General features: G+C 45.9%; 2 protein-coding genes and 1 non-coding gene across 5 annotated transcripts in view; 1 reads left to right on the forward strand and 2 right to left on the reverse strand.

The window, feature by feature from the left end:
- Nucleotides 1-3,954: 3,954 nt before the first annotated feature.
- ramp1 (receptor activity modifying protein 1) lies at nt 3,955-45,710 on the forward strand. 2 transcript variants are annotated; one of them, XM_035408348.1, is made up of 4 exons: nt 3,955-4,073; nt 4,416-4,528; nt 24,876-25,014; nt 45,433-45,710. In XM_035408348.1, the coding sequence occupies exons 3-4, from the start codon at nt 24,896-24,898 to the stop codon at nt 45,686-45,688; spliced, it is 375 nt and encodes a 124-aa protein (XP_035264239.1). In that variant the 5' UTR covers nt 3,955-4,073; nt 4,416-4,528; nt 24,876-24,895; the 3' UTR covers nt 45,689-45,710. The 2 variants fall into 2 exon arrangements, with proteins under 2 accessions (XP_035264239.1, XP_035264238.1); XM_035408347.1 differs by lacking the exons at nt 3,955-4,073; nt 4,416-4,528 and adding an exon at nt 6,838-7,452.
- trnar-ucu lies at nt 17,498-17,590 on the reverse strand. Its single transcript has 2 exons — nt 17,554-17,590; nt 17,498-17,533 (listed from the first exon to the last, which is right to left on the reverse strand). It is a non-coding gene; the product is annotated as a tRNA-Arg (tRNA).
- Nucleotides 45,711-62,045: 16,335 nt separating the features above from the next.
- ube2f (ubiquitin-conjugating enzyme E2F (putative)) overlaps nt 62,046-72,089 on the reverse strand; it is a 70,569-nt gene continuing 60,525 nt past the window's right edge. For both annotated transcript variants that reach the window (XM_035411860.1, XM_035411859.1), the window contains exon 10: nt 62,046-62,405. In XM_035411860.1, the coding sequence (XP_035267751.1) occupies nt 62,355-62,405 (51 nt within the window). In that variant the 3' untranslated portion in view covers nt 62,046-62,354. The remainder of the gene's footprint in view (nt 62,406-72,089) is intronic.

Genomic DNA, 72,089 nt, shown 5'->3' on the forward strand with positions numbered 1-72,089 from the left:
AATGATCTGTTTATACATATTTTCTTGCACAGTAAGGGTGTAGTTACCGTGGTATAGAAGCACAAAAACAGCACATAGGCCAATTGTGCCATAGAATGCGACACATTTCAAGTCACACAATGCCTAAAGGCTGTCCGCTCACAGATGCAGCGAATCTGTGCTTCTAATTCATGGCCAAGAGGTGGGGTGTATCAAAAGGTCAAGCAGGGGTGTACCATATGCATGTAATTTCACGGTTGGGGGATGGGGGGGGTGGGGGAGTTTGGAGATGTTTTAGCGCTCGGATTACACAGTACAAGAGCACAAGCTTTACCGTAAGTCTCATTTCTAACAAATACATAATCAACAGGATACATGCCTCTTTTTTTATTTTCTATTTTTTAATTACAACTAGGGGCCTGGGGTCGCATGCATTTAACTAAAACTGATGTGTATTTTTACAGTAAATATGTTATTGCAACAAAAAACACCATCAGAAAGGACTACACTCCAAACTCTCCAATCTGCTAAGTTATTTTACGTTTAAAATATATTTACTGTCCAGAGTTAGTCGTCAGCCACTTGATCGAGGAATAGTCCATCGACTCCATCTAGTGGATACACAAAATGCTTGCCGTTTCTAATATTTGATGTATTTTAGTGTTAAATAATGGTTAACACAGAAGTTTAAATTAATTAATATTTTATTTTCAGCATTTAAAACATATTCAAACTTTTTAAAATAATTATATAGTGTATATGTCACAATGAAATTATTGATTCTGTCTGTGCTTTTTCACAATGTTGACCTTTCATTTACAAATATGAATTGTGATTTGTGAGCAATATCAGTTTTGAAATTAAATTTGCTCAACTTTAGGTTTTTCCACGTGTTACTTCATAGTACTATTTGCATAAAACCGTTGGATTGTGATATAGGTAAGAGAAGCACAATAATACAGGTCGTATGCCGGTTAAACCATCTACATAAATTCCTTTGGGGTCATTTGAATATTTCTGCAACGTTTTCCAGAATTTATTTCAAGCACCAATTATCGTATGTGTTTTAATAATGGTGGCAAGTTACATTTACCCCACGGTGGCTTTCACGGGCGCCGTGGGCATAGCATAGCGGTACAGTATTCCAACTTGGATTCAAGCCAGCAACCACCTGGCCAAGAGCCATTTTGTGGTGTGGCTTTCGAACAGGGATGGTGAACTAAGACCCAAAACACGTCCTCTTCCCATCAATCATGGGGGTGGCTTCATGCTGAAATACCTCCTTAGTCGGACACACCTGTTTCCTCCAACCTGTCCGCAGTGGCGTGGGAATGCTGTGGATAGGTGGACTATATGTAAACAAAATTTTTTTCACATTGCTTTTACTTGAATTCTTACTGGTTCGGGTTTAAATATTTTATTTTACTTTACATTACAATACTTTACATTTGTTTGGCAGATGCTTTTATCCAAAGCAGACATACAATAAGTGCATACCAAAGGTCATTGGAACATCTACAAAACACAGGTCCCATAAGAAACAATTCTCATTTTTTAAAATTTTTATTTAATTTTAATTTAATTTAATTTTAATACCATTTAATGCCCTTTTATGTTCTCATTTATATGTTCTTTAAATTTATTGTGAAGCACTTTGTGCTGCACTAAGGTGTTTGAAATGTGCTATATAAATAAAAGATGGCAGATTGAGTGATTAATTGATTGATTGATATGACTACAGAGCCATTTATCTTCTCTGTTTCCTGTCAATGGCTGTTGACCTTCACCATCTCTGTTTCTTTTCTTTCCTGTGAGCAGACGTGGTGTGCACTCCTATCGTTATTTTCATCTTGTGGCTTGTTGTCATGACTCCTAATTTGACTTAACATTACCCTCTGATATAGCCAGGACTGGACTTGGCTATGAATGACTGTTACATAATGAGTACTGCACCTTATCGAACCTGTGTTTTGTAGATGTTCCAATGACCTTCGGTATGCGCTTATTGTACATCGCTTTGGATAAAAGCGCCTGCCAAATAAATGTAATGCAATGTGTGGGTGGGTACTGTTCACCCTTTGCCACCCGACTGTGGGCAAGCTCTTCATGAATTCTGGGAAGAATGTTCAATGCCAGAAGCTCACGGCTAAGAACAGCAGGGAGGTGGTGCAGCTCATTGTCACAGCCAGGAAGGAAGAACCACGTCTTTCTGACGAAGGTACAGGGGTCTGTACGCCTACGCAAGCACGCGTTTCTATCAAATACCTGTGATTTAATAGCTTTAAAGTCTCAGTAAGTTACCTTTGTTCAGTCTCAAAATCTTCTGCTCTCTCCGGAAGTGCAGGGAGCCATATGATACAGATCCTCAGAAAACCTCCCAGCCAAGAGGATATAAATTAACTTCTTCTTCAGTGTATATCTTATTTAAAAGGAAAGAAAGACAAACGCGTTCACCTCTAAGCCCGCATCAGCAGTTGCTCTCAAACCATCTCTTCACCTGTTGTTGTGTTTACTGTATAGCTATCGTTATCTGTCCAAAATCTATCTGCCAAATAGTAAAATGTAAATAAATTGATGAATGAACAAATACATAAATAGTGTGAATATATTACACTACATTACATTTTGTTTAGCACACACTTCTATCCAAAGCAACGTACAATAAGTGTGTACCTAAGGTCATTGGACCGACTACAATATATAATTGAATGGCTATCAGTGTTGTTCTATGCAATTGAAGAATAGGGTCCAAGTGTTAAGATTGCATTATAATTGGTTTAATTGTGGTAATAAGCCTTTCCAGGATGGAGTATTCAGTCATTAGACTGCTCCTAAGAGAGTGACAGTCTTTCTCAGCTAGGAGGAACATTAGATTGCTAGTTAAAGAGAAAGAATTGGGATGTCTTCTTCAGGAATATTGGTTAGCGGACAGATAAACAAACGCCACAAGCGATGCTGCCTTTGTTTGATCAGGAAATGCACGCGTCAAGGTCCGCTGGCCTGAAGAGAGCCCAGCGCTGTGTGTGTTGTGCATAGTGATTGGCTATTACTTTGCACTGAATTAGCTGTGGTTCGGTTGAGAGCTGTGAAGAGGGCACTTCCTGCGGCTGGGTGAGTCAACATCAGTTAGCGATTCTGTGCGTTCAAAATAGCAGCGGTTTTTTTTTTCTTTTTCTTTTTCTTTTCCAAGTGGTACGCATGTATTGTCGTCCCTGTCAGACTGCACTCGAGATAATTGAGAAAGCTGAATTAAAAAAATTAAGGTTTGTCCTCTCTTTACACTGTGTACTCGCAGTGAATAAACAGGATTCTGCCTGCAGATTGCGCACCGTGAATTGAGACTGATGTTGGTTCTTTTGTCCAGTGCTAATTGTGTGTTTGTGCTGGGAGTTTACAGGACTGCGCCCTCGAGACTGAGCCTGCTGAGCGGTAGGGCCGCACCCTTCATACTATCCCCTCTGTTCCTGTTTCCTGTTAACAGACATCATCGTCTCGTCATCATGTAAAGAAGCAGGTACTGCAGCCCATATCACCTGATGATTACAGTGATGAAAGTCTCAGACTGAAAATATTTGCTGCGTTTTTTTATTTCTTTTTTATTTTGTTTTTTTGTGTGCACTTTGCACATCGGTGTTTTTTTTAAATTTTAACAGCATACTTGAATATTTTTTTTTTGTTAACTCAGCTTCCTGAGCTTTTTCCGATGGATTTATCCTGATTTTTAGTGGTATGCTACTTTTCTTTTTTTTTCTTTTTTTTTTTTTTACATTTCTATCATCGTAATCACACCTTTGCAATCTAATAACAGTAAATGTCTAAGCCAGGGGTTGTCAAACTAAAATTCCAGGGGGCCACAGGTTGTCTGCAGGTTTTTGTGGTTTCCTTTCAATCAGCTGCCAAATCAATCGGCCGTAGGAACAAGGTGCCTGGAATATTTAGCCGATCAAGGGCTTAAATCTGCTCTGAGAACAGCCTGAACGCCAGCAGACACTGCGGCCCTCCAGGACTGGAGTCTGAGCCTTGTTGTCTACATCAACGCCTGGCCCTGAATGCCAGTTACAGGCTGGGAAGAGCGCCTCCTTGTGGACATGAAGGTTAGACTAGCTTGCTGAGTTACAGTAGCGCAAAATGCTAGCAATTATTAGCCACAAGAGGGAGCCAGTGTCCAGTCTTCACTTTCCACCAGCCAACCTAGACGTGTTTCCAATTCTAAAAAAAAAAAAATTAAAAAAACAGCATGATTGTTAATTTTTGCAGACGTTATACTGCTTAAATCCTTTTGAAGTTTTGTTTGTTTTTTTGTTTTTTTTGTTTTTTTTTGCAGGGGTAGGTAGGGGGGTGTTATATAACTCAGACTTCGACTAACTTCTAACTTGTGTTCCTGTTCTAAGAATCCGAACATCAGTTCTGTTGTGACATCACAATCCCTCCTTCAGGACTCAAAGAGGGCCCTCAGATGCCACAATCAGACTCTACTGTTCTGGCAGAAATCATGGGTGTGGCCTGTAACCAGGACAACCAATGACCTCCCTCCTAGATGTTCCCTGACGCAAGTATCCATTCCTCACTCAATAAAGCAAGCAAGCTCTACAATAACAGTGCCCACCGGATTTGATCTGACTCTGCTCTTCACATTAAGATCTCGTAGAGCTGTTTTGATTACCGTCTAATTATTGTGACATAATTCACGTAATGTGGAAGTGGTTCTCTCATTTCCAGCTGAAATTGCCCAAGGGTGCATCATATCCTGTCAGATTAATGAGAATGGGTTAAATTGATCGGTGTCCAAGAGGAAACCATGTGTACAGGGACACTGGCTTTTTTACAAGCTAGATATTTACCCCAACAAGACTGCTAAAATACAGCAATGTCTGAAATATATTAAAATGTCATCTTGTCACTGTTTTCATTTTTTTCTGCTATTATAAGTTTTAATTGCCAATTTACTGTTTCATAAAAAGTAAACAAGAGACTAAACTATTGTCACTACACCTAAACTTGCTCAGCAGTAGCATAATGTTGAAATCTGGGTCATACAGGACCACTTTTGCAGAGAATTGCCCACAGCAATGGGCAAAAATGACCAGTACGTTATTACTGAATTTAAATATGAATTTAATACCTTGAACCGATGATTAATCTACTTATTCTTTCTTCATGGCCTAAACGATTAGGTTCATCTGGTCGATATACTTACTGTTGCTGTCTGCGCTGAGAAGCATGGTGGATTTAAATCGTAATTTCGCAAAACCTAACATGAACACTAGAGGTCGATGTCGGGCACTAAATAGCAATCGTCCACTTACCCATTTACGGCCCTGAATGGCACAATGAGTACAAAGTACCACTACAAAATGACGTTATGACGTAATTCTGTAAATGTTCATATATTTTAAATTCTATTTGATCATGTGAAATAAATAAATAAATAAAGTATTCTTTACAACCGAATGATGTAAGTGAATCTTTCAAAAGCAGAGTTAACTTAGGACCCAATGGCTTGTCTGTTTTATTATGGTGCGATTCTGTTGTTTTTCTTGATACAAATTGGCGTTTGCACAGGTGTCGGACATTACAAACCATGGATAAACAGTCCTTACGGTTTCATTTTATTCTAGGGCAATGTCGTTTGGAGGATAAAACGTTTCATCTTTGTAAAATCCGTCGCATTGTAGCTACAATCCATGTCTTGAGAAACCGTTACTTTTCTGCTACATATTTCCCGAAGACCCAATGAATGACCTGTCACATCCTACGGCGTGGAACAGATCAACACAATAATAACTTGACTAAGACGTCGGAACACCCTAAGAAGACCCTACACTGCAGTAACGAGTTTATGTGAGGTGTTACTATACTCTGCTATACTCTATACTCTCTACTGTACTCGTAGGTGCATTTCTGGTGAATATTAATTAGTACATCTGAGTGGTGCCAAAGAACAAGACTCGGCACATTTATATGAAAATTGGTGTGCATGAATCCATTCATTGGATTTGGCGAAAAAAAGCGACTTAACGACCGAAGTGACCATTGCTCTAAATAGATCGAAACAATCATCGAAAGCAAACGCACGCCTATGCGAGCACGCGCTGTTTTAAAAGTCATTGAAACTTGGACACAGGCTATAACTCTTCACAACACAAGGACACACACACGCACAACGACTGGACCAGAGAACCGGCCCATAAATTGAAGGTATAGGTCAATGTAAAATATAGCATAAAATATATATGTTATCTAATGACTCTTAATCCTCTTAAATCGTCCGTCATGAACTGCTGCGCGACATTTACTACAATATGCATTAGAATTATTAATTTGTCGGCGCATAATATGGCAGATTCTCGACTTCATGGTAAATTAAGCGTTGAAATGCAATTAGTAGAGCTGCAAGCTGAAGAATATAAAGCAGCTGCCTAAATAAGTCTCTAGTAGCTTCTTATTCAGAAAGGAGCAATTACGACGAGACATACTCCGGAAATCTAGGGCAACTTGATATTTTAGAAGATTTTTTTAAATCATCACCCCAAAACTCAGTTGTGATATAATTAAACTATTTCAATGCTGAATATAAAATTCATTATTCCATCATCGGTTGCCATGAAACGTGGCTGTTTTATAAGGTAACTCTGTTAAATCGTTTTACATGCTAATTTTGCAGTCGCCCGAATAGATTGGCACGAGGACGAGAAGAGCCATCATTTTGGATTCGTTTCGCTTGAACCGGTATATTTATTTTCGCTCTTTGCCTGCAGCGAGGTTGTGAGCTATTCATCTATTACTGGTCCCTCCTCCAATGAGAACCCCCCCCCCCCCTCCCCCCTCCCCACCCCAATCGGGATAGTTTGACTGTAATCCAGCAGCTCAGTCAGTCCTGGTATAGTATCGTGCAAGAAGGACTCTCGTTCGCGTTGCTGTAGTCCTTAATTCTCTCGGGCACGGGCGCCGGACTGTTAGGCATACAGTGTTTTCGTCTGCGCGCGCTTGAAGTTGCCTTCTGTCACTGCCGGGCGTCTCGTGCAGCTGTTTTGGATTTGTGTCACCCGTTGTGAGAGAGCGACATTGGAAATAAGCGCGATTTGGATCACCTTAAAAGAAACTGCCACTATTTATTTATGAAGCGCAAAGGGCGAAGTGCACCGTGTACTTCCTCGGCGAGGGTTTACGCAAGGTGAAATGAGCTGTTATTGAACTTGCGATCCTTCTGTCTTCTTAGAAGGGAAGCAGTGAAGACTATTTAATAGATGGTTTTTTGTCCCCATGCTACCTTTCCTATGTGGAAAAGGACAATTTCTATTTTCAATTCGGATACACCATAAAACGAAAAGGATTTTGGTTTTGCGCGTTCCGCAATACGTCGCTCATTCAACTCTTTTAAACTTTTGTCTTTGAACATTCCTTTTAAGAAGACAATGGCGCTGGATTGCACGACAGTGACGTCCAGACATGTGCTTTTTTGGTTTGTCATAGGTAAGTTTTGGAATCAAGCTACGGTTCCTTTCACTTGCCGACAGGTGACATTGCGCTTAAAATTGCATTCATTTCCTTATTTAAAAGTCCTAAATTAAACAGCTATGCTAGTCAACAAGGGAAGCGCGGTGTGTCATTGGGTTTTACAGTATTTGCTGCAGGCAAGTGATCGAATAACATCTATGCATCCCTTTTTCCAAGCTTGTAAGGGTTAGTCCGTAATGCCGAACGGAGCCGCGTTCATGTCAATAATACAGTCGAAACAGTGGAATGAATGTACTCCTGCTTCGCCATGCTCGTGCATGCTATTTCAAAGGAGGGTTCTTTTCTACGGACTCCCCTCAGTTTTGATGTACAAGAAAAGCAAATGTCATCAGATGAGAATGATGATGATGATGATTATTATTATTATTATTATTATTATTATTATTATTATTATTATATCTCTAAAAGGTGCACAGAACTGATCACATTTTATACGTATTGGTCACATTTAATTTATAAAACTTTTTGTATTCGATATAAATATATATTTAGCATTTTGGTTATGAAAGAAGGGGAAATGGCGTTGTCTTTTAAGACTTGGAAATAGTTTATAATTTCGAAATTGCTTCACTTTTTCTTTTGGGTCCTTATATGTGAAATCATCCATGTACCAACACCACCCAAAACTAGGATTATCATTTGTATACAAATTCACACCCTTCGAGACAAAGTACATTTGTAGCCGTGGACTACATACAGTTTAACTACAAAATATAGTGACGATGCCTCGATGTCTCTCGTGGGTTGTAGCTGAATGGAGGTTCGTATAAATAATGATGATCAATTGTGGTAAAGTTTCAGAAAGATAAAATCGCGAGTTGGGAGACGAATCGAATCGTTGCCTCAACCCTGACGCATTAGTGTGGGCAAATTCGCAAAATGACGATTCAGCACCATTTGGAAGCAGATACTTTATATGAAATATTGGTAGTTGTCCGGATTGATAATGATCCATAGAATAATGTCTAGAATAAGCTATCGGATTAATTTTGATAATGGAAGAGTATAGCCCAGAATACAATGTAAAATATCATATGTCTATAGGATATTGCTGACGTCATTTGAAGCCCTAGGATAATGCATAACAATGCTTAGTGCGAACGAACATCAACAAAACAATCAGCCGGCGTCTTATGTAATTGATATCATTTTAAAGAAATGCAATAGCATTGAACTGAATTATTACCTACGCCTAGAGGAAAATTCTTGTCCAAATGTCGCGAACTCAACTCTCCCACCCACAGCCTGTACCAACACATACTAGTACTACCCGACCAATTTCAAAATCGAAAGCCAAAGTGATGTAATCAAGCCTGGCTAATGAAGCCTGCCAAATGGTGGCTGACACAGACTAGATACCAAGGAAACACAAATGTGCCCATTTATGTCTATATATCAGTTTACCTTCTAAAGAATTCCTAAAGAGCTGAAAATGCTAGTTAAAAATCAGTGACAATTCAGCTGCCGGACAAACCAAAGTACTGACAGTACTGACAGTACTGACAGTACTGACGCACAGAGAGAGAGAGAGAGAGAGAGAGAGAGAGAAACACAGCTCTCTTTTCAAGCTAATTCAATCGACAGATCTTTAAAATGCCTGCTTGCTGAGATGAGCTCTTTGGTCTTGATGATGTTCATTCTGTTATCTTAGTTTAGTTTTTACCTCCTTGAGAACTCCGGAACTCTCTGCTGGCTGAGTGTAAAAAAATGGACAAGCAGGTGTAGATATCATTTAACAGTGACATGCGTATGTGTCTTGTTAGTACACTCTTGACGTACAGTGTTTTCAATTCTCGACCATGTGATGTTGCAAAACAGATTCCTTGGCCCAAAAATAACATGCTTTTTAACATGCTTGGTTTACAACATTTGTTTAGTTTAGAAGGCGTTAGTTTAATTACAACATTAATAAGCTGACAAGTTCACTTCTCTATGGAAGCATACACACACACACAGACAGACAGACACACATACACACACACACACACACACACGCACACATATTATATGAATGACTGACAGACAGGGTACTACAAGAAAAAGCAAGGAAATACAATTATAAATTTTTGCCTTGTGAAAAATTTCATTATACATACTTAAATTTACAGATTTAAATAAAAGATCTGAACACATCCATACAAAGATGTCTGGACGCAAATAGGTTATTAGCATGTAGTATATTGTACAGTAAAACAACGATACAATTAAACATGATATGTAACCATTTTTAAACCACTCATCTATATGTAACAATTTTTATGCATACACCTGGGAGTCAGGAGCCACAGGTTATACTGCACATAGGCCGCACGGATTGGACGAAATGGTTAAAGCTGTGTAGAAAGTATAGCATTAAGTTCTATGCGCAACTGAATGGGAATTATACAATAAACAGCTTTCACTGCGTGTGTGTACCTTCCGACGCAGATGTTGCATGGGCGTACCTGTACAGCGGAGCATGTTTATGTGACCTTGTGATGCGTATATTCAGAGACATGTTATGACTGTGGGAGGGACCCATTCCTTCCTTCCACGTATCACAAGCGACATCTCCCTCTTATGTAAGTCGGCACTGACAAACAAAGGCTTGTGGCATTCTGGGTATATATAGCGTGTATAAGAGTCTAAATGAGTAAATGTGTTCCCACAACAGTTCAAAAGACATGCACGCACATGCACACACACACACACACACACACACACACACACAAGCATCTACACACACATACACACACACACACACACACACACACACAACCGCACACACACACGCACAAGCATGCATGCACACACGCACGCACACACACGCACAAGCATGCACACACACACACACATGCACGGACATGCATAAGTGTGCATGCACACACACACAAACACACACTCACGCAGGCATACGCACACACACACGCACACACACACCCTCACTTTCCCTTTGAGTCACATTCATGGGTCAGGACACTAATACGGTACTTTAGGGTGCAGAAGATTTCATACATTTAAGCAAAAACAAGACAAAGAAACACTCCAGCGTCTGATAACAAGTACCGAGAGGGAGAAACGACTGAGCTGGTTTTATGAATGGTAAAAGATAAAGACCGGAATAATAGCGCATTCTCAGACGGCGCCCTGGGAGACCTGTTGGCCGCGTGTGGTTTTTTTTCTCCTCCCGGCTGGTCCTGTGGCCGATGCGATGGGTCACGCTGCAGGAAGGCAAATTAAAAATGTCAGTTAAACAGGGGAATGTTGTTTTTGAATAATTAGTGACTGTGGGTGGGGGGAGGGAGGGTTAGAGAGGGAAATGAAGTGTGCATCACTGAGCCCTGTTCTGATGTCTAAGACCAGCGTCATGAAACCTCCCTCTCTGTCTGTGTCTCCAGTTTTCCAGTATAATCTCAGAATTTATGGCTATGAATAAGTGTTACATAGTGAGTACTGTACCTTATCGGACCTGTGTTTTGTAGTTGTTCCAATGACCTTCGGTACGCACTTATTGTACGTCGCTTTAGCTAAAAGTGTCTGCCAAGTACATATAATAATAATAATAATTTATCCAAGTTCTTCAACAGTGGGGATTACATCTCACATAAATCAGTTTATGATGACAATTATAGGGAACACTTAGCCAACAGTTGGACATAATTACAGAAAACAGCACAGTACCAATGAGTTTGAAGCGACGGATGCTATTTCATGAAGCGATGTACACAGGTAAGCCATTGATATCCATCTTAATTCCTGTTGAGGCCAAATGGTCCAGTTGGTCCTCGTGGAGACTACATATCCCAGCATGCATTGGGCAAGAGGCCATCAGCAGGGCTGGGGATGGGTCTTATGGAATTACTGCAGTCAAGTAAATGTTCCAGGTGAAACCAATAATTACAAGGGGAAAAGTAGGTTCTGCTTCTGCTATGCAGTGCATTAGTTAACCAGCACAACAAATGAAACATTCGCACTTTGTCGTGGAGGGATTTCAGTTAACTTCAGAACGGAGGATATTGATTCAAAGTCAAATTTCTTCACCCTCTAGTTGTGAGCATGTTTCCACGCTGAACAGTTCATGCTAAAAATATTCGCAGCTAGACGTCTGCGTAACGTTTCCAAGCTGGGGGGGGGGGGGGGGGGGGGGGGGGGGGGGGGGGGGATGTGGCACAGTTAGTTTTCATAAGAGCTGCCAATCCAACGGCTTCAAAAATTCATCTGTGCTTTTATGTGGACTGGAGTGATCATTGTGTTTGCTGTCACTCTGCTTTAAACCGTTCTCATTAATGACCCTCGAAATTTAGTCACCTCTTTATAAATAATGCAGCTGGCCAACTCTCTGATACAGTTTTTTTTTGTGTGGTGATTTAGCTTGTGGTGAGTGTTAAGACGGTCTCACGTCTCAGCCAAATATGTTTATGTACATCTCTTATTGTATAGTTTATTTAGGAGGTACTGTATGGACCTTAAGTTGTGCTGAAGTGACCCTGAGCTTGTTTGGCATGCTCAGCGGAACAGTGCCCCTTCCACACCGAACACCACAGGACAGGAGCCTGTTCCCTGGCGGAACATAAAGGCAGGACTGGACCGATGCTCTGATGCTGTATGAACCTTCTGTGTTTTGGGTGTGGGGAAGCAAAAAAAAAAAGAAAAGAATGGAGTTGGACTCAAAGCAAACTAAAAGGACTCTGGGAAAATTCACGCGAAGCTCAGCAAATCGCCCGAGTTGTTACGGCAAAAAAAATAAATAAAAATAAAGTCGGCGGGCGGTAATGGTTTCTCACACATGCATCCCTACGCAATTATGCCCGGGTGGGGGGGGTGTGGGGGGGGGCGTGATGCTCACGGGCAGCCAGGTGCCGCTCAGCTGGCTCAATCGTAACTGCCGACGCTTCAGAACTCCGCGGTAGCTAATTATCAATCAAACCGATCTGCTCTCGCTCGAGACTCAGGCCGGCGCGCAAGTGTAAATTCGCCCTGGGTGGGGGAGAGGAAAAGGACTGATACATCCCCCCCTCCTTCCACCCATCTACACCCCCCCCCCCCCCCCACGCTGGCACACGAGTATAAATTCACCCTGGGTGGGTGGGGAGATTTTTAAAAAAGCAAGAAGAAACGGACTGATGTATACCCCCCCCCCCTTATTCCGCCCCCTTGTGGCATACTGATGGAAATGACCCACTGAGTGCCAGGGCCAGTGAATGGCCTGTGATTGTACTCCAGGGATCATTCCTCCGGGTTGCCTGGGTGGAAACTCTATTCATCCCGACCCTCACTCACTTTTCACACCACTGTTCTCCAGTTCACTGGCTTTCCCCCTTTGGATTTATCGGGGGTGGGGTGGGGGGGGGGGCTGTCTTTTAGTAGTCTAAAGTGTTCCTGCCCCCGCTGTTATTTTTCGCACCCCTCTTGACCGGCCGACGTCTGGGGGCCGTGGCAACATCCTTCGGGGGCGGAGGGAGCGCGCGGGGGGGAGGGGGGGGTTTGACACGCAGAGAGCAGAAACATTGCGCGTTTCGAATTGAAAAGCCAGCCGCGTGGTTGCCAAGCGCGTCGTCGACCGTCGGAGCCGCCCCCCCCCCCCCCCGAGTTGAGGGGCAGACCGCTTCTCATGGCGGGACAAAGAGCCGCCGAGCCTTCGCCTGTCGTTAAGGAGAGCACAGCCTCCTGTGATTAATTCCGCTGCACACAGGACGGTCCAGTGTTACAGAAGATACGCAATAGATGAGCAAAGACCTGGTGTACAGTAGTTTGATTGATATTGACAGATACCTCAGGAAATACTACTGCCTTCCCACGTGAAAAAAAAAAATTCTCAGCATACTCTTGGAGCATAATTATATAAACTTTACTTACAGTTGAAGTATAAAATAAAAATGTACTTCAGGTACTTTAGGTATACTTCAGCATACTATTTTTTCCTCATGGGTTGATATCAGACCATGAAAACAAACATGATTGACATGCACACAAGCTTACAGTTTCAGCACAGAATTGAATGTTTAATATTCAATATTCACTTCTTGTGTGGCAGGGTAGTATAATAGGTAAGGAGCTGGTCTTGTAACTTGAAGGTCACAAGTTTGATTCCCGGGTGGGACACTGCCGTTGTACCCTTCAGCAAGGTACTTAACCTGCAATGCTTCAGTATCTATATCCAGCTGTATAACTGGATGCAATATAAATGTTATGTAAAAGTGTGTGTGTGTGTGTAAGTCGCTCTGGATAAGAGCGTCTGCTAAATGCCTGTAATGTAATGTAATATCTTATCCAGCAAGGGTGTGTGAAGCCAGTCTTGCATGATAGTTGGCGCCTAAGGTTACTGTCACCAAATGAGAAGGCCTGAAGCCTTACTATAACTGTCTTCAATCTTTTATTTTGTACTGTCATATCACTTGACTTCACAGATTGTGTTTTCTTTTTTAAATCAGGGAAACGCTAGCAAGAAAAGGCCGGAATATTACATTACAGGCATTTAGCAGACGCTCTTATCCAGAGCGACTTACACAACTTTTTTCCATAGCACTTTACATTGTATCCATTTATACAGCTGGATATATACTGAAGCAATGCAGGTTAAGTACCTTGCTCAAGGGTACAACGGCAGTGTCCTTACCCGGGAATCGAACCTGCGACCTTTCGGTTACAAGCGCAGTTCCTTACCCACTGTGCCACACTCTGTCCTATGTATAATATAATCAGGTGCAGCTTTCTAATGTTCTTCTCTCGGCACCAACGTCTCCCCCCCCCCCCCCCCCCCCCCCCCCCCCCCCCCCTTCAAAATGACTTTCAAAGTAGAAATTTGACTCGGTTAATAAAAAGAAACCTGCTCAGTTAGGCAGTCTGACGGCGCGGTGCGAGCATTCGAGGCGGTAAACGATAGCATCGTTAGCGAGATGCAGTTTGCTGAGCTTCGGCAAACTGCGCGAGCGAGTGTCTGCACAGGGTGGGATTTTTCAATTAAAGCGCAAATGGAATTACGGGCTTACCGCGTGCCTGTGCGAGTTTTGTTTCGTTGCGAGCAGACGCAATGGGGGATGGGGGACGCGTGTTCGCAGTTGTAATGCAAGTTTGGGGCGGGGGGGGGGGGGGGCTGGGGGGGTAACGATGCCAGTGACTTCATACCGCTTGTGATACAGAGAAACTCATTTGTGAGGAACATGGTTTACAAAGCACAGCGGTTTGCCGATGCTGTGCACGCCGCCATTTTGTTTTTGAAGGGCTGGTGTGTTGTTCAGTAAATCGCCTGTTATTAGCCTGTCATATACCATCTCAGCTAGGAAGAGAATTCTAGTGACGTTTAGGCTCATGTGCGCGAGTTACCCTATGCGTCAGAAGGAGGACCAGCTACTTGTTTTCAGGATGCAGTAGCGTCTGCTTTTGACATGCCACGCGGTGCACTGAGGTTACTTTAAACTGCAATCATGTTTGATTGACGTGTGCACAACAAGGGCATAATTTGTGTGGGTGCAGGCGGGGGGGGGGGGGGGGGGGGGGAGGTTACAATGCCCCCCAATAATATGGCATGATGGTGAGGAAAATAATTTAATATAATAAATATTTTCATGGTGTGATTGGGACATACTGATCAGCATTGAAGTGTTTTCCCCCTTTAGAATTCATCAGACGTGATCATTTAACTGCTGTTCTTTTAAGAAATTTCTTCTGGGGGGGGGGGGTGGGGGGTGGGGAAGGGCATGCCCCTGGACCCCCCTACAATAAAATTTCGCCCATGGTGCACGATGACACGTTGCCCGAACACATCGTCCTCTCAGAGGTCAGGATGGACTCCCCCCGCAAACCGAACGCTATTACCACGGTTACCGTGAGAGAATTCTGCGGGGAGATGGAAGGGCCGCTGTGTCTCCACGGGAACCGAATCGCTGACAGCTGATTGAAGCCTTCCTTTGGCTTCATTTGAAGCCTTCGCATGGCCCCGAGCTGCCTGTCCATCACTCCACACTCAGAGCGGGCGGGCGGGCGGACGGGCGGACGGACGGAGTGCTGGTGGAAATTTCTCTTCCTTTTTTTTTTTTTTTTTTGCATGTGGAAGGAATTCGGGTGGCGTGAATGCATAATCAGCTGAAGGGGCTTCGTGGAAAGCAGCACCAAAATAACAGCTTGATTTGGCGTGCGTAAGCAACAGCCAAGTCAGGAGCACGGTACATTACATTACGAGCATTCAGCCGACGCTCTTATCCAGAGCGACTTACGCAACTTTTACACAGCATTGACACTGCATCCATTTATACAGCCGGATATGTACTGAAGCAAATGCACTTTAAGTACCTTGCTCAAGGGCACAACGGCAGTGTACCTACCTGGGAATCGAACCTGTGACCTTTGGGTCCTTTACCCATTGTACTACACTGCCACCTCATCGCAAGCTCTCTTGGAATCTGCTCAAACATTACCTGAATAGCTGAGAGTTTACCTGGATGCTTATATCATTGGTGAACACCGGACATGCATGGGTGCATAAATCATGTTTGATTCATTTTTTTTTTAAATCTCTGAATTAAAATTAAACAAGGCTTTCATGCAGTCGATAATTAATATTTATTGTTGTGAACTGACGCTCAATTATTTTCTGTCCTTATCTTATTATATTCAAAGAAATCACTTGGGAAAAAAGACTTGAAACAAACAACAACAACAGAAACACAGAAGCAAGAAACAATTTTCAGTACACTGTGTTAGTCACTCAAAAGTGTCGTTCCTCTTTTTCCAGTAGTTTAAAATGGGTCAATTTGACCCAAACTGAGCACAAGGGTTAAAGCTTCCACTTCTAGTTTATCTCTGAGAAACAAAAAGCCAACTTTATCTCTCTCAATTCCGCGTTGAAGAGTGAAACAATCTGGCATGTTTCATAGATATTGGAAGAATACGTGCTGTGAATAAATCCTGCGTGCTCTTGTTTCACAAAACCAGTGATGAGTTGTCTAATTTGACCTTCGTTAAGGCCTATGACTCATTTCCTACACTTCATAGATTCCAAATGGCTATTAGATGATTTGTGTTGTGTCTTTTTGGTGGGCTTGGTGGACGCTATGGCCGTTTGAAAAAGAGAAAAGGCCTGTCTTCCTGTAAACAACTCAGCACATGTATTATGTCCAAAGTATGTCCACGCCTTTGGATTGCACGGCCTGTTGATTTTAAACTTTTCTAGTTTTTTTTATTTTTTTATCTTGAAGATCCTTTTTGCGCTCTATCTAGTTATCTTGAAATTATGGTGTTCTTGGTGTACTGCAAGCAAATGGAAACAATATATTATCTTGGTTCTATTTCCATACTTTATTTCTAAGTCGCTTACATTTTAAACTTGGTGAGCGGCTCAACTTGACACAATGTGCCTACACACACACACACACACACACACATTGTAGGAGGATGTGCTGTCCAGGTTCTTCAGTGCAGTAATTGAACCTTCATGAAGCCAGATGGCTTTTTTTAAATGAATTAGTTGCTCATGGAATAAAATCAGCAGATGTTTGCTGTTTGCTTGCCAGGTCTAATAAATATTCGTTATGACAACCATATTAAGGCTGTCCAGTCTTATATTGTGATAGGAAATTTAATTGTGGGACCGTTTTAATTTATCAAAGCGCCTTGTGTAATAAGATAAATTACAATTTCCTATGTGTGATGTTAAAGAAAAGATTCCCTTTTAAAGACATCCAAGAGCACAAGCAAGCATTTATCCAGTCAATTTCTTAATCCTGTTTTTTGTTCTACCTGTCAAAGTAAACAAATCAGTTGAGTGCGAAAATAAAAAAAGGACATTCTTTGTTACAAGATTTAAAAAACATTTCTTGCCATTGAAAATAACAAATATACACATCTGCAACCAGTTTTTAAAGCAACATAGGAACATTTTGGCACAAGGCAACTTAAATCATAACTTAGGGTTAGGGGGTCTGAATTGGCTGTTTGGAGGGTTTTATTCTTGAATGGATAAATTGGCTAGGTGTCATCTTACAACGTTTCCACCTAACAATTTACATTCTGTGAGCCTAAATATCGACTCTGGTGGGACTCGAACCCACAACCTTTGAATCACTTCTCCCAGTGATTCACTAGAAGTCCAGTGCGCTATCCATTGCGCCACAGAGCCATATGATTTGTGTTTATGTTGGGGTTAGGGTACCAGGGTCAGCTTTAGGGGTTAGGTTTGGGTCGTTGCATCTTTCCTCATGAACAGAAATTCAGTTCAGAATTAAGCATGCTAATCTTGGTTTTTGTATATTCCCTTGAATGCTCCTCTTGTTAAGGTTCCAGGTAACAGAACCAAAATGTCGAATTAATTTAAATTTCATTCAGTACCGAGTCAAAACGCAGTCTGGTCACCTGTGTTTGTCAACACACACTAGAACATCAGTGTTTGCACACTTACACATTCTGTGAACCAAACCGTCGACTCCGGTGGGACTCGAACCCAAAACCTTTGAACCACTTCTCCACATGATTGACTAGAAGTCCAATGCGCTATCCATTGCGCCACAGAGCTCTGGTATGCGTTAGGTTAGTTTGGTTAATTGTATGTTCGAAAGAATAACAAGTAAGAAGTGTGGAGTAGTTTGAACACCAGATACCCAGACAGAGGATTGATCCTGATTGTAGGCCATTGATAAGCAGCAAAGATGAGAAATCAAATATAACAAAACAACAGAATCTGAGAAGTATCTTTCCATCCCAAAAAAACAACAGGTTATTTCTTTAGAGCAAAGTACGTGGCCCCATGTACTGTAAGTCATGTTTTGTCATTTGCAGGCCTTCATGTCTTTCCTGTAGTGTTTTTTAAGGAGCACTATCTCCCAGTTTGCCATTTAAAAGTTGGCACACAGGAAGTGCGTGGCGGTGTAAATGGGCCTTAGACATACCGTAGTGGGGAAAAAAAAGACGTCAAGGTGGCATTTTGGACAGAAGTGACCTTTCTGTCTGGCAGAAATGCTCCATTTACTGTTGTCAGTGAGGTTGTTCGCCAGGAGGTAGAAATGCGGTCAAATGGGCGTGAGCCCCAGCAAATTTGACAGAGTAACAGACAAAGCATTGCATTCTGGGTGGAGATGCGCTTTATGGTGTATAGGGCATGTGCGATTGTGCCTGAGTGAAGGGGAAACAGACCGGTGAGAACTCGCTAACTGCGGCCAGTGAATGCCCGCCATCAATAAAAGAATAAATGGGGGCCTCTCAGCGTTGAGGGTGAAGGGGGGTTTTAGTTTTCTCCCTAACCTAAAGGTCACAGGTTTAATTCCTGGGTAGGATGCTGCCGTTGTACCCTTGAGCAAGCTAATTGAATTTATAAATGGATGCAATATAAATGTAAAAGTTGTGTAAGTTGCATCTGCTAAATGCCTGTAATGTAATGTAATGTGATGTAGCACAAACACGGCACAATCCTATCAACCCCAAATGTGGGGTTTGTGGGTTTGTACAGACTTTCTTAATGCTGAGGAGTTCAATATGAGTTTACTGTGAAGGACTGCATAGGTTTGAAGCTCGGTATTCAAAACCCTGTCATGCTGATGTCTGTAAGCTGACTTATGTGCTTTTTGTGCAACTGTAGAAGTAATCTGACCTATGCCCAAAGCGCTCAGTTCACCGTATTAATTTAAAAAAAGAGAAGGAAACTCAGTTTTTTTGGCTGTTCCTCATTAAGAACTGTACTGGCTGCTAATTAGACAGGAGTGACAGGATCGCAGGTCGTCCTCCTGATAGCCTGTGCAGCTGTCTGATTCTCAGCTATTCCCACGGCCCTCGTGCTTCCTGTGAGAGACCCACACGCTTATAATGAAGTGAAAAAAAAAAAAAAAAGGCTTCGTCAGGCTCCTGTGAGCCCCAACGGGCTTTCTGATTGGCCTGTCACTGCGCCTTGTACCGCGTGAGCTCACGCGCACATTCATGCAGTCCTGCTGTATCAGTGGCCTTGCAGATGATTAATCATGCACCTTGCACACGCGCATTTCTAACTGCTGTTCTGTAATGCTTTAACAGCAGCACAAATAAGTCTGCATTTATTCTCGCATGATTCTTTGTGTATAACCCTACCTCTCCTCAGCTAGCTAGCTGGCTGGTTAGCTGACATAGCACAAGAACCTGACCTTAAATCACGTGTCTTAGAGCTGGGCTAAAACAATACTGCCGTTCAGCATTACTCTTATTGCTGAAGCCTGGCTCTGATTAAAACCCTTTAAGGTGTGAGGTCACAAATATGTGATAGGAATGCTCTGGACTGAACATTCTAATGCTGATGTCACAATCGCTACTGGTGATTGAAAGCAAGCAAGAGTTCTAGAACGCTGACTTAAAAAATTTTGTGGGGAAAAAAACATTCCAAAAAACCTTCTCTTCAAAGGGGTAATTTGGCCGTGTTGGATCCCTGACTAATGACTGAGCTGCACACCAGCTGGTACGTGAGAGGGAGACCCTCTGTGAACCCCAAATTTGGGGTTATCAGGCGGCTTTCCGTGGCCCCCCTGCTCTGAACCAGCCTTGCATTCCCAACGCAATTAACTTTTTTGGGTCGAGACGAGCCAGTGATTGAGTGCACGTTCCGCAGTAATCCTACCCGTGACAGGATGCTAGAAACCTCTCATTTTCCAGCCTTAATATCGGGCCAATCTACGGACGTCATCAGTGGACCGATCAGCAGAGAACTCTGGGTTCTGAGGGCCTGTCTCGCCTCAGTAATTAGGGACTTTTAAAAAAACTCCCTGTCATCTCCTGAGTAAACATCTAGGCAGAGGATGGCTCATTAACACACACAAACACACACGCATGCATGCGCGCACACACACACACACGCACACACACGCACACACTGGCAGAAGCCATTCTTCAAAGAATTTCTCATCTGACGGGAAATTTATATGGGTACACCACTCTTCTCTTTGTTTTCCTTCACACTGATGCATTAAATCGTGTCTCCCCTCAGTAACAGGAAGTGTGTTCAGAATCTGTTCTTCCACCGTCTCTTCATTATAACCACCTGAAAGAAGTGCACCCGAATTTCACAGTTTGTGCTTTCCTGCTGCCGACGGTGTAAGCATTGCCCGCGCGCTGAAAATAACGTTTAAAGAGAACATTTCTGCAGAAAAAAAACCTTTTGTCCACATCCTGACCATTTTCATCCTTGCTTCCTACTTTGAATTCTTTGTTTTAAAACCTGACAATAAATAGTAGCCTGTGAATGTTATTCAGTTATTCATCTCTCCCGGAGATATATAACTCTTCCCCTTGACACCTACGGAAGCAAAACCAGCGAATGTGTTATGCGTCTCAGAAAGCCAAATTGTTTGTGCTCTGCTTTGAAACAAGCCATTTATTCCTGTCTTCATCTGAAGAATGAGCAGGAGCACTTATCCTCACTGCTTGTTTTCCGAGGAGTAGATTGCCAGTGTTCTCCACAAACTTTCTCAACAGCCTCCTCAGTCACTATCAGTGAGCTGTGTTGCAAGAGGGTCGATCCAGATCCATCAGGGATATCGCCACACAGCTCCGCACCCCTTTCCACCAGCGCAAACTCCCATTTCAGTAGAAATGTAAACAGGCAGGCAGCAGAGTACCCCGTATCCTTCGCCGATGCGAAACAAAATTTTCAATCACCGCCGAAATCATTTCAATCATTCGCCGAAACTGGCTTGCATCTCTTTTGGATACGCGAGCGGCTTTGAGGGGCCGCACCTGAAGGAGAGAGAAGGGGGACGATGTTTTACGTCGGCAGTGAGACTTTCGCTGTTTTTTTTTTTTTTTTTTTAAATGTGCTCCGAAACCTTTGAGCTGTGGCTTTCTTGGCTTTGCCGCGGGCAGGCTTCTTCCGCACACACACGCGAGCAGGAGCAAAAATAAACATGGCTACCAGGGAGACGGCAGAGAAACTGCGGAGGAGCGATCTTCATCCCCGGGCCCTGTTTCACAAAGCGGGATTACTGAGTTAGCTGGATAACTGCGCTGAGTAAAACCCTGTTTCACAAAGCAGGATTACTGAGTTAGCTGGATAACTGTGCTGAGTAAAGACCTGTTTCACAAAGCAGGATTATTGAGTTAGCTGGATAACTGCGCTGAGTAAAACCCGGAACAGCTCATTTTACTTCAGTCCGTGTTTCAGATGTGGGAGGGTTCTGGGTTTTATTCAGTGCAGTTATCCAGCTAACTCAGTAATCCTGCTTAGTGATACAGGGCCCTGCTGGGGGTATTTTACAAAGCTGGATTACTGAGTTAGCTGAATACCTGCACCGAGGATGCAAGCAAGAACTGAGGAGACAAGGAACGGCCAAAATAAGCGATTGTGATGAGCCCCACAAACAGCAGAGGAGAGAATTGGGACGATGTAAATAACCAGGAAATGGTGACAACAAAGAATTACATCACTGAATCCAGAAAGAGCAGAGATGAGCCCTTTGCGGCTCTGTGGTGACAGGGCAGTTCGGGGATTTCACTGATCTTTTTTTTTATAGAGGAATTGGGAATCACTGCTCATTCTGATAACGGCAGAATGTAAACCCGCGAGAACGTGGAAGCGCTGAGAAGCACTCATGTTTCCTTTTTCTTTTTTTTACGACCAAACTAAGCCTTCTGTTCGAATTACTGTTAATATCGCATTCTAACCGATCCTCTTAGGACTCGGTGGGTAGCTCTGGTGATTTTTGTAAAGAACGAGGAAGATGCAGAACAGTCGAAGAAATTCAGAGGCACGTGTATGTTAAAGGAAAAATCATTGAATAGACTCGTAGTGAAACGCAACGCTGTTTGCGTTGTGGGAACAACGGCAGCACTCATACCTTTGATTGTTACAGTATTCCTGCATGCCTGCCACACAGCCCGTCTTAAGGATTTCTGAATTATTCCACGTCTCTATTGGTTACCAGAAGTCTGAGCTTCTTCAGGAGACTGTCACTGATATGTCGGGTTGGAAAAAAGCCTCCTTGATCACATTTCCTCTCGTCTCCAAAGGCTTTGCTTTCTCCCGTCTCCCAGTTAAATTTCTTTTTTTTCTTTTCTTTCAGTAGGTTTTATTGGCTTGACAGACATATTTTTACATGCATATTACAGCTATGACTTATAAAAAAACGCTTCAGGATTTCACAAAAATAAAATACGAAAAGGACACTATATAACAAATCATTTGCAATGGTGAAAAGAAATAAATGTAAAATGATTTTTTTTTTTAAACTATATGGAATCAGTGGGTAATGTCAGACAAGATAAAATAGAGATACAATGATAACAGAAAGAATACTAATTAAGAAGACATCGAAGGTCTTATTGAAGTTCTCTGTGCGTGTGTCACTCACTGTTCCCAAGACCGTGACAAGCCGTGACAAACTGAACTGTCAGAGCTGTGATCTCTCTCTCTATCTCTCTCTCTCAAATTCAAATTCAAATTCAAAATGCTTTATTGGCATGAAATACAGTTGCACTTATTGCCAAAGCGTACACACAGAAACAGGAATAGGAAACAAACAACATGAATTACAAACAACATTGTGGTAACGACAACAATGCAATTAACAGTGTGGTAATGGCCACAGGGAGTAGGCTCTCTCGCTCTCTCTCTCTCTCTCTCTCTCTCTCTCTCTCTCTCTTTCTCTCTCTCTCTGTCAGTATGTTAGTGGGATCCATTCGTGCGCCATTTCCTGACTGAGTGATACTTCTCAATTTTTCATGTCGGCGAGCTGGAAAGTTCCCATTGTAGTAGCAGGTCAGCGACACAACGGAGCCGGGAAGGGGCTGAGGACCGGTGATGTTGGTGACCGAGTACCCCCGCACACTATTAAGTTTAGAAGCCGTGCGCTTGACTGGAAAGAAACAGAGCTCAGAACAGTAGAGCAAAAAGGATGACTTGAGAGGCACAGAAGGAGACTTGGGGGTGACGGAGATTCCCCCACAACCCGCTCGTGAATCATAGCCTACTGTCAGACAGCATGCGTCACTGAGCATGCCCACGTCAGACGCTCTTAACAGTCAGTCAGCCTGACTGTTCCTTCATTAACCCATTAATGTGAGGTCACAAGTGGTGTGATTAGAGCGTTCTTTACTGAACATTCTAATGCTGATGTAACAATCGCTGCTGGCAGTTGTAAGAAATTGAATTTCTAGAACACTGATTTGGAATTTTGAAGAGAAAAAAAACAAATTCCAAAAAGACATACTCTTCAAAGGGTTAAGGCAGTATTTGCACAGTGAGGTCCAGGAAGATAAAGTGCTTGTTGTGTGTCTAGGCACCACCCAGAAAAACACAAGGCAGATGGTTATTTTGTACAAACTATGTCTTTGTTGGCTGTTGTAGCACCGATGTTCTTGTAGCACCATCCATGTGCATCTTGGCCAACATAGTCTCCATTGTACCTGAGGATAATAGCTATAGAGATATTGTTCTGGTACAAAATGCCTCCTACACCTTTCCATATTCACATTCCAATGTGTTAAAATCCATTTGGCTCACTTGAGATTGGCCCAGTTTAACTGCTTACATCAGCACTCATCAGGACCTATGCGTGGATGACTACAGAGCTGTGTGAGCTTGTCCCATAGAGCTCCATGTATTCTCATGTAAATCAGTCAAGGCAGAAGCTAAATATATTTCATTTAAAGGCCCTGTTTGCAAATGGATTGGTACCAATTTTGCATGGCCTGATTTTCTCAGGGTGGAAAAAAAGTGCCCCTTTGACCAAGTGGCAGAAGTGTTCGGCTGTGTTGGGGTTTGCTGTTAAATGTGCGTACAAATAACATCCCCAGGGCTTGGAGCTGGAGAGCTCCCTTTAAAAAAAAGGCATCGGAGGCATTTCGCAGCAGAGGATTCTGGGACTGTACACTCGATATCCCAGTGGTGGACAAGCCTCTACAGGACAACCAGCTCGCTCACAAATCAATCTGCTGTAGTCCAGATCATTCTGCTCCAGGAGGATGGCTTATTGCTGTTCAGGGTTCTGAGCTGCATTATCTGCTTTGTGTCGTAAAAAAAAAGACAGCATATGCAGTGTTTTTAAAGAAGTCCTCCTTGGCTGAGTATTAAAGGTGCTTATCTGTGATAGCAGAGTAGGTCTGGTCTGGATAGCGTTGGTCTGACAGCCCAAGCGTGGCACGAGATCCAACCCCCGGCTTAACTGTCTCTGTGATCCCAAGTCCGCCCGGGCCAACCTCTGCCAATTGTTATCGTTATCTTTTCTGGAAATGCAGACCACTGGATACTCCTTAGAATGCTGCAGTAATCCTGTAGGATTTATCCGATATGGCGTGCGCTAAAATGATACGTAGCATAGCAGTGTTTTGGCAGTAGCAACACTTTGAATAAAACCTAAATAACACTGGGAATAATGCAATCTACTGTACAATCATATTTTTCTTGTTTTTCCTTCCCCCCCCCCCCCCCCCCCCTCTGTCTCTCTCTCTCTCTCTAGTATATTACATTGTCTCAGCCATGGCCTGCGATGGTGTCTACTATGAGAAGGCCATCAAGGAATTCTGCCTGACCAAATTTAAGTTTGACATGGAGGAGCTGGACCAGGGCCTGTGGTGTAGCTGGGAGGACACAATAGAGTAAGTGCAGTTTTGGCTGAACCTTCATTAAAGGGGATTTAAGTCTTAAAATTGATTTTTTTTTTTATGAAGCTTATTTCCGCCAGTGAAATATAGTGTTGGGGCCTTTATAGAAAAGGATTTGGGACCTTCTTGTTTTAGAACACAACAGAGCAACTTTCATTAAAATGGGGAGTTTGTCAGTGTCAAACAATGCATTTAAAAAAGGATTTAAAGTGTTAAATTGGATTTTAAACAGCACGTGTTTGCGAAACTCTGATTTCTGCCAGTGAAATATAAAGTTTTTGGGCTATACGGAAAAGGCTTGGGCACATTTAGTTTTATGAGTAAGCCATGCATTTGCGGATATAAGGTATCATGTGGTGATGCACTCACAGTCATGGAAAATAACATGTATGTGTGTATATATTGACTTTTTGGCAGTCATAGTTTGCAATTAATAAATTAATTAATTAATTGACGAATGAAACAAAATTGTAAACAATATTTATCAAACCAATGCACACCATAAGTTATGGAAACATTGCTCAGAAATAAAAATGAGTGATTCTACAGGGTTCAGGATGTGTATGTGTAACCCAAATGTGATATCCTATCTAAAAAGGAAATTTCTCAGGAATTCTTTGCCTCATTTATATGCAGTCCACGCCGTGTCACTTTTTCATCTTCTCAGCCCCCACCCGTGTTTTAAAAATGAATCCCACGCATATTAAAAAAGCTCTTGGTATGAGGCCCAAAATGGATCCGGGCAAAGTGAGACCCTGGCCAGTTTCATCTGAACGTATGAGTTAAAAAGGAAACTGAGGATTTGCCCCAGAAATCCAATGAAATACAGCGTGTGGTTATACCTGAGAACACAACCTTGTACTTGTGCCTCAGATGTGAATTCTTTTTATTTTATTTATTTTATTTTTTTTTGGTCTTAGAAACACATTTTTCCTGCTTGGCTCTTTGTGGTCCCGCTCAGTGTGAGGAACGCTGCAGGCACTGGTACAGATGTTCTTTTTCCGAAGATGAGGTGCGGTATTCTGGAGCACACAAGATGGCTGAACGACTTTCCATCTGTCTCAACATAGTAATAGAAGTGGCATTCACAATGCCCTGTGATTCACATGTGGTTGCTCTAGCTGTCGAACTCAGTTTTTTTTTTTTCTTTTTTTTCCCCCCACAATTTCCCGACACTGTGTATTTCCTAGCGTCAGACTCTCCGCTGTGTCTCTCCCCTCATAAGGACAGCAGGTTATAAACGTCCGTGCACCTGTGTGTATTTGTACAGAAGAACGGGTTCCAAACGGCTCCTCCAGGTCTCTGTGGAGGAACCCTGTCCTAGCGCAAGGGTTCTTTGTCGAGCAAAACGGTTAAATTAGGGAGCTTTCACGCTTTCCACACCTACCATAGAGCGATCGCGTAAAGAACTAGAATGGGTTCCCCCATTGTGGAGACAAGCCTAATAGCCCCTTTTTGTCTGAGAGTGTACAGCTAGACCAAGGTGACATTTTATTTTGCTTTCACCAGCGGGGGAGAAAGAAAAAAAAATCGCTATTGTGCTTGACAGTGCGATTGTAACAGCCTCTAAACCAGACAATATTGTGCAATTCACTTCAATAGAAACCTTTACAAATTTCTGACAACTCGCATAGTGTGCGCAGTAAGTACAATAGAGGTATTAAAAGGTCCAGTACTTAATGATTAGAGGGAACTGGGAGGGGGAGAGATTCCTCTTGCAAACCGTGCCAGGTACCTGTCCCAATTCTGAGGGAGTTCTGTAAATCAGGCATGTGCCTGCAGTAAAGCACCTATGGCAGTAACGTTTATGGCAGCAGCATGGCTTTATCTATAATTCACTCCACCCAGACCATGGGGAAGCCCCAAAAATGATGTGCACACCGGGTACCTTGTGCAACTATAAAAGATTAAGTGGAGTCCGCACGCCACACACTGCATCTGTTATGATTTAGCTTTCTGACCGGCACCTGTTGAGATTTTGGTTGTGTGTGTATTTATTAACTTTTATTTTGTAATTTACTTTTACCTTGCAAAACTATTCCCCAACACAGATATACTGTATAGAGTAGAGTTTTTTTTTTTTTTTTTTAAATAAAAAAAGAGTTTTTATACACATAAAATTCTATTTTTTGGGGAATATGATAAAGGACACTGCCACAGCACCTTGTGTTGAGTGTTAATCACCCGGGCAACCATTTCCTGCAGGTACGAGATGTACCATAACGAGATGTTCTACAATGGAGATTATCATTAGTCATCATAAGTGTTGAATGTAATCTTGTAATATGCACGCTTCGTTAAAGAAACTACAAAACAGGAAAGACATTTTTATTACACTCATGTACATATTATTCTTAATCCTGGTCTTAATATTAAAGGCCATGCTGGATGGGGAAGGAGTGAAATGTCATTCTGCCACAAGACAAATAGTAATTATTAATAGAATCTATTTCAAAGAGTGATGAGATTTTATACAATGAAAAAAAAACCCCACAGGCAAGGCCATTCTGAAAAATGTTTTCAGAAATTCAGCCTTTTCAATGTTATGACACATCAATTTTCAGTTCTCAGTGGTTACCTTTAGGCTGACAGGATTAAAAACAGTTGATGAAACGAAATGCTTTTTTTTCCATCCAGCTTGTAAGGAAATTGATCTTTTGAAATGTGAGTCAGCTACATGTGTAAGTAATACTTGATTTCAGTTAATTTCTGAGTCTCTGGATGTGACACTTTGAGTGCTTTTTTCTCAATGTCAAGTCTCCTCAGTTTGTACATGTGCCATTTCAAAGTGCATTGCTTCTGAACAAACCAGACTGCGTTACATTACATTACAGGCATCCATTTATGGACGCTTTTATCCAGAGCGACTTACACAACTTTTTACATAGCATTTACATAAATGGTAAATGGACTGCATTTATATAGCGCTTTTATCCAAAGCGCTTTACAATTGATGCCTCTCATTCGCCAGAGCAGTTAGGGGTTAGGTGTCTTGCTCAAGGACACTTCGACATGCCCAGGGCGGGGTTTGAACTGGCAACCCTCCGACTGCCAGACAATCGGTCTTACCTCCTGAGCTATGTTGCCCCCCCTATGTTGCTATTGTTGCATCAATTTATACAGCAGGATATATACTGAAGCAATGCAGGTTAAGTACCTTGCTCAAGGGTGCAACGGTTGTGTCCTACCTGGGAACTGAACCTGTGACCTTTAGGAAAGTTTCGTATTTAGTCTAACTTAAGAAGGTTAGTTGTTGAAAACTGGCTTTATTAAAAGTGACTTGGGAAAGGTCATGTGATGTGTGAGGGAATGGTGTATTTTATATGGGTATCAGTTTTCTCAAAGCAGCTCCTCGTTCAGATGGTGATCCTGCTTCACGGTTGGCCGTGCTAAGGTTAGCCCATATTTTGTCATTTTCGTCGAAATTTGTCGTCAGAACTTACGATTGATGTAACCAGGTAAATTATACTCATTTGCGCTTTTCCTAGTCACGATGGATGCAGCAGTCATTAAGGCGTCACCCTGGAGTGAGAATTTCTGGCTAACGGGACCACCCAGCTGTGGCCTTGCACGCGTAGACCTCGTCTCTCCTTGCAGTCTCGTGAAGGTCGGACATTTTGAAGGCTCCTTTCCGTTGCTCGCGATTCAGCAGCGCTCAGGGCGAGCATATCCAAACAGAGCAGCCGAGAGCAAACAGAGAGTCGGCCGCGGAAGGTCCTGGCAGATCCTCCGGGGGGGGGGGGGGGGGGGGGGGGTGTTTCCACCGCGACGGAGACGCCGTGCGAGGGACTGTAAACTTTTATTCAGATCTGTTGAGCTCGCGAGCGGAGCGAGCGCGAGCGGAGCAGCCCGCTACCCGTCCTGCTCAGCCGGTTATTCGCCTCCTCCGGTTGCCGTAACGACCTCTTCCGAAAAAACGAAATCTTAATTAACGCCACGCCTCAGGCTGAGACGGTAAGACGATGGCACTTGGCCGTGTGTTTGTCTTCAGACCAGGGTGTTTGTCCTTCCCCAGCAGGGGTGACTCATAGTTTGTGCGCTAACTAGGAACAATATTGACTTGAATAGACAAGAGCGAGAAGCTGGTTCATTGTTATGATTCTGCAGCACAACAGATTATTCAGTAATTTAAAAAAGAATACGACAATAACATAAATAATCCCAATAACTGCGTGGGAATTATATTTATTTATTTATTTATTTATTTAGGATCCCCATTAGCAATACACAGTGTGCAGCTAATTCTCCTGGGGTCCAATGTATACGAGGGATAGGGATAGTAATCTATGGGGACATTACTCTACAGGGTTGGAGTCCTGATCTATGTGGTCACTTCTGGCACTACGATCTTTACTTCACTCTAGTGTGTTTCTTTTGCACCTCTGCGCCTTGAACTAATGCAATTGTTGTACGTCGCTCTGGATAAGAGCGTCTGCTAAATGCCTGTAATGTAATGTAATGTAATGTAATATTGCACTACCTTTTTATCTTGGTTACAGCAACCATTACATGACTTCAAAGACCTTATAAATCCTACCGTGTCAAACACATGAAAACGACCTATTTTCATGGTCTCCCTGTGGCCCACAGTCTCCCACAGTCTCTCCCACTAGCGTTTGACTTCGCGACGTGAAGCTGAGGCTGCAGCGCTACGGGGAACAGAGCCTGAGCTCGAGTGCATAATTAATAAGCATTATCCGAATAAAGGAGGAAAAGCATGCCGCGGTAACCGATCTCCCGTGAGTGCCCCCATTCTGGTGCTTGTTGTTGCTCCCCGGGCCTGAGCACCCATTCAGACATTCATCATCGGGACAACGAGCTTGAAGATGCGACTGGAGCACACTCCAGGAAGTATCCAAGCTTTTTCAGCCACCACCATCAACCCCTCCCCCGCCCTCGTGCTCTGCAGGGAAGTGCTCTGCTGGTTGTGAGGTCACAAACGTGCGATTAGAACATTCTTGACTGAACATTCCAATGGTGATGTAACAAGTCACCCCCTGGTGAACGAAAGCAGTGGAGTTCTAGAACACCTGGCTTAGAGTTCTGAAAAAAAAAAAAAAACTTTCCAAAAAAACACTACTCTTCAAAGGGTTAAATAAAGTTAATGAGCAGTTCAATTGAGTACTGCTCAAATCGGCAGGTGTTTTGCACCATGGTCATCCAAGTGTCTGGCTGTCACATCTGTGCGGAAGGGTTACTGATGAACTTAAAGGGGGGAGGGGAGGGGGAGGGGGTGAAGCAGATCCCTTTCACTCAGCCATGAAAGCATGGATTAAAATATTCATTCCCTCTTCCATGAAGTCACTCCCTCACCTGTTTAATAATGCACAGGGGTGCGAGGCGGTGCTAAATGGGGCGCCGCTGTGCCGGCCACGGTAACGCCAACGCCCGGCGGCTGCGTCGCATCTGCTGTCCCGCAGGCCCACGGGCTCTGAAACGCACCCGTTATTAATCAAGCATTATTTCGGCTATTTAATTAAATTATTCATTAAGCGGAGCGTTCGCTCCGGGACACCGGACTGGACGGGAAAGCGTTTATTTCTGTTCCCCGCTTCTCGGAGAACCCGAATTCGCTCGGGTTGACCGACGAGGCGGACGTAATCGCGACGCCGTGAAATAAATCATAAATCAGAAAAGCAGATGCTTTTTAGACTCTGACGTCAACGGCTTTGTTTACATTTCTGCTGGCAGCAATAAAGCCCCGTGACATTCTAGCATGCCCTCCAGGGACACAAACGTTTGGTGAAAACAGGCCAGAGCCCCCAGTTTAATATGGTCAGTTCCCCCCCCCCCGTTAGGATCCTGCCAGTTGGGTCAACAGCAACCCAACCACCGGCCAAGCCAAGTGTACGAAACCACTAAACCGCGAGCCATGGCGGTGCGCTGATGGGTGTCATTCGTTGCTTGTTATTGTTTAAATCGCATCGTTTTGGCAGCCGGAGTGTAAAATGTGTTTATGGACTGCGCTTTTCTAAAAAAACACGTCCCAAAGGGCGGTGTGGCCACTGGCCCAAAATCCACTCCGGGTTGGACATCTGCCCCGAATAAATCCCTTCTCGTCTCTCCTCTCCAGCCCCCTCTTTTTTGTTGTCCGCCGTATGTGTGTGAGAAAAGGACCGCCGTGCTCTGCTTCCTTTAAAAGGCTGTCGTGCTGATAACCTGGTGGGCTGCCGTTCGGAGGAAGTGTTTGTCCTAAGATGTCTCCCTTCACCTCTCCAGCTGGTCCGAAGCGTGTTCGGAGACAGCTGGCCTGGCGTCGGCCTGGACTTGTCAAAACAAGCCAATTTTGTTCCTCCGCCCCCCCCCCTCGCTCTTGCATCCGACGTAAATAAGTGCCGGAATACTTGTATACTTTTTCGCACAGCTGAGGTAGCTCACTAAAGGATATTTAGGGTATTGGGGGGCTTGCTGTTGTGGGGGAATATCCAGAGGAAGTTCAGCAGAAAGTTCAAGCTGCGGTCAGACGTTAATATTGAATACCCGCTGCGAGGTGAATGTCCCCTTTGTACCCTTTTAAGATGGGTTTGAGAAAACCAGGTGAGGCGCTCATGAGTCTCACTGCATTTTGCTTAAAACCAGCATTGAGAGGGAGGGAGAGAGAGAGAGAGAGAGAGCGAGAGAAGGTAAGAGAGGGAGAGGGTTAGAGAGAGAGGGGGAGAGGGAATGAGAGAGAGGGAGAGAGAATATGATTTATGTATATTCATGTGTTGCTAATTCTCAGTGCTTAAACACTGCTATATACATATTATTTTGTGACTCATTCCATATCGTTGAAAGGCTACATTTAATGATAGTATTTTAAACAGATTTAAGGAGTATTTAATGGTCTGTGGTCTTTGAGAAAAAAAATAATAATTGCAATAGTTTGGTCTGAGCAGGCTTGCGATGAAGGGAAATAAGAAAAGAAATAAAGACTTTTTTTACATAATGAAGTATATGCTTATATTTTGTTTGTCTGCTCATTGGTATGTAATTTGTATTTGTGAGTGGGTAATATATGTAAATATGTGGTTGAAATACTGTAGCATAGTTATTTTGTGTTGAATAAGATTCGGTTTTACATAATTTGTGTTCCATTTAGAAGGGAGGAGGGGGGAGAGGGTAGAAGAAGGAAAAATGCTCTGTCTCCCAGTCTCTGTGGTTAGAATGTGAGCACAGTTATTGTTATTAATTGCTACCCTAATATGAAGTATGAATTTTGTATTCATTCAAGATGAATACACTCAATGCACGACAATCATCAAAGGAAAGCAAACCATAAAGATAATATTTGCTTGGATTAACAGTAGTACTCGAATACCGAGAACCATAGCGATTGCTAAGTAATTATCAGGCATTTGGAAAGCAGTTAAGGATGTAGCTATATGTAGTTTATTGCTTCCAGGGACATATTGTACTTTCGTTTGTTTTCTTCGTGTAACAAAATAAATTATTCATAGCCTTAGATCATCCAACTAAATGGTGCATGAAAGAAGGCTAGAAGAAGCATTTCCATAAAACAAATAAATACTTTAAGAATGTATGACATAAATATATATTTAAAAAATGGAAGTAACCTTTAAATTAATTTGATAAACGCAACCTCATGAACAGTATGAGCCTGTTAAGTGAGAGTGACCAGATTTTAACAGAATATATCCTCTCAAAGATGCCTATCAACGATCAGCTACTGTGGTTATGACAGACATAAATGAACATGCCCAGCGGAGAAGCTGCAGAATCTGAGTCAGAATTGGAAGTGAACGCTGATGGAAAAGGACTGTGTGGACTCAGAGCAAACAAATAATATCGGACAGCGCTCTCTCTCTCTCTCTGAACCCGGGGAAATAATCTGTATATGAAGACAACCACCTCGAGAGAGAAAAAAAAAGAAAAGAAAAAAAGAACGTTTTTATGAGATTTTAAAGGAATTACAAACGTATTATGTGGAGGGCCCAGTCATTTAGATTTAGAGAAACGACTGCTAACTGAGGGCCGCTGGTGAACGCCAGGTGCAGCCAATAAGCAATAAGAACACAGAGACGATAGCAAGCTCATCGGGCATGCATATTCTCCAGGCAGGAGACCTATTTAAAGCACATTTTCTCTTTTCCAGGAAATGCAATCATTTGAAATCACTTGTTCCCTAATTGTGCTGGTAATATGCACTAGCCTTATGCCCAGAACACCTTCATTCTCTGGCAGTGCCCCAGTGCAGGCTGGGTAGTAGCAGATCCCTGATCCCCTGTGCAAGTTTGGGTTCTGATGTCAGGGTGGTCCTGGACAGCTGAGGGATGGGTGCTTGTATTATTTTAACATTTGTGCTTAACATTAATCAACGGTTAAAAGAAAGTGTTCGTTTTACGTCTACACAATCATTGTCAGCTGTGATCAAAGTGCCAAAGAAAACAAACGCTTGTCTAATCTAAGGGAAAATGTTTTATTCATTCGGGCCAGTTTTTGTGCAGAAGAGACCAGGGGCCTTTATCAGACAAAGCAGGATTACCGAGTTATAGCTGGATAACTGCACTGAGCAAAACCCGGAACCCTCCCAAATCTGGAACATGGACTGAAGTAAAAAAACAGTGTGTTCTGGATTTTACTCAGCACAGTTATCCAGCTAATGCTGTAATCCTATTTTGTGAAATGCCCCCCAGAGTCCTGTTATCACAAAGCAGGATGACTGAGCTAGCTGGATAACTGCACTGAGTAAAACCCGGAACAGCTCTTTTTACTTCAGTCCATGTTCCAGTTTTGGGAGGTTTTCGGGTTTTACTCAATGCAGTTATCCAGCTAACTCAGTCATCCTGCTACAGCAGTGGTGTCAAACTCGTGCCATGGAGGGCCGTGTTTATGCAGGTTTTCATTCCAACCAATTAATGCTGCCTTAATTGAGTCCAATTACTCATTCAGCCATATGCGTTTAACTAAATTGAAGCACAGAATATAAGAAAATTTTTATTTATGCGGGTCACCATAGACGTCGGGTCACCATTGTGCACAAACCTGCATCCCTAATTCAGCAAATAATTTAACTAATTATATAATCAAGATCTGAGGCTGGAATGAAAACCTGCATACACACGGCCCTCCATGGCACGAGTTTGACACCACTGTGCTACAGCATACAGGGGTTAAATAAGTAATGAAATTTTCCCGACAGGGGGCATCCCATTAAAAACGCGGATGTTGATGGAAAATCGGAGCGGTTCGGAAATCCGCCAGTCAGTCGGCGCGTCCCTCACGGATTTCCATAGAGGCTCCCGTTTGATCACCGCTGTTATGACATGAAGGAGAACCGCCTTCTGTTTTACTTCATCACTATTTAAATATCACCCTCTATCATCCGCTCATTGGCTGCACGTCAGCTGATACCGTGCATTTATCCACAGCGGGATAACTTATCTCCAGGGGACTGTGTTTTTTTTCCCCCAGGGGTAATATGGGCAGAGAGTGATATTAGACAGACCATCGACTGCTCATAAATTAACAAAATAAACACGTTCTCCCTTCTCTTTTTGGTCTTAATAAAGTGATTTGTGCTTCTCTGCCAAAAATCTTGCTGTTCTCTCCCCCAGGGTGAATGTTAGCAGTGGAGAATAAATTAATATTCTACGTGCTCATATGCCAAAGGACATTAAAAAAAAAAAAAAAATTCAAAAAATGTTTGTTCAAACTTTATTTTCGTTTCGCAGTGAAACCAAGAGGGAGACTTGGATTGATAAAAACACAAGAGGTGAAAAGATCTTTCATTATCAGTTTGGTGGACAAAGCGTTTCAGCGACAGAGCTGCGTCCTTCAGTAGAAGTGTGGTGGGGAGATAGGCTTTTAATTTTAATACAGTGGTCATAAAACATTATCTCCCTTCAAGGAAATGGGACACCCTTCATACCTCGTTCACGTTTGTCTGTTATGAATGATATTCAAGTCTGTTGTGAAAGTCAGGGGCAAAATAACTTTCCTCATTAATCACAGTTATTAATGTTGAACCCAATCTTGACGAACCCCGTGATTTATCACTGATAAACTACAGTATACACTGACCTTGCTTACAGCTGAGATGGACTTGGGCAGGGTTGCCCATCTCGGTTCCTGGAGATCTACCGTCCAGTAGGTTTTCACTCCAACCTTAACAAAGCGCACCTCATTCTACAGCTAGAGCAGGGCTGCCCAACCCTGTTCCTGGTGATCTACCGTCCAGTAGGTTTTCACTCCAACCTTAACAAAGCGCACCTCATTCTACAGCTAGAGCAGGGCTGCCCAACCCTGTTCCTGGAGATCTACCGTCCATTAGGTTTTCACTCCAACCCTAACAAAGCGCACCTCATTCTACAGCTAGAGCAGGGCTGCCCAACCCTGTTCCTGGAGATCTACCGTCCAGTAGGTTTTCACTCCAACCCTAACAAAGCGCACCTCATTCTACAGATAGATAGATCTCATCCAATTAGTGGAGTCAGGTGTGCCGAATTAGGGTGCAAATGAAAAGCTACAGGACGGTAGATCTCCAGGAACAGAGGTGGGTGGCCGTGGTCTCGGGCATTGATATTTTTAATTGCACTTTCAGTATTATTACCCTGTTGAGAGGTGGAACGACCTGATTGGTCTTTTGGCAGTGTGAGAGAAAGTCAAGATTCCGTGGGTTTCCTCTGAATTAGCTCCTCCCAGTCTTCCCCCGGGGGCCAATGGGGCTGCTGTTAGTCATCGGTTTGAAAGATTCCTGTCCTCTGATTGGTGCAAGCTCCAGTCGTACCGTGTGGTCTGTAAAGTATAAGACAATAATTGGCTCTTTGTCAGTCGTATCAAAGGGTGGCACCACAATGACCAGAGAGAGAGGGATGATTCAGGATTATAAATTGGGGAGCTAAAGGGGGGAGATGTGTAATGAGAGGAATGAGCATGAATGGACCCCCAGAAACTTTTTGTTCTGAAAAGTCAGTGAAACGGCATCTAAGCCTTCAGGTGAAAAAAACAAATCAAAACAAAACCCGGCTACGTTTAGTCGAAAAGTGAAAGCTTTGTCGCCGACTAGGACGTAGTCAGGCTATATCCTGATCAAGCCTGAGCTACATTGGGGTTAGCCTACTCCCTTTATGTGAAAATGTCTCTAAACCTCGATTTCCACCTCCGTAGATGTCTAGATTCGGGCTTTTGCTTTCTGGTGCTACTTGATGCGCTCCTTTAACCACCAACGTGCTCTTATTACAGTCTGATTCCACAGTCTAATGGCTCCGTGCATCTGCTGTACAGCCACAGCCCGGTCTGACGCGTCTTTGTATAGATACGGTGCAGGCAGACCCGGCTCCAGTGCAGACAGACCTGACTCCAGGCCAGAGAGGACTGACTCCAGGCCAGAGAGGACTGACTCCAGGCCAGAGAAGACTGACTCCAGGCCAGAGAGGACTGACTCCAGGCCAGAGAGGACTGACTCCAGGCCAGAGAGGACTGACTCCAGGCCAGAGAGGACTGACTCCAGGCCAGAGAAGACTGACTCCAGGCCAGAGAGGACTGACTCCAGGCCAGAGGAGACTGACTCCAGGCCAGAGAAGACTGACTCCAGGCCAGAGAGGACTGACTCCAGCCCTGGTGGAATGGATGGTCCTGCACATTTTAATTCACAACTGGCCTGGAGTCTTACTTTCATCGTCAAGCGTAAAATGTTGCGTTAAATCTGTTCTTGCAGAGTGCCTAGCGCCATGCTGTGCTGCCAAGGTACAAGACGCCGTCCGTAGTTTTTTTTTAGAATGGTCTCCACACACAGGGAGGTGCTGGTGGGAGATTCAGTTCAAAGTGACCTAATAGGCGGAGGGTGCTTTGGATGTAGAAATCGTAATCATTATCGATCTATAAATGGTTTAATCCTGCTGTAAAATGGTTAATTATTATTATAATACATGAAGTACACACATATATTTCCCACACAAAAATCCCTGAATACAGTTTTTTTAAATTATTTTTATTTTGCTATAGAAAATACAGTCCCGTGGAATTAAAGATCAGTTAAAGACTGCACCAGCTTTCCCTTACTTACACTTCTTGAAAACTACCCCAAAAACATTGGGATTGGAAATAATTTAAATTAGTCAGTTATGGCTACCCTTATGAGTGGTTTCTAGCAAACAGCTGCGCAGTTCTGGAGGGCAGATCCGCACACTGCTTAGTCATGTTATTCACTATAGCACAACGCAATGCAAAGAGGCTTCACTTCACTGCTGAGTCTCTGTATGGGTGGCATAACGTCCTCCTGCTGATTCTGCATTACAGGAAAGGTTGGTGGGGGGGGGGGGGGGGGGGGAACGAAAACTTGCAGCCAGCATTTCTGCTGTTCAGAAATTTATACTTCAGTTTGAGCTGGCAGTGGCTGGCTCTCTACATGGTGCCTCCAGTGTAACTGAAGACAACGGACATGCAAAAAAAAAAAAAAAACATTCAGGTGTGGCCAAACAGGGCTAAAGTAAACACTCAACAGGTTTCCATGCTAATCGCAATAACAAATGAAAGGTGGAATACACACACACACACACACTTTGTCAATATGATTTGACAGATAACATCTGGAAATGGTGATTGAACAAATACAGATGCTGGTTTAAAAAAAAAAAAAAAATGTGGTGCACAGAACAGCCTGGAGTCTTTCCCAGTGAGCAGTTAGCCAGCGTAGCCTGCTGCCGGTGTCTGATACAGTCCTTGGCCGGCTAGCCACACGGTTATATTTAGAAATGCTAATCCTGTCTGTAATTCAATCCAGTGTCTTCTGCTGACCAAATGCACTGAAGCAGTTTTCAAAAATCAATGATATCAACAAAAAAAAAGAAACGTCTGTATTTCTTTTGACAGTGGAGAGACTGACAGGGAGTAGATTTGTTGAGTTCTTCTGATTTACAATGCATTACCCTTATGTAAACAGAGTTCTTGATAAGGACATATAAAGCCATAAAATATGGGTGGAAAGAAGCGTTGTACATTACACGGGGTGAGATGTTCCTGAGTCTTGTGAAACAATAATGACATCTCTCTTCGACCATTCAACCGAGGAGAATATTGTGCCAAGACAATAGTGGTCAGCACGGTTGGTGCAGTGGTCAGTACTGTTGCCTCGCTAGATCAAAGTCTCGACTGGACCCTCTCTGTGTGGAGTGTGCACGTTCTCCCCGTGTTTGCTAGGGTTCCCTCCGGGTACTCCAGTTTCCTCCCACAGTCCAAAGACATGCATGTCAGGTGAGACACCCCCCCCCCTGCCGTTCCCTTGACATTACATTACATTACATTACAGGCATTTAGCAGACGCTCTTATCCAGAGCGACTTACACAACTTTTACATAGCATTTTACATCGTATCCATTTATACAGCTGGATATATACTGAAGCAATTTCGGTTAAGTACCTTGCTCAAGGGTACAACGGAAGTGTCCTACCCGGGAATCGAACCTGCAACCTTTCGGTTACAAGCCCAGTTCCTTACCCACTGTGCTACACTCTGACCTTGACTAAGGGCGGGTGCACATTATGCAATTTTCTCACGGGTTACGACACCGGGAGTTTGTTTGCCCTCTCGCACACTTAACGAGGTTCAGACCGTGAGAAACCGGCCGGACGATAGCACGGACTGTACGAGCTCCCGACCAGATCACGTGACACGTTACAGTCGGCAAAGCAAGGCGGGCGAAAGGGAGTTTGAAAAGATCGCTGTTCAAGTGGTGCACAAAAGTGTTGCCGATTTTATTCATTGCGGTTGCGGTGATCAGAGAAAATTAAGTGTGGGCGCACTTGGCGATGAGTTCATTTTCTTTTCTTTTTCTGTGAAAGTGCTAATAGGATGACCTGCCTGGCAGATCAGTTGCAAGTCAGTCTTATTTTAAATTGTTCACTTTGTGCAGTTATGTAGCAGATAAATCAGAACGGAACACTGCAACTGCTTAACGTGTTTATTTTCTGAGTAAAAAAGATCCTTCTAACTATTATAGTGTGTCCATGGATGTGTGTTAGAAAAAAAAAACAGAAAGGCACTGAAGTGGATTCCCAAGCAGAGGAATTAAAATTGCTAGCGGAAAGAAGATCCAAAATTGATTTTTGGGTTTGCTTATTTAAATTTTATCCCTGCGGCCGGCTATTTCATATTCAGTTATTCATGGATTTCCCAAACTGCTTAAGTTATATCTCCTCTTTCCTCCAAAACTACCAGGCTCTATTTTTTTCCCCTCTCTGTAGCTTATTAGACCAATATGAACAAATGTGCTATAATAACTCAGCACAGCTGACAGTCATATTTCCGTGATAGCGATACGTTGGAATAATTGTTGATTTAGCGATATACGCTGGACGACATTCATGAACACATTCTTCCTGGGGAAGAATCTGCTGAAACAAAAATCCTTCAGCCCAAATGCGAATGCCATAATTGGGTAACCGGAAAAACTGTACATTATTCTATGTGTGTTTTTATACTGTATTTTAGTTGATGGTATTTTGTGTTTTTTTTTTTGTTTGTTTTTTTTTTAAACAGTGTTGGTCTTTTTTACCCGCCAACGTAGTAAAGTTGCCACCAAAAGACACAGAAATTGGTGAGTTAACAGAGACAGGAAGGAAATGAAAGGTGCCTTTTTTTTACACGACCACCCAGAACAAAATGAGCAACTACGGCAACCGCCAGTAAAACTCTTTTCACGTCTTTTTGTGACTTAAACGGCATTTATCTCTGTCTACATGACATTTACATCTTGTCGTCCTTTAAATGGGGGCTCAGGTAATTACATTTCCAGCACAAACTGACTGACGGCTTGGCTTCTCCCGCCGTATCATGTGCTGAGGTCAGCGCGGGGTCAAGCGGGATAGTGGAGCCTATACTCTTCTCTGTCTTTGTGTCCATTCGGCATAATGTTACCTGAACTCTGAGGGCAAGCTGGGTAAGGTTATTAAAACAGTACCATGGAATATTCTAGAATCTGGGTATTGCAGCTCTTTATAAAACGCGACACTGGGTATTCCAGTGTGGTAAATATTGTGCGGGATCTCAATGGAATTTACAATAATGCTCAATGGTGCAAGGGACAGTGTCCCATATGGGAGTCAAACCTGCAACCTCTGAACTACAAGTCAAGTTACCGAACCATAGTACTGTGTTGTCATCCCATAATATGAGTACATCTCCTCCTGTGCTTTTTTTTTTAAATAAAAAGTGGAATGGTCAAAAAAAAAAAGAAAAAAAGATACCATCTGTGTTATCTGCTGAAGGAGCATCGAAAGCCAGGAATGTCTTTGCCAAAGCATGCAGGAGCCAGCCTCCCAGTCAGAACACTGTCCTGTTTTCATACAGACAGGCAGAAATCTGAATCAAGGAAGAATCGAAAGGAATTAGTGGAATCGGTGGTCCGGTTCGTTTGACAAAGCGGCAGTTGATTGAAGGAAATTCATATTTTTTGACGGAGATTACTGACTGTGCGGTGGAGCGGGTCCCAGCGTACCCGAGGGAGAGAGCTGTCAATCGCGTTCGTTCGCAGACAACGTTTTCCGGGCATTGCTGTGCGAAGCGCTGGATTTGTCCAGGCGTCACGCACATTCGCGTGGATGCGCACGCTCATCCGGGCTATCTCACCCACCGACACCACCGCACAAAAAGCGGGCCATGTTTAATCACGGTTTAATGTGACTGCGGGTGCTTTTTTTTTGGTGAAGGTTTTTTGCGGTGGCGGCCTAGCGGGAGATATCCAAGAACGGGCTATCGCTACCTGACGTACAGTATATTCCCGCGGGAGCAGTTCCTGGAAGAGGGGAGCACGAAAACAGGAAGAGGAACATCTGCGAGTGTGCCGATGACAGCTCTGTGCGTGTTTATTACAGATCCGATTACCCCACTCCACATTTCATACATTTCACAGGAAAAAAAACAAAAAACAAACAAAAAAACAACTCAAACACTGTTTTACAATTTTTCACACGTGCAGTTATGTCCGCTCTCTGTGTATAGGCCGTTTAATTTGCGAACTACCGTACAGTCAGAGTAACATGCATCATGCTGAGCCAAGGGTTCCCAAATTATTTAAGGACAGGACCCAATGGAGTGGTGGGTGGGGGGTGGGGGTGGTGGGGGTGTAACAAGATGCTTGTGAAAAACATATATTATGTTCCAACAACATCTCCACTGGCTGGCTTGCATGCAATTATTTCAACACCTATTAAAAATAATTGCAGCCCTGCATTAGAAAATGCCATAATTTACAGAAAATGTAGTCCGCCCATATGAGAGCTGAAAGTTTGTGAAGTTTTTTTCTGCTTAATTAAAAAAAAAAAAAAAACTTAAGCTGGCTGCTCTCCTAAAAGTAAAAATAAATAAATAAATAAAATAAAATCTGCGGTACATACCAACTGAAATTGCCGTTGCCAATTTACCTAAAAATCCTGGAGTCAATTCTCTGCAGACCAGTGCTACACAAATATGGCCCTCAAGGCTAATAGTACTGCATGTTTTCTTCTCTGCCCAGTAGTTAATTGATCGATTAACGCCACTGATTTTAACTCCCCTGGAGTCCCAGGTTTAAACGAGTCCCGATTAGCAGGGGAAGAATGAAAATCAGCAGCACTGCTGGCCCAGGGGGGGCCAGATATGAGTATCCGTGCTCTAGACCAATGACTGCACAGCTTGAGTGGTGGACTATGCAGTAAAACAAGTGGTGATTGGGTACACATCCTTTGGGGCAGATGTGCTGGTCTACACTACATAATGTGGCAGTGGGACAAGCCTAGAGGTGCAGTATGATTAGTATGATGTTTTTTTTTCAAATTAGGGAAAATGAGGTATAAAATGTTCGAGGGCAGTCTTTGTGGTATGGCTTATTTCTAACTTCAGTTCATTATTAGATTTCACATCTCTCTGCAAGCTCTCTGCTTAGCCTCTTCCCTTGCCAATTCCCCATATTTAGCATCCATTTTCTGATTGCTCTAAACCAAGTGAAATTTACGACTGTGTGTGTAATAGACACCGAGTACAAGCGCGTGTTTAGTAGTAACACAGCTGTTATGTACAATTTGGATCCATATGAATACTGTAATATAGTTGTTTTTTTTTTTAATTCTAATGCATAATGCATCTAATGTCAATGAGGTCATTTCCTAAGGTTACGAATTAAACACTGTATGTACAAATAAAACTACTGCTGTGTGCTAACTGTGCATTCTGGCTTGGTGCTCTAGCATGTTCTTACTGGTAGTCCTTTGCCTGTGTTTGTGTTGTTTTTTTTTTTTTTGCTGCTCTTATAATGTGCATCCTAAAGTAATCTTTCCCAGCTGCCCTTGTGAGTTACTCTGGACGAGGAACTGACTTTGAGTTCCTGCGCCTCAAAAAAAAATTCACCGTGCAATTTAACCTAAACGTTTCGGTTCTAAATTGCTTTCCGAGGAATACGCGGCTCGTTATTTCCCGTCGGGAGTCGCTCCGTATGAAATGCCAGACCTGGGTTATGGCGACTCTCCAGTTAGCGCCAGGCTCAGGTTCCTGTCTGCTGGAGTGCTCACACACCGTTACCAGAGGCACCGGCGTGTCAGAGAATGAAAAAACGCAAGAATATAAAAAGAACAAAAAGTGGACCTTCGTGTTTTCATGAATAATTTCCTCCCTCATATCAAAATATACCGGCAAGGCGCCCACACCAACCAGGTGGTGATTGGCAATTTCCCTCCAAAACAAACATCACCTTTAGCCGTGTGAGTAATCGGGGGTGCTGTATAATGCTGTCCATAATGCTATCACGTTGCATTTGGCAGGCGCTGTTGCCCAGAGTGACTTAAAAAAGAGCAAACAAGAAGGTTTAGGCAAGGAGAAAAGCACATACCAAGTAATCGGTGTGGTAACCCACAGTAGTATAAACATAAACCTACAACAAGTTAAGTGGCATAATAAATTCTCCTGCAGAAAATTCCAGCTAAGACCAGCTGGGATTCTGAGCTGATCTGAGATGGTTTAAGCTGTGTTGACACTTCCAGCTGGTCAGAGCTGGCCTCCAGCTGGACAAAGCTGGTCAAAGCTGGTTAAGGTGGTACAGTAAGAGTAAGCTAGTGGTAAAACTGGTGGACTAGCTGACTGTATATGCTGGTCAGCAGCTGACAAGCAGCCTGTTGACCAGCTAAAAGTGTCAAAAATAGAGCTTAAACCAGGGGGGTCTAGAGAGCCTGTTCTTATGTCTGTTAAGGGAAACAGCACTAATAGTCACTGGGATTACCTCCGTGGTTGAAGTCATTTAATTTGACACCTTTTCCTCTGACAAACACGCACCCACACACACACACACATACATACACACACGCACACAAATACATGCACACACACAAATACATGCACACACATGCACACGCACACACACGCACACACACGCACACACACACACACATACACACACACACACTTTGCTTGAGACCCCAGTCACATCACACACCCCAGCTCTTCTGATTCCGATCGAGGGTGTTGGGGGGGGGGGGGGGGGGTTGGGGGGGAGGATTCCGGCCTGATGGCCTTCCGTGTGAGCCTTAGCAGGAACAGGAGCCAGGGTAGAAGTTGGTGCTCTGTTCCCAAAAGGTGGGGGGGGGGGGCGGGGAGGGGGGCGGCGGGGAGTTCTCGAATAGTTCTGGAATGACCCGGGAACGACAGGCATCCTGTTCGAGGACGGTTGTGCTTATTAATAGAAGGCCTGTGGAAAACTGACTCACTGGGGACTGCAGGGGCTGTCTGTGATTCTGCAGGTCTACAGCGGAGGTGGGCAGCGAGGGCCGCGTCTGTTTCGGGCTCTCACGCGAACTTCTGGCCTTAATTACGCACTTAATTAGCCTCTGACATTCACGCCATCTGACATTTTGGCCGCATTTCTCGATCAGCGCATGAACGACAGCCAAAGACTGTTCATGTGTCCCTATATGCAACATTTGTCTGTGATCTGAAAACACACCGGCCCTCCGCCCCCCAACCTTTCGCTAGCTCATTTCCCTCAGTCAGAGCCTTGATGGCCACACTGATTTATAATGGCCAGAGCCAGATTATTTTATTGCACTCAGGAGTTAATTACTTTCCATTATACACCGTGGTTGCCTTTGTTTGAGTGTGGGTGGGCGGAGAGTCCATTTATACGGACGGGATGCTTTCCCAGTAACTTCACGGCAAATGTGTACATACATTCTCAAACACAGATTTGGTTCAATGTGATTGATGGCTTTGGGGATTGTATAATAGTTGAACAGGTGATTTAAACTTGCTCTCATATAGACCGTGGGCATTTCTGGCCATGCAGTTTAATGAGCATACGCGGATAGGATGTTTGTGAATCTAAATCCCCTCTACCTGTTCTGTGTGCGATGTCATGCATTGCGGAAGAAAATGAAACTGTAAAGATGTGCTTAACCTTTCCATATTAAGCACATCTCCGCCTGTCTAATCACTGCTGATTGCAAATTACTGAAATGCGTACAATGTCCATTCGAAATGAAACAGCTGGCTATCTACCACTCAAGCCCCGAACCACAAGCACCATACTCTGGTCCTATACAGAGTTTCTCTGTGCCCAGGTGCCTTGATTAGTTCACTGGCTTGGTTACAGAGTCGGTGATATACGGTGAAGAACCTGCAGTTCTACAGACAATGCCCTTCACCCGATGCCCCTTCGTTAGCGTACCTGCTAGTGCATAACGTTCAGTTTTCATCAACACATGATTTTCTACACGGGTTTTAAAGTGATGCCCCAATTTTTTTTGCAGAGTTGACTCTAGGGTTTTGGTGGCTAAAATCTGCTCCGAAAAGAAAAAGAAACTTTAACGAACAAAAGCTAAATTTAATGATGTGGCCCAGGAATGGCTGTGGTCCTGAACACAGGACATAAAGTGTTAATGCAAGCGGCTCTGTGGCTATACCTGGTTTGCAGAATCACTTGCATGTTTACTGAGAACCGTGAGGTTTACTGTGTGTATTACAATAAGCCACTCAAGATGTGAATGTCCACCAATTTAATAAATGTATTATTTTGACCCAACCCTGTGCTGTAGGTTTTCACTTCAACCCTAACAAAGCACGCCTCATTCAACAGAAAGAGATCTCATTGTGCTGCTAATTAGTAGAATTAAATTAGGGTTGAAATGAAAGCCTACAGGATGGTAGATCTCCAGGAACAGGGTGGGGCAGCCCTGCTATAGCTGTTGAATGAGGTGTGCGTTGTTTGGGCTGGAGTGAAAGCCTACAGGATAAAAGCTCTATATAAATGCAGTCCATTTACCATTTACAGGATGGTAGATCTCCAGGAACAGGGTGGGGCAGCCCTGCTATAGCTGTTGAATGAGGTGTGTGCTTTGTTTGGGCTGGAGTGAAAGCCTACAGGATGGTAGATCTCCAGGAACAGGATGAGTTACTACTGACTACCACAGAAAAAAATTTATCTCGGTCACCTGTTTTGCCTCCCCCTGCAGGACGTACGGGGAACTGTCCAACTGCACCTACCTGATTGCGCTGAAGATGGGCTGCTTCTGGCCGAACCGGCTGGTGGACGAGTTCTTCATCCGGGTCCACCGCTTCTACTTCCCCGACTGTTCCCCGTCGGGACGGCTGCTGCGGGACCCCCCGAACCGGATCCTGGGGCCCTTCATCGTGGTCCCCATCCTGGTCACCCTGCTCATGACTGCCCTGGTGGTGTGGAGGAGCAAGCGCAGCGAGGGGATTGTGTAATGACACTATGGAAGGGGGGGGTGTAGGGGGCGGTTGGGGGGGTGGAGGGGTGTGTGGGGGGGGGGGGTTGGGGGTGGGAGGGGTGGGTGGGTTTGTCTCACTGGGCTTCACTGTGTATGTCGATTAGGGTGGGGCCTGCTGGCTGGTGTAAGTAGACAATGCGGGAGCAAAAGAAACCCAGATGAAGAGAGAGAGAGAGAGAGAGAGAGAGAGAGAGGAGGGGGGGGGGTTGCTATAAATGACGACTCAGCCGCTTGGGCATAGTGAGAGCACTGCTGGATTTGAGAGCCGTCCGCGGGACATGGGGGGGGGACCCCCCCGCCAGAGACGGCCCAGCACTGAACGCTCGACGCCCACCGTCTCGGCGTCCGCGTGGGCGTCGCTACTCATGCGCCGTCGCCACGGGAACAAGGACTCCCCGCTGCCGTGGCGACCCGCGAGGCGACGGGCCGCCAGACGAGCGAGGGGCTGCCCCGCCCCGGCCGGATGAGCGCTTTCTTTTTTGGGGAGACGAGACGACGGTCCCGTTGCCGTGCCCTGCCAGCGTCGTCAGCGGCAACAGACATCGGACTCGACACGCTGTATTCCTCCTTTCAAAACCAGCACATTTCACACCCTCACACCTTGTACTGTATGTTCACTTTTCTGTGCATCGTGCCAAATACTACGGTGGTGACATAAAATATCTATATTTAAGCTGCGCATCTTGGCGGTATGCGATGATGATGACCGTGCGAACAATAGCATCGAAAGCTGTGTTGGCATCATAACCAGGGATTTGATTAAAATGTATAGACATTGGGTTGTGGGTCTGTGCTAGTGATTACTTGTCATTGTTCTTGCCAGTGTGTGTGAGTTAGAGGGGTGGGGGGGGGCGGGGGGGGGGGGGGGTAAAAAATATAATTGCAGATACTTTTGCCAGTGTTGTTTTGGTTCATTCGAAGTGTTGCTCCAGCCAAAATGAAGGACTCCTCAGTGCTTAAAGAGAGATAGAATGAAAGAACGTGAGAGGTAAGACATGGGAGTCTTAGCTTCTCACATTGTACAAACCATGTGTGGTATTATCTGGCTTGTGGAGACCTCTTTTCTAAGGTGTGTGTGGATAGACACCAGCACAGGCTGTGGAGGTCTTTCAGATGTGGGGACCGCACCTCCTACCTTCCCTGCCTCACATTCATCTGCTTCTCGCAGTCAACTTCACACTTCTGTCATAAGGCTGCATGTACAGGGCCGTGAACAAATATGAACTCTTCCTGTTGTGTCCTCTTTCGTCTGGAAAAAAAGAGCGTCTGCGACAAGAGAGTCATGTAACATGAGCACTGAAAAGACCTGGTACATGATATTTATAGCAACACTTGAGCTCTGGTTGACAGCTACTATAAACCACTATGCTAACCCTAAACCCTAAACTCTTTATATTAACAAAGGTGTATCCAAATGAACCTCTAGCAAATGGGTCAGTGATTACCATGTCCTTCTGAAATGGTGTTCATGCAGCAAACCTGGCTTCAAGATTCACATCGGTTGTTTTCATAATTTTTTCAGGAGGAGGGGACATTGCTTTTGAATACAGGCAAACAACAAAAGTATCTAACAGTGTGATGGATTTGCAAAAGGCATTCTTAATATTATCAGACTGGAAAGCGTGGTGTTTGGCCCTCTTAATGCTTGTTTATTAGGACCACAGAAGGTTTTGGGTGGCTGTTCCCAGCTTTAAAATCCGATACCTGCGGTTCAGAGCAGGGGGTGATTCAGCAGTACTTTACCTGTACGTGGCTCATAAAAAAACACAAAGGGGAAAAACGCCTTCTGCATCTGGACATGTGGGGCTTTTTACAGAACGCAGAAGCCCTTTCAAACTCTTCTCCATGAATATCTTCTACGGCAGAATTTTTCAGTCAGTGACACAGTGCACCCTGGGAAAATTCAGGAGAATGTTTATGAGTCATGTTTGACCTTCATTGAAGCCGTACAGATTGCCTCTGTAGTGATGTCTTAACCCATCGAATGACTGCTGAATTAAGATACTCGAGTGTTTCTAAAAGTTCATTTTATGTGGAACTGTCCTCGGAGAGATATTTTTCTCAAATTAACCTCTGAAATCCGTGTGGCACGGACGCACGTCTTTAAGAATATCTGTGCTTTTGTCCTAGCTGGAACATGAAGCTCATCAAAAGACCCCCATTTAGCTTACCACCAAGAGTCCAAAACTGAACAACAAAAAAAATTCTTCCAAAGAGGTGACAGTGTTTTTAAAAATCTTGTTAAACCCACAGGTTTTGTCCTACACCTTGCGGTATATGTAGTGTGCTAATCCAGAGCAATTTACGCGACTTTTTTTTTACATAGCATCCATTTCATACAGCTGGATATATAGTGAAGCAATACAGGTTGAGTACCATGCTCAAGGGTACAACGGCAGTGTCCTACCCAGGAATCAAACCAACAAGCTCTGGGTTACAAGCCCAGTTCCTTACCCACGATGCTACACCGCCACCCATATTGGAATCTATACACACAAGAGAAAGTGAGAGAAAGAACGAGCTTTGTGGATCAGACAGCGGACTCTGTTCAGTCTCTGGTGGCAGGGATTTGGGGTTATGAGACCTTGACGTGACTTTCCTTCTATGGCTGCGTATTCCGTGTGCCCTAACGGATGGTCGGGCAGCCGGGTTTGGGCAAGGGCCTGTCCCCTGGGACGGGTTGTGCTTGGGACTGAGAGAATTAAGCTGAAGAACGTAGAGGCCCACAGACGCACAGACACACACACACACACGTACAAACTCGTTCAAGATGCTTGCAAGCCATCGGATAGTTTTTTCCTCTCCTAAATCCATGGCTGGCCTCTGGGAACACAACAAGTATGTCTGAGTCAGATGAGAAAAAGTAAACAGGGATATGCCACACACACTGAAAACTTCCAGTAAAATCCACAGCACATAACAGAACACAGCTACCAGCTATATATATATATCCATCCATCTCCATGATGTTTGGGACAAAGTCATATTTTTTTGATCTGGCTCTCTTTGATTTGGGACAAATGGCTTTTACAGGTGTTTCTGATGAGTCAGGTGAATTGCTTCTTTTGTGCAGGTATGAGAGCTTTCAGTATCTAGTTTTGATTCTAGCATTTTGATTGCCATTGGAGTCTGTTATTGGTATTGTCCGCATAAGGCACAGTGTTGTGCCAATGAAAGTCAAGGAAGCCATTATGAGGCTAAGAAATTTTAAAAAAAATGTCATGCATAGAAAGTGCTGTTATTTTTAAGTGGTGAGACCATAAAGGCTGTGAAATCTGCAGTTTAACCATGTGAATTGTTTGATTGCAAATCTAATATGGCAGAGTACGGAGCCAAATTTTTTTTTTTAAGTATGTCTTGTCTCAAACATTATGGAGCTCGTTGTATGTATACAGTATATGAGTGTAAACACATATATTCTTGCTCTGAGTTGTATTTAGAATAGCAAAACACGGAAATATGTTTCCGTAGGGACAATAAAAATTATATATGGTACATATATGGTAATATAAGAAATGTGTTTGCTGTAAGTACCGCTTGTGTGTCATCCTAATAACAGGGGTGTGAATTATTGGCCTTAGCGATAGGCATTTTCCACCAAATGCCGAAAGATTCGGGCACAAGATTCATTTAATTTAACCGGACATGGAACTTAATGTCTTCACCATAACTACGTGCAGTAACTGATTCATCGTGACAGCACTTGGCTCCTGCTACAGCGACTGATAAAAAGAAAGAAAGAAGAAAGAAAAAAAATAAATACCCAGTCTCATTACTGGATATGATATCTAATAAGGCAATCAACATTCTGAAATCTCCTGCAAGTGAATTCCATCTTCCAAGGTACTGCAGCCCAGCGTGCAAATCCCCCACAGGCATATCAAAGGCGCTCATTGAAAGAGAATTAAACGCACTAAAACAGCGGCTAGATCAGTCATCCGTAAGAGATGCATCAATTGCGCTGTCAAAGAGAAAGAAGACAGAGCCAACGAGCCGGTTGGTGGTGGTTGGTGGTGTGTTTGTTACAGTAGCAATTAAATTCACAGGCCGTTTAAACATGCCAACGGTATTCAGCCAATACATACTAATTGCTAATTATGATGCAGTTCGCCTGACCTTTAATACTTCCAGCAAACACGTCCCTGCTGGGAAATTTTCTCAGCCTCTAGCTGGCTGTCAACCTGTGTTTGCCCAATCAAACGGATCGTTTTATTGCCCATGGAGGAAGTGCGGCGAAATTACATCTCACGGACAGAACTCCAAAATAAGTAGTCAGATATCCGATTTCTTCTGGTTCATCGTCATAGTGACTCTGTTCCGCAGCCATAAGTTAGTTCTTTAATCTCGGATTTCGAGAAGTAATTTCTAATGGTTATGAGCACTGGAAGTGCCGCCCACACAACTGCAGAACCGCCATAACCCTGTTTGTTGTTCCCTACATCGCATATATTGACCCTTTGAAGAGTAGGTTTTTTGCAATGTTTTTATTTATTTATTATTATTATTATTATTATTAAAAAAGGTCAGTGTTATAGAATTATTTTCAGTTACCAGCAGCGATTGTTACATCAGCAATAGAATGTTGGGTTAAGAACATTCTAATCACATCACATTTGTGATCTTACACCATAACCCGTTGAAAAGTAGGATTTTTTGGAATTCTTTCAGAGTTCTAAGTCAGTGTTCTAGAACTAAATTGCTTTCAATTACCAGTAGTGGTTGTGACATCAGCATTAGAACATTCGGTTAAGAACATTCTAATCACATGCATGTGACCTTACATCATAAAGGGTTAATTACGAAGAACGCTGGGTGACAGAGGAGATTCACGTTAATGCGATTTTCAGTCATTACCACGGACTCATCAGCCATTCAAAACCTGCAGAGCAATTTACCTGCCTAGACTGTGAAAAGATTTTATCCTTAGCCTCGGCTGCATTGAAATGATTGTTGTTTGGCAGGATGCTTCCACATCTGAGGGGAATCTTTAAAGTGACGCACCACACAGCAAACCAGAGCCCAGTTTCCCCATTTTCTGAATCATTTTATTGGATTGCGCAAGAGAAGATGAAAGAATAGCAGACAGGCTATCTACGCTTCAGGAAGGAGCAACGCAGCCTCTGCTGGTGTGCCGTACGCACACAAGCTTGCGCAAGGACAGGCAGGCAGAGACTTCTGTCAAAGCTCCTTCACACACACCCTGCCCTGCCAGCAGGTTAACTGGGCCAGCCACTGTCAATCAATCAGGTCACCACGGAGAATTCCTCGCAGAGACGTTTTGCATGACCAGAGGAGGAGTCGTTTTTCTTCCAATTAGAGACGTTTCAGCCAAGCCCAAAGGCGACATTTGCTGAAGGAACACAGAATCGCAATAAAATATTCAAATCTACATCCCTGGTTATTGCAGATGTGCATACAGCGCACAGGAACATAGACTGCATAAGTAATACACTCGTGTTGGAAATTAATGTTTAATCTTAATTTAATAATAATGGGCATTGAGTTCCGTTCAATAGAAACTGTGCTTGTAGTTTAAAATGACCATTTTCACTCGCATTTTTACCAAATAAACTCTTTGTGATCAAACACAACTATATATATATATATATATATATATATATATATTAAATGACATATAATTATAATACTCTCTTCCACTCTTCTCATATTTATTTGACAGTACAGCATGCACAAAAAAGGCAGGGAAGAAATGTGTATGTGTATTATCTAGTCAATCGTCAATCATCCTTCCAAAAAAGGCACAGAAACATCACGGTTAAAGATAATTCCTCTCCCATTTCTTCAGCTTGTATTTGCAAAGGCCGTAGCTGCACGGAGAACAAGCTGCTATGTACCTGCCCTGGTGTTGCTATGATGGGGGAAAAATTTTTTTGTTCCTGTATGCTTTGTGAGGCATCAAAAAGGGTAGCCTACTTGGTAGCCAGAAATAGGGTTAGGGGTAAGGTTAGGTAACTTCAACAAGGTGAATGTATTTGGAGCTACCTTCACGTATTTCACATCTTCATGCCGAAGTGAGGCAAAAATAGCATAATGGGTGTCGGGGGGGGGGGGGGGGGGGGGGGGGGCGGGGGGTTAAATCAAAATCAAGCAGCCTGGCAGATCTGGAGACCGCGGAACAGGTAATGTTTAATTTGGAGTGAAGGGAGAGGGACCGAGCCAAAATCAATTTACCGAACGAGGAAGTGTACTGCTGACACCAGCGTCTTCCCTTTTCAAAGCTTGTCTTTCGATGACATTTCGATTTATCGTGGATTATTTGTCAGCTAACATACTTTTTTTTTTTTTTTTGGTCTCCGAATTGCGTGTACAAAGTGTGGGAAAGATCAACACAGATTTCTCATCTCATCTACCTTCTTTGGGGGATAATCAATGCAGTTCCAAGAGTTATTAATAAAATATGAGGAGATTACCTGCGCATACGAGGGAAAACAAACAAACAAACAAAAAAAAAACCTCTTCACTAAAAATAAATTCGGGGTGATGACAGCACTCTTAAAAACACATGGAAACGACACTGTGTCAATCCCACACAGATGTTGCGTTGGGGAGAGTGGGCGCTGGTTGCCACAGAAACAACGTCCACGTTTTGACTGACAGCTATGGAGCCCAACTGTTTTGTTTATCCCCATGTCTCTCTTTCCCATATTCATTCCCACAGAGTGTAGCCTTTGCAGGCAAACCGTGTAATTCCGGACACTGATTTATTCATGGACTGCATCCATGTTTTCCCCCTTTGATGAATCGCCTGCCTCCAAACTCCTCCCCTTCGTTTGGTCTTCCTCGATTTGGCACTCTGGAGACGATGTTGAAAACCACTGTGCAGCATGACTATCAACGCTGAGCGATGGTTGTTCCAGGTTACACTTTGAGGCTCTTTTTTTGTTAAACTGTACAAGCCTGTTGTCTATAAATTGCTTTCGTTTGCACGGTGCTGAAATCTTGATGCATGTTTCATGTTCTTCAGCAATGGGCAGGTTCACCTTATTAAGCCCTGGTGGAGACAGAATGTGTGCCAATGGAAGCTACCAAATATATTAACACAAAGTTATTAAATTTAGTAACTAAACAGAACTGTTTGAGCATCACTTAATCCAGGCCCATAACAGCCATAAAAAATATTACCAGTGCTACCATCAGACTGTGACATAGCTCAGAAGGTAAGAGCGCGGTCGGAGGGTTGCCGGTTCGATCCCCCGCCCTGGGCGTGTCGAAGTGTCCCTGAGCAAGACACCTAACCCCTAATTGCTCCCAACGAGCTGACTGATACCTTGCATGGCAGCCTTTCACCGTTGGTGTGTGAGTGTGTGTGTGTGTGTGTGTGTGAATGGGTGAATGAGAGGCAACAATTGCAAAGCGCTTTGGATAAAAGCGCTATATAAATGCAGTCCATTTACCGTCAGACAGCAGTGGAAAGACCAAGGGTCAGAAGGTGAACGTCCTGCCATCCGCGCGTTTGTTCCGTGAATGACTTCCTGCCAGCTGACTTCACTAATTAGTTCTACCTCCTGGCTGAAAAAAAAAAAAAAAACAGTGCTAATTAGCAAATCCAGGTGATTGTAACAAAATAGCTGGGAGGGCTCTTACTTTCTGAACCTGAATTTTCCACCCTTGGGCACAGTGAAATATTCACTTTTGCATTATATAAAAACAAGTTCATTAAAAGCATGTAATAACACCATAATCCACCACAAAGTACTGCTAGTACCTGTTTTTTATGAGCATTGTATTATCTCACACTGAGAAAATGTTTTTTTTTTAAACTTTTTTATTAATTCTTAGAAAGTCATTGTGAATTCAGATTCAAAAAGAACTACTGTAGGTTATTTTTAATAATTTGTATGCATGGCAACAATGGAATTTTGAGAAGTGCTCATTTTTGGCATGAAAGCGAAAGCAAAGTGCCGAACTCCAGCATACTGTGCAGATTGCAGAAATAAAAGCGCAGCACTAAAGATGTCTCCTTTATATCGAAATCACACGGAATAAAAAGCAATTTCAAACGACTCCCAGAACAAAAACTTAACTATTTTGTGCACCATTTCAGACACTAATAGATTCCATCTCTGTTCCTTGGAGTCTGATTTTCCCATCGCTTTTAAATTGTTTGGAGCAAGTGTGCACGTGGGATCTCAAGCTTAATTGTTCCACCACATTATCTGCGTGCGCGTAGCTGTGATCGTTTTATGATTATAAGGAAGCACGCCGGTCTGGATAATGCTAATCGCTTTGATCGTTTTATGATTATAAGGAAGCACGCCGGTCTGGATAATGCTAACCGCTGTTACGTTGGGTACCGATCACGACGAGGACCGTCTGACGTGAGAGGCGCAGGTCAGTTTGCCCAGGGCGGAGTCTCATACGGCCGAATGAGGAATTAATGTGACATTGCGCTGTAGGCCACAAGCCATCCCCCCCCCGAAAACCACACCTACTCCATCTAAACTAGGCTCTGTCACTGGAGCTTCTCAGCCACAAATGGGTGTAGGCTACTGCCAAACACTGCAGCTTGAAATGTACAATTCAGTCACTTAGCACTGCCCAGCCAGCAGGGGTGTAGCACAAAATTCTGGGCCCTATACATGAGCAGTCTCTGTGGGCCCCCTTCCTCTCTTGATCCATGTCTCTCACGCATCATTCCAGGCTTTTCGAGGGCCCTCCCCCCATTCGGGCCCTGGATAGGCAGTCCCACTCCCCCACTCCCACTCCCCCCCCCCGCACTACGACGCCCCTGCCAGCCATACTGTCCACATCCTCCCAACACTCAGGACTACCGATTGGGGGAGTAAGGCTTGGTGATCCCCCGTAGCGGCTGGAGCTACAGTGACCTGTCAATCATTGACTTCTATAAACCAATCAAAATGTTTTTTGTTTTTTTTTCTCCAGATGCGTAATTTTTGGCTGGACCGCAACAGCCGGGCCAGCCCTATAAACACAAATGTCTGTGACTGAGTGACTGAGTGATGAAGTTACACCGCGCATGTCTGTGACTGAGTGACTGAGTGACTGACTGATGAAGTTACACGGTTGGTCGGCCGGCTCGGACCAGTCATCCACTAGGTTTTGACCTGGTCTTGCTCCATTAGCATTCGCTGCTACCATGCAGTCGTTCATAACGGGTGGAGGTAACATCTCTTAAAAGTCCATCCTGCTGCATTAGAAATGCCCTTCAAGCACAGGCAGGCTGCTGTTTTTCTCACCGGGTTTCCGTGTGAACCTCGATGAGAGAGTGGGTTTGGCGTCGCTCTTTGCTGCCTCCGCTTCTGCCTGGCGAGGGGTCAGCTGCGCGTCGTATGGAAACGAAACATAACCGGTAGCGCGCTGAATTTTTTTTTTTTTTTTTGGGACGGTTTTAAAAACAGCGGCATAACTCCATCTGAAGCAGCCGAGCCGTGCCCTTCCCTCCCTACCCTCCCTCCCTCGCTTCTCCTTTCCCTCCCTCCCTCGCTTCTCCTTTCCCTCCCTCCCTCGCTTCTCCTTTCCCTCCCTCCCTCGTCTCTCCTTTCCCTCCCTCCCTCGCCTCTCCTTTCCCTCCCTCCCTCGCCTCTCCTTTCCCTCCCTCCCTCGCTTCTCCTTTCCCTCCCTCCCTCGCCTCTCCTTTCCCTCCCTCCCTCGCCTCTCCTTTCCCTCCCTCCCTCGCTTCTCCTTTCCCTCCCTCCCTCGCCTCTCCTTTCCCTCCCTCCCTTCTCCTTTCCCTCCCTCCCTCGCCTCCCCTTTCCCTCCCTCCCTCGCCTCTCCTTTCCCTCCCTCCCTCGCCTCTCCTTTCCCTCCCTCCCTCGCTTCTCCTTTCCCTCCCTCCCTCGCCTCTCCTTTCCCTCCCTCCCTCGCCTCTCCTTTCCCTCCCTCCCTCGCCTCTCCTTTCCCTCCCCTCCCTCGCTTCCCCTTTCCCTCCCTCCCTCGCCTCTCCTTTCCCTCCCTCCCTCGCCTCTCCTTCCCCTCCCTCCCTCGCCTCCCCTTCCCCTCCCTCCCTCGCCTCTCCTTTCCCTCCCTCCCTCGCCTCTCCTTTCCCTCCCTCCCTCACCTCTCCTTTCCCTCCCTCCCTCGCCTCTCCTTTCCCTCCCTCCCTTCTCCTTTCCCTCCCTCCCTCGCTTCTCCTTTCCCTCCCTCCCTCCCTCCCTCGCCTCTCCCCTCCCTCCCTCGCTTCTCCTTTCCCTCCCTCCCTCGCTTCTCCTTTCCCTCCCTCCCTCGCCTCTCCTTTCCCTCCCTCCCTCGCCTTTCCTTTCCCTCCCTCCCTCGCTTCTCCTTTCTCTCCCTCCCTCGCTTCTCCCCTCCCTCCCCTCCCTCGCCTCTCCTTTCAAACCCCGCTCTGATTTACGGGTCGTGCTTCCAGCGTGCTGACAGGTGGGCAGGTGGCGCTGCCCTCGCGCACATACCTCAGGGTCAGCGCTTCGAGCCGCGCGCGCGGAGACCAGCGCTCTTCCCCTTCGGTACGCTGGAGCGGAGCGGATGTCAAAGAGCGGATTTTCACGCGGAGTCGACCCACTCCTCTCTCCCTACGCCCCCTTCTCGCACCAGCTTGGATTACACGAACTGACGCGGGGCAAACGTCGTGGACGGGGATGCTGCGTATGCGATCTTGTTTCGTCCTTCCTGGATCGGCACTTTTAAATAGCGACAGTTCTGAGAGACGAAACCGTTTCAGATGCCAACGGTCCCGGTGGTTTGTTTTTCCCCAACTGAAGTATATGACAATGACACGTAAATTAACAATAATAATCCGGTGTGTTCGTTATCTTCCCAACACTTTGTGATTCACAGGGACACACAGAAAATGACACGTTTTAAAACACGTTCAGACATTAATTTAATTAATATCATGGTATCGAGTGGATTTTCAGTAGCACGTAATGCAGTTTTCAATTATTATTTTGGCATGTCCGAGAAACAGGACGAACTCCATATGCCGCAAAATCATTAAAGATATTTTTAAACATGTCTTTTTTTAAATTGCATGGCACTAATAGTGTATGGCTGGATATAGAAACCCATTTGTAATATCCAGTTACGCGCATCGAGCCGAAACCGCGGCCTTGTGGCTCGAGATTAATAGCATAATAGGCGAGTAAATCCCACATTCCCACGAAACCACAAATCAATGCGCGTAAAAAAAAAAAAAATCTCCCAATATCATTGACTGGGACCATTCCTTTGGCCCCTGCCTTCAGATGAAATGGCAGGAAAAAAAAATCAGTTTGGGAGCCGAACAAGCCTTTTTTTATCAAACGCCAAACTAAAAAAAAAACACCCACAATTTTTCCGCGGCTCCACTTGAATGTTCCCAGCCCGCCTACGCCAACTGAAAGAGCTCTCAGCAGTCCGGGGGGGGTGGGGGGGGGGGGGCACGGCTGTGCAGTGAGTCACAGAAACAGGCACCCAGTCCTCTGTTCCCAGTCCAGCGCTGCAATTTCCAAAGCCTTCATCTTCCTGCGGTCCCGTCCGCGCGCGCCTGACGTTCACACGCAACGCGCCCCAGAGAGGAGAGAGGGTTCCTGTTTTTAGTGCATGTAAGATCTGTACATTTTGTAAGATATTTTATTAACAATGTTGTATTTTGTTTAATTTTACTTTTAATGATGCAGGGTAGGCTAATGATAATAATGTTTATGTATATATTATGTGCCGAGACCAAGGACCAGAATGGAAATAGGTCTGTGACTTTTATGTGCTATCGTTGATAATTTTAGGATGTACGACTTGCTGTAACATGCATTTTAATAATTATCAAATAAACTAAACTAAACTAAACGTCCACGTAACGTTGCGGCAGTGATTGTAAGAGGACTGTAAGTTGGTGGGTGAGAGGTGTGGCACCGCGATATAGAGGCTGTCGTTAATAGACTGTGCGGAACAGGGGCGGTCTAACAATGGTGCTTATATCGTAAGGGTGCTGACAGTACCGGTAGCTCCGTGCTTACTGGACATCTGACTGTGCATCACTGACGCATTTACTGGTAATTTTAAAATCAAATGTAAAATCAGCTCTGTGCTCCTCGAAATTCAGAGCCATAGTGAAGAATCAGGTGGGCAACAGCAATCTTCTCCCTTTTACCTGAGCGTGGCCAGGTGCACGGTGGACCGCAGGGCTACAATCTTTCACAAATTAACAATTAAAGATGTCCGAAATGAGCACTACGCCCCTGGCTGCATCCATTTTACAGCCACGTTTGAATCTTTCCGTGTTCAAGGAAGTTACGCTGAGCTGGCATCGATCTCCCACAACTACACCCGCCGGCTTTGTGTGCGCACCAGCGATGCCACGCCCAATCGGGAGACTGCGCGGGACACAGCAGGTACGCTGCGACCCAATCAAACGGCACTTCCGCTCCATTTACACCCGGCAGCGAGCCAATCAGCAGGGGACCGGTGCGGGACGCGCCGCTGCCGTCGCGAACACAACGCGCGGGAGAGACAGGGAGGGAAGACCCGTCGCACGCCACTTCCTGTTCAGCTTTAAGCGCGACATCGCAGACGGGAGTCAAAACCAGCGGTAACCCTGGTAACTGCCGTCAGCGCAAGGTTCTGGAGTTCTGACTGTGGCCGGGCTCTGGTGTGCGGGCAGAACTGGACTGAACCGGACGGAACCGGACTGAACCCATAGAACCCTGGTTTGGGCTGCATTCACGCCAGATCAGGCAATGCGGCACCTTCCCGCAGGGCTGTGCGGAGGTGTGGGCGTGTCACTACATTACCCCATGTGTGTGACGTCACGTTGTGAACTTTAACTCCCCCCCCCCCCCATTTCCTGTCCGCCAACTCAAACAAATGGACACAAACCCGAAGGAAGCTTCTTGCTAGTGTTATTTTGCAGCGTAGACTGCAAGCCAGACGCAGACGTCGAAGCCGGGTACACGAAATAAACCAAGCGAGGACACAGCTGGGAGTGGTTTGGTCCATGAACTCTGCCTGGATAGCGCCCGGTCTCACCTATAATTCAGTCTCTCTTCCGTGTCTTCACAGTCGCTCGGTAAACAGCGGAACGCTACGTGTTAATTTAAACAAGGCTCTTCTTCCTGTGGGCTTCTTCCGCTCTGATCGCCGGCTTACGTGATTGGCCACCGCAGCGGAGACGTCGGGTTTGCGTTTACGGCAAAAGTTGATTCCGCGCGGCCTCTGCAGTATTTTTTTTCTGCACCCCATGGGGGTCCCCCACTCCCGTAGCCTAAACGCACTGCCCCCATTCAAACGAACGGGAGGGCTGCCGTTTCCCCCCCCCCCGCGTTGCCTGATCCGGTCCAAATGCAGCCTCGTTTGAGTGGCCCAGGATTCCCTGCGTTTCGGCTACATTCGTTCCTCCTAGCCTGACATGCGCCCCCATCCCCCCCCCCCCCACCCCCCACCCCACCCAGGCATCAGGGGGTTAGGCGTTTCTTCCGCTCGGTGCTAGCTGTGCCCGCTAGCGCCGCCGCGGTCTGCGGGGTTGCATAAACACTCGCTCGCCTGTGGGAAAGTGCACGGGAGCAGCTGCAGCGCTCTCTGTGTGTAGGTGCGGGACGCACGAAGCTACAGAGAGAGATTCACTAAAAATAAAATAAAATAAAAAAACTGGGATGAAAAAGAAGAAAAGAAAAAGAACAATGAGCTGTGCTTTTATGCTGGCGCGCGTGCAGCGCCCATCGAGAAACGCAACAAACCTCTTCAATTCTAAATGAATGTAAAGTAAGCAAAGTAAATGTTTAATCGTAAGGGAAATGAACAATAATGAAACATGACATAACCTGGGGGGGGGATGCCGAGAAGGAACGAGCCCATTAATCATTTTTGAGGTGCTGACCCAGAAAAAAAAAATCAATGATACAATTACAGTGTTGCCAATTTAGCGACTTTTTGACCTTCCCTAGCAACTAAAAATCTTATCTAGCGACTAGCGACAAATTTGGCGACTTTCATTCCATTCTCGCTGTCGAGCAACAGCAAAAATCACCTTTTCCCCGATTTTGTGAATGACGTCACGTCTGCCTTTCCTAGTGCTCTAGCGTTGCCCACGTTTATAAAAGTAATGACTGACCAACGTAGAATCAGCCGCTGTAATTACACGGAAGTGGATGTTCTACAGATCTAACGGATACCACGCAGCTCGGCCAACGACATCGGAGGGCAGCTACGTGACGTATGCAAATTAGACGTGGTCACGTATTGTGCGTGACGTCATCACGCAACCTAGCGACCTTTAGCGACGTTTCAGAGAGCCAACAGGGACTTCTGGTGAGATTTGTTTTTGGCAACACTGGACACGAACCTGCCTGTCTCTACACGCGCACCAGTCGAGCATCCCTAAGATTCGACACGATTTCGCAAACCGACTTCCACGCGCGTTTCGATCGCGTTTAACGCGGTGAGTCCGTGCCCCCCCCCCCAGTGAGCACGTAGCACCTCAGCTGGCTCAGCTCGGCAAGGAAAGGCCTCCCCCTTCAGCCGAAAAAAAGAAATTAACTGAACAGTTCCAGGGGGGTAAACCTGAAGCCAAAACATAATCATAAACGTAAGTAACGAGCTGGGTCGTCTGTACGACTCAACAGAAACGTCAGGAGGAGAGAGTTATGTCTCCACTTATAGCGGGCATTCAGAGAAAGCACTAGGCACGTTCTTCCATTCGTAGAGAGAGAGAGAGGCTGAGAAGCACAGGCCTACAAACAAACAAAACAGCAGTTTTTTTTTTCTGTCCACCACAGGGAGACCCAAAACAAAATGAAATCACGCCCCAAACACCGTGGTTCGCGCCGACGCAAAGCTTCGATTCTCACCAAACTTTGCTCGGGCCTTTTTTTCGGCTGCAGTTCGACAGCCAATCAGCATCCGGGCTGCTTTGCTGTGACCGCGCGACTCGTCTGGAACGCAGCAGAGGTGGCGAAGCCTTTGGCGAGGGCGCGAGTCCTTACTTTCAAACCGTCAGAGACGGCGAAAGGGGTGAGAAACGATCCTTCGGGAGCAGGCGAGGGAAGACAAACACAACGGGTTTTTTCTTTCGTCCTTATTATAATTCCTCTTTAATATATTTTTTAAAAAATGGATATACAACTCTGAGAAAGAAAAAAAGAGTTTAAATAAGGGGACAGACCCTCAGCGATCCTCCGTGGGGCTGTTGATGGCGGAGCTGGTCAGGGGGGGGCGTGGAGCCCGGGGCATGCTACCTGACCTGCACACCTGCACACCTGTCCATCGTCACACACAGCTGGCAAGCATACACGCCTCGATCGCATGCGCACACAAACACAGCCAGCACACATACACACCTCAACCTAACACACACACACACACACACTCCTATACACACCTGACACAGATATATGTATGCCAAAGCACCAATGAGTCATAATGCACCCAAAACACACTCTCACACACTCGGAAACCTAAAAGTTCACCACACTGAGACATATTAACACACACTTTCCAGTGTGCCAGCACACAAGACTGCAGTCTGTGTGGGAGGGATAGAATGGGGGTGGGGATGTGCTGTGTGTGGAAATGGGAGTGTGTGTGTGTGTGTGTGTGTGTTTGTGTGTGCGTGCGTGTATGATTGGGTCTGTGTGTGTGTGTGTTCGTGTGTGTGTGTGTGTGTGTGTGTGTGCGTGCGTATTTCTGTGAGTGTGTATGTGTGTGTGTGTGTGTGCGTGCGTGCGTGTATGGTTGGGTCTGTGTGTGCTTGTGTGTGTGTGTGGAGAGGGGCTGGCAGCCTTTCACACATGCTCAGGTGGGACCACACAGCAGGGGGGCAGGAAGTGAGGACACAGGAAGTGACCCGGTGGCAGACCCCCCCCCCCCCCCCCAAAAAACACATCCTCAAAAGAACAATCACAGCTTCTCTAGTTTTCTCTTGTTCGTTTTCACTCGGCTAGCTAAAAGGTGAGAAGCAGGTAGTGCAGCGGGATCCCGGGGCTGTGCAGATTGGACAGAGTCATCGGTAACGTTGGCCACAGCTTTGACCCGCGTCTACACGCGGGGGTGGGGGGGGGGCGGGGAGGGTACAGCTCCCCCAACCCCCCTCCTCCCTGTGCTCTTGGCTATTGGCATGCAGTCAGGTGTGGGAGCAGGCAGTGTGGTTTAAATTCAGTTACACAGAGTGGTTTCTTTTTTTTGTCTTTTTTTTTTTTTTTTGTTTTTGTTCAGCTACACAGGTTTTCTTCTTTCTCTGCGAAAAACGAGAAGGGGGGGCAGGGCGGGGCACTAGCAAGGGGGGGGCGTGGCGTTATCGGGGGTCTATCCACCTCACCGCTGTCCTGATTATCATGGTCGTTGGGTTTCGCCAACGTCGCCACCCCCCCTTTTTTAAAGTAAAGCGAACTGCTGGGGGGGGGGGGGGGGGGTGTCACGTGACCAAGTTCATCCTCGAGCCCTGACAAAAAGGAAGAAAAAATAAAAAAGAGAATAATTTCATTCGTGTTCCATTTCCCCTCTCCTGTGCCCAGTGGGATTCTGGAGAGGAGTTCTAAAGCAATTTCTTTTCTCCCCCCCCCCAATTTCTTCTTCTAAAATTTTAACACCTAGATGCATTTTTTTTTTTTTTTGGTGGTTTGATCGCAGTCTGGGGTGCGTTGGAGATGATGCGCAGAGCGGGTCGGTCGGGGGCGGAGGGAGGAGTTCAGCTGCGCAGTCGCAGTCGCAGGCAGCCGACGCAGCTGTCAAAGTCATCATCTGGCGTAGTTCTTGATGAAGTCCTGAACTTTGTTCCCGAAGTCCTCCTGGGGGGGGAGAGAGGAGAAGAGACGGGATCGTTCAGCCGTTTCGGCGAAGGTCACAAACGCACCGACCCCCCCGTCGCGTTTCTCAAGAGCCAAATGCAGAGTAAAATTTAAAACATTGGTCCTAGCATACCAGGCAGTCAAGGGATCAGCCCCAGCATACCTCCACAAGATATTCAAACCCTACATGCCAGCCAGATCCCTCCGTTCTGCTACCTCAGGACGCCTGGCACCTCCCCCTCTTCGCACCTGCGCTTCCCGAACACGTCTCCTGTCTGTTCTGGCCCCCCCGTGGAGGTCAGAGCAGCTGAGACACTGACCCATTTCAAGCGACGACTGAAGACTCACCTCTTCAGGCTGCACCTCTCCCCATCCCTCCCTACCCCCCTGTAAATGATTGTAAGCTTAGGGTTGTAACTCGGTAGCTGTTTCGTAGGTGACTTAGTTAATGCACCTGTCTTAACTACTGCTTGTATTTTTTCCATAGACTGCGTTGTTGCTGTTCTCGTTTGTGTTAGTGTTAATCAGTTTAACCTTCAGGGTCCAATCTGAACTATGCGGTTGTTCCCTGCAATTGGACCGGTACTTCTCTCTAGGGGTTTCATCATACTTGTTCCTGGTTATGGTTATACACTTTGTTGTACGTCACTCTGGATAAGAGCGTCTGCCAAATGCCTGTAATGTAATGTAATGTAACAATGATCTCTCCTAATACACAGCTCGTCTTTGCTGTATTTGTGTCACTGTGCCAGTCAACTGATCTGAGATCAGCTATCCTAAGCAACCAGGTACTCACTCTGCCAGACAACTGATCTGTGATCAGCTATCCTAAGCACACGGTTGCCAAAACAACCGAAGCGATAAAACATGAAACTAATGGACATCCGGTGAGATAGAAGGGGTCGCGCGCGCAGAACCGTTACACAAGAGGGGAGCAGCGCGAGAGCTCGCCCGCGTGCCTATTTATAACAACGCCCCCTTAAATTAGAGCTGCTTTTAAATCATCTGCAGCTGCTCCCTCCAAACCCATAAATAACCAGGCAGTGCACTGGAGAGGGCGTCCAGAGACATCCCAGGAGACCGGAATAATCTGCATGTATGCAAAGCACTGTGGGAAAAAAAAAACAAAAAACAAAAAACAAAAAACAAAAAAAAAACAGATGTGGTTTTACTGGTGGAGATGTGATTTCTGGGAAGGTGACTGGGCTGGTGCTACAGGGCCATTTCAAACTCCTGCGATACCCACAATGCACCTGCCATGTGATTACCCACGATGCCGGGTTCAGAGCACGCTGAAGCCCACCTCTCCGCGGAACCGGACCCGGGGGCCACAGCCGGATCGGCCTGCCGAGGCGGTCCCGGTGAAGCCCAGGGGATAAAACTCCGCACGGCTCAGGGAATTCTGGGAATTCCGACCACGGCGGGCGGCAGGTGATCAGAGCGCCCTTCGGAAGGCCGTGGGCTCCGGCTGCCCCAGCCAGGCGACCCCTGACCTTTACAGTGGGCTATTTTTACCCCCCCTCCCCCTCCTCCCCCCTCCCCCTCCCCGCCTCGGTCCCAGGCAGTAAAACGGTGCCTTTTATTTATTTATTTTTTTACTGAGCACTGGAGCGAGCGCCCGTGTCTTTGGCACATAGGAGACAGACAGAATGTAACAGTGCTTGTTATTGGGGAGGGGAATAAAGGGGGGGGGGGGGGGGTCAGTGGCTCCACTCGGACGTCCTTGGAGGGTCAGAGCACACCAGACCCCTGGGGGGGGGGGGGGGATTGGGGGTAAGTGGAGAGGACATGCTATGTCAGTTGCTGTGTCAGTTATCTGCCCAACCCCCCCCCCCCCCCCCCCCCCCCGTCTCCTCCAGCCCCCCGTGCGCCTCTCTCCTCTCTCCATCCTTCCCCAGGAGGTGGCGTGTCAGTCATCGGGACAGCGGGGGAGATCGGGTTCCACGCTGCACTCTGGCCCACGAGACACGCCGAGGGAGGGGGGCGAGGGGGGGGGGGGGGGGGGAACACAGGGCATGACATTTTCATCAACAACTACAGCTACAGCAGCGAGGAGGAGGAGGAGGAGGAGGAGAGAAATGGAAAACAGATGGGTGCTCTTCCTCTGCCGCACCCCCGGGGCTCTGAAGTGTGGGGGGGGGGGGGTCACATTCTGTGTGTGTGTGTGTGTGTGTGAGTGTGAGAGTGTGTGTGTGATTGTGAGAGTGTGTGTGTGTGTGTGGGTGTGTGGGTGTGTGTGTGTGTGCATGTGTGTGAGTGTGTATGTGTGTGTGTGTGTGTGCATGTGTGTGAGTGTGGGTGTGTGTGTCTGTTTGTGTGTACGTGCGTGTGCGTGTGCGTGTGCGTGTGTGTGTGAGTGTGATTGTGTGCGTGTGTGTGTGAGTGTGATTGTGAGTGTGTGTGTGTGTGTGTGAGTGTGAGTGTGTGCGTGCGCGCATGCATGCGTGCACGTCAGTGTTGCCTGGAATTATAATCACCATCTGTCTCTCTCAACCCTGAAGACCAAATTACCCAAGAAAACCCCCAAAAATATACACACATACATACCTCACACACTGGGGAGGGTCAGGGTTAAATGACAGGGGTCTATACAGCACTGCATTAATAAGACAGAGACGAACGGCATCGGGCAGGGGCGTGTGCGTTTGAGGAAAGAGACAGGGTTCTGACACAGCCGATGGCACGGAACAGACCGCTATCTGGAGCGGCTAGACGGCCCAGTACCGCCCCAAGCGCCCCAAGCGCCTCAGCGTGGATCGATATCTGTTCTTAACAGGAAAACAGTTCACGTCTGGATTAGGGGGGTCGCACCAGCTGATCTTGCACAGTCCTGTTCAGAGGAGTGATGGCTGGAGGAACAGCTAATTGAATTCAGTAAGTACGTGAGACTAATTTTACTCTCGCCTGGTCAGGTGACTCACAGGCCGCAGCGAAAGGCACCCCTGATGTCCCCCCTCAGCAGAAAGCCTGACCGCGGACTCGCACGGCTTCAGGCAGTTCCAAAGAGGCGCGAGGGGAAATAAAACAGCCCGGGACCTCAGTACACCCAGCCGCGACAAAAGGAACACATAGCTCAGGAGGTAAGACCGATTGTCTGGCAGTCGGAGGGTTGCCGGTTCGAACCCCGCCCTGGGCGTGTCGAAGTGTCCTTGAGCAAGACACCTAATCCCTAACTGCTCTGGCGAATGAGAGGCATCAATTGTAAAGCTATATAAGTGCAGTCCATTTACCATTTACCAACATGATCGCTGATTCCATTTCGAAGAGAAGCGTGGAAGAAAAGCTGAAGCTTAACACCCCCCCCCCCCCCCCCCCCCCCCCCCCCCCCCCCCCCCCACACAGAGCGGCCCTGAAGGCGTCCTCCAGCTTCTCCACCGGCCACCGTGAGCCCCCGGCTCTGCCCCCCTCTCTCGCACAACATGGCGGCCGGCGAAAAAAAAAAAAACATTTGGGAGAGCGTGGTTAAATGGTCCCGTGGCTGTGCTTAATAATCTCTCTCATTAAGAGGCGAGAGGACTGCGGTGTAGAGGTCTAAGCTGATTAGGGTTATTATCTTTCCCTTTTTCGCACGCTTGGAGGTTTTTCGAAGCTTTTGTAAGCGCCATAATAGAAAAATGAATATGAAACATGAACTTCCTGTGAAAAAAACGCAGAGCCTACTCCCGACTGCAGCAGGGTAGAGCGGGACGCTCAGAATAAAGGACCCAGGTTGATTTCAGGAGGTGCACAGTGGAAGAGTTAAACTGGCAGGAAGGACCACTACCACTTCCTGTCCGAGATGTGTAGTTTGTTCCGGGGGGACGGGGGGGGCGGGGCTGGCTGACATCTTAACTCTCTGACCCATACAGTCACGCTGCTCAACGCAGTCGGCCCACGGTGACATTAAATCGGTTATCATTAAGGGAGATCAGACCAGGAAGTCCACGCTGAGGTTATTTTCTCAGAAACGTTAAAGCTGAGATCTCCACTCTGAGGAAACTCGTTCAGAGAAACATCTGCGTGGTGCTCTGTAACCCCCAGCACCCCCAGCGGTTTCGGGAGTCCACCGGAGCTTCAATCCACCCCCCCGGGGCTCGTCATGGGGGGGGGGAGGGGGGGGGGGGTTCATTCATGCCTCAAACTAAACATTTCATTCACATTAAGAGTTCCGCAGAGGTCCAAAAACAAGCTTATCAGGCCAATAAAAATAAAATAAAGCATGCAGCCGCAATGATTCTGAATCTTGTTCAGGGGAATCTTTGCCGCTTCGACAAACCGAAGCTAAGCCCCAGTGATGCAAATTGTTTATTCCAAAATTATAATTGAGAAAATTCAATGAGAAGGAGAAATGTAATTTCTTGCTGCAGAGGCTCAGTTGGCTTGTATCTCTACATTAAGGCATTTAGAACATGCACTTCCCCAGAGTAATTAGCATTTTTTTTTTTACATGCAATCAATTCACAAATGATAAATCCATTATTTTTTCAATTAACTCAAAATTCTATTTCCCAGCTGGATCGTTATTGAAGTAATTCAGGTTAAATGCTTAGCTCAAGAGCACAACAGGTGCGCCACGTCTGGGATGCAAACCTGCAACCTCATCCTTACAAAGCCAGGGGTCCTGAAGCATTGCGCTACATTGCCACCCGGATGTAAACCGATTCCAAGACACCACTGCTTCTTACAGGAGTCCAACACCTGCAAAGACAGCAAAGCCGCCTGGAACGATGTTGCCTTCGGGGAATATATGAAAGCCCCCCCCCCCCCCCACCCCCCCCCCACCACTAACAGGCTGAATCTCAGGATTACCAGCGTTTAGAGATGACTACGGTGCCAGCAGGCCATGTTCTATTCAACTGCCTGTCAATGATGGAATAGCTGTCCTTAACAAACTTCATTAGTTTCTCCTCTAATTAAAACGGGCAGTGTGTGTTTGTGGTTCTGTTCCCCTGACGATGACCCTGGGATTTATTCCATTTCTTTCATTCTTTGCTTTTTCTTTTTTCTCCTGCTCTTTTTAAAGGCCTTGCAGTCCGCACAGCCCTTGTTTTGTGGGACATGCTGGGATATTTTTACAGCTTGCCTCACGATCGGCAGGGACTGCTTCATCATCGGGCCCCTCAGAACTACAAAAAACATTTGACATTTCGGCCAAGCCAAGGCCTCACGGAGATGGTGAGATGAGGGCCACGAGGGGGGAAGGGGGGAAGGGGGGGGGGGGGGGCGGTTGTCGGCACTTTGTCCAAAAGCAGCCCTGATGGGCTTTGTGACTCTTGAGGGGTCCACTGACCCCAGTCTGGACAGACTTCAGAGGCTTTAAAGGTCACCCGTTCATATGAACAGCGGGATGCTGATGGTCCTCCTCAGCACCAGGGGGGGCCATGGGATCAGGCCGGGAAACAAACAAACTCCACCACCTGGGGCTGGTGAGTTTGTCTGCTCCATCAGTCACTTTGGCAGGGAACCACCCATCACTTGGAGGTCCTGGACGCAAGAGTGGTTTGTCTGGCAGTCGAGAGGGTTGCCGGTTCGATCCCCGCCCTGGGCGTGTCAAAGTGTCCCTGAGCAAGACACCTAACCCCTAACTGCTCTGGTGAATGAGAGGCATCAATTGTAAAGCACTTTGGATGAAAGCGCTATATAAATGCCGTCCATTCATTCTAAGTATCTAGTTGTCTGGTAAAAGGGCGAAATTGGCTGGTGGATTTTGGGATGCACCAGCCAATGTGGCCAGTGGACCAAAAAAAAAAGTTAATTTCCTGCACTGCATGGAATGCGATAAAAGTTAACCGTTAGACCTGTCAATCATCCGCAACACAGACTGTCAGAGAACACACAGTGACGAGCCAATGAGGGCACAGTCTCTGACACAAGCCCCTCCCAGCTACTCAACCCCAGAGAGGCTGTCAGGCAGGTTTTATCTCATTTAAACAGAACGGGGATGGGGGGGGGGGGTCGGGGGTGGAGTCACTTTTCAGACGCTCCCTGCCGAATCCGCGGCAGACAGACCATAATGAGGCCGCTTGGTCACCTTGGCTGGGCTTCTAGAGACGAGGTCACGCGAGGTCACGCAAGCGACCTCACACCCCACCCCCCCACCCCAGAAAACATGCATTGGCGAGGGGAAGCAGTCGTTGCTGCGCCCTGCTGGACTACAATTTGCCACGAACGCGTGAACAAAAAGAGGAGAGGAAAGGAACAGACCGGCCTCTGGAAGGAGATACCGGTGCACGGACAGATTTTACAATGCTACGGCACGCACCCCGAGGCGCAGACTTTTGTAAAGCCTTCTCCCCGCTGTTTTCCTCACAAATTGGGAACGCCCAGTCCTCTTTATCTTTGCTGCAGCAGCTAGCGCAGCTGAGCGCTAACCGGCGCGTCTCCCTGCGATCGATCAGGGAGTCCAAAGACCAGGATAAGCGCTCCTCCTAAGTGTGGTGTACAAGGAGGACAATGAGAGATGGGCCTGAAGATCCCCCGACCCCAAACACCATCACTCGTGCCCGCACACACAGACCCCCAAACACTATTAATCATGCCCAAACACACACAGACCCCCAAACACCATCAATCGTGCCTGCACACACACACAGACCCCGAACTCCAAACACAATTAAACTTGCCTGCACACTCACAGTCTCCCAAACACTATTAAACTTGCCAGCACGCAGACACAGGCGCACACTGAGCTTCGTTTATGAACAGTGTCGTTAGTAAGCTGTCAGCCTCTCCTATTTCATGTTATACTTCTATCTACATCTCTCTAATATTAGTGCAGAGTGTGTGTGTGTGTGTGTGTGTGGGTATGCGTGTGTGTGTGTATGTGTGTGTGAGTGTGTGTGTATGCGTGTGTCCGTGAGCATGTGCGGTTATTGTGTGTCAGTGAGTGTGCGTGAGTGTGTGTGTGTGTGTGTGTATGCGTGTGTGTATGCGTGTGCGTGTGTGGGTGTGAGCATGTGTGTGCGTGCAAGATGCTGAGGCACTAGGCCTCCCTGTGTATCTGAGAGTAGTGCGATGTGTAGCCGGTGTGTGAAGCTCTGCGTGGGGTGCACCCACCCACAAGCGCAGGGACTGACACTGCACTCAGTGCCCACCCCCCCCCCCCCACGCTCGCTCGGCAGCCAATAAGCCGCTCTCAGCTGGGCAGCAGCAACGGAGCTTTCTGATACTCACTACACTACACTACATTACACTAAAGCCATTTAGCTGACTCTCCTACCCACAGAGACTTGCACAGCGTTTGCATTTTTAATTTTTATTATTATTACTATTACTTTTTATACACAGTATCCATTATTACAGCTGGATACATGCTGAAACGATGCAGGTTAAGTACCTTGCTCAAGTGGCTGTGTCCTACGTGGGAATCGAACCTGCAGCCTCTCTGGCTGTAAGGCCAGTCCCCTAACGGCTGTACGACACTGTCAGCAATGCCGAGCGCGGGGGGGGGGAGCGGTTCCAGTTCCAGTGCACGTGCTCGCTTTGCAGGGGGACGTGAGAGAGAGACAGAGAGAGGGGGGCGAATTTCGCCTCTGCGCCCTCAGGAACTCCTCTGATTGGACGGGCCCCTGCAGGGGAACGGGACGTTCCGTCTTAAAAGAGGCTCAGACGCTGCTTAGCGGCGTTCCTGCGTCCCGAACCCGGACGCCAGGCGCGCTGCGTCAGCGTAAACCCCCCCCTGGGCGCAGGCACGGACGTGCGTCCCAGAGTCCCCTTGCTCCAGGGTCGCCGGCGGCGACGGGATTCCGTGCTCCGCTCCGTGAGGGCCACGTCAGAGGAAACCAAGAGGGGCGACCCCGTGACACCCGGGACAGAGAGGGACCCCGGGGGCGGGGGCGGGGGCGGGGGCGAGGATCCGGCTCGTCAGGGAGACCCCTCGCTCCCCATGCACAGCAGAGCGGGACTCGCTGACGGGCCCAATGTCACGTCACACTCAACCCCGAAAACCCAGAGGCCCGTTTGCTGGACAGCCCCGCCGCCCCCCCCCCCATAGCCCGAGAGAGCGCTCAAACATGGCTGCCGGGCTCGGCTCCGGCTAGACGCGCCGCGGACTCGAACCCAGACGATCGCGCTCAGCCCCAGCCCTCCGTGGGAAAAAAAACGTCCGGTCCGCAGGGCTGCGCGTCTCCAGACCCCAGCCCCGACTGATGCCAAGCCAACGCCCCCGCCCTCCGCCAGAGACAGAGCCTGCACGCTTCCCGTCCTCGCGTCCCCGTGGGGGGGGGGGGGTCATTACCACACACAGGAAGGAAGGAAGGAGGCGTTCCTCACCCGCTTTAAAACAGTAGGCCCAGCTCCAGAGTCAGACGCACAGACCCCAGGCTCGGCTGCTCGAGGTTCTAAATTTCCCCAACAAGGGGGTGGTGGGAGGGTGACGAGGGGTGAGGGCGGGGGGGGGGGGGGCTGGGGGTGGGGGTTTGGGCACTCGGAACGCACCTTCGCCGAGAGGAATTTCGGCGGAAAGAGAGAGCAAACAGAACTAACTTTGCGCCCGTTTCACACCGAGTGGGTTCAGAAATCGAAGGGCTGAACACGGCGTTAATGATACATACGCCCCCCCCCCCCACCCCCAAAAAGTGCGCTTGCATAACAAACGCAAAAGCGCCATTATTAGATGACTAAGCTCGGGGGGGGGGGTGGGGGGTGGGGGGGCTTTCTCTGCTGCGGAGCTCACACAGACATCAGACCCGCGCTGCTCTCTTCACCCGAGCGCATCGCAAACACGGAGCTGTGATACAACCGTTAGGTGAATGCCATCAGATCTCTGCGCGTCGACGAAAACAGCGTTCGACTGTGACAGGAGCAGAAACGGCCCACATCGTTTCGGCTGTCTTTCAGCTCAAGAGAACTTCATCCATCGTTCCTGATGACCTCAGGGCCAACAGATTCATTTGGGTGTCAGAGCAAAAACCTGTTATTTGTGATTTCCAAGATACTAGAATTTCCAAGAGGAAAAAATAAATAAATAAATATCTTCTGGGGAAAGGTGGAGATTAAAAATGTTTTGTAGAAGCATGTACAAACCGGCAATAAAAATTAAACGTATCGCTTGCATGAACGCCATTTAATTACAAGGCTGGATTGGTATCGACACATAAAGGGCAGCGGAGCGTGACTCAGCGCTGAGGCCGCCTCTGGCAGTGCGATCGGGTTCAGATTCAGCATCCGCCCTCCCGCTCCCTCAGGCTGGGGCTACGCTGGCGCGCAGTGCCATCCCTCCCGCAGCTTTAAATGGACAGGGGCGGCACACTCCACGCTCAAAAGCAGCTTATACACCCCCCCCAAAACAGGGCTCAAGCACGCTTCATTTCAAACATTAAGGGTACAAAAACATTATATATATATATTTGAAAAAAGAAAAAGACAGATGTGAGAATGAGGTTCAAAAGCGAGCCCAGATTTGTGTCCTTTGGAAGCAAGGACAAATTCTTTATGTGCAGGAAGAAAGAGAGAGACAGAGAGAGAGAGAAAGAGAGAGACAGAGAGAGAGAGAGAGAGATGGATAGGTAGAGATGAAAGAGAGATGAAGAGAAGAAGGAGAGAAATAGAAAGAGATAAATAAAGAAAAATAGCACTTTTTTTTTTTACATAATGAAGCATATCCTTACACTCTGCATGTTGTAATCTAGTGTTATATAATTTGCATTTGTGAGTGGTAACAGATGTAAATACGTGGTTGAAATACCGTACCATATTCATTTTCTA

This window comes from Anguilla anguilla, chromosome 3, assembly GCF_013347855.1.
Source record: "Anguilla anguilla isolate fAngAng1 chromosome 3, fAngAng1.pri, whole genome shotgun sequence".
In the NCBI taxonomy this organism is placed as follows: Eukaryota; Metazoa; Chordata; class Actinopteri; order Anguilliformes; family Anguillidae; genus Anguilla; species Anguilla anguilla.

Excerpts from the sequence above, each read along its gene's own strand:
- ramp1 (XM_035408347.1), top strand. The coding sequence starts at position 7,395 with ATGGCGCTGGATTGCACGACAGTGACGTCCAGACATGTGCTTTTTTGG. Across the intron at positions 7,453-24,875 it reads GCTTTTTTGGTTTGTCATAG|TATATTACATTGTCTCAGCC; the intron begins GTAAGTTTTGGA and ends CTCTCTCTCTAG. Across the intron at positions 25,015-45,432 it reads AGCTGGGAGGACACAATAGA|GACGTACGGGGAACTGTCCA; the intron begins GTAAGTGCAGTT and ends CTCCCCCTGCAG.